At 39.8% G+C, this 72,089-nt stretch overlaps 1 protein-coding gene across 1 annotated transcript; it reads left to right on the top strand.

The window, feature by feature from the left end:
* Positions 1 to 52,209: 52,209 nt before the first annotated feature.
* Positions 52,210 to 56,629, top strand: LOC107760858 (uncharacterized). Its single transcript, XM_016578965.2, has 3 exons — positions 52,210 to 52,339; positions 53,818 to 54,773; positions 56,352 to 56,629. The coding sequence occupies exons 2-3, from the start codon at positions 53,820 to 53,822 to the stop codon at positions 56,355 to 56,357; spliced, it is 960 nt and encodes a 319-aa protein (XP_016434451.1). The 5' UTR covers positions 52,210 to 52,339; positions 53,818 to 53,819; the 3' UTR covers positions 56,358 to 56,629.
* The last annotated feature ends 15,460 nt before the right edge of the window (positions 56,630 to 72,089 follow it).

Below are 72,089 nucleotides of genomic sequence, written 5' to 3'. Positions count from 1 at the left end.
TTTACTCCAAAAGCATTTAATTATGTTCCATAAAACTGATAAAATATAATTAATTGCAGGATTATTGGAAAATGAGCCACTAAGATGAAATCCAACTCAAGAAGGACTGACCTGAACTCAATGACAAAATCAGGCACAAAATTTCAAGGTGCTGACCGCAGATTTCCATCTGGGACCGCAGATTGTGAAGGAAAGCTTATCAGAGACAAGTGCAAAGTGCGGTCCGCACATGAAATATGCGGCCGCAGAAGCTAAGCAAGAGAATAAGTTCAGAAAGTTCTCATTTCAAGCTCGAAGGAAGTGCGGACCGCACAATTATTGTGCGGCCGTAGAAGTCAGCTACACGGCCACACTCAGAAATATGCGGTCCGCAATAGAGCCTTGTGCGGCCGCACCCAGAAATGTGCGGATTGTAGAATATGAGAGATGCGGTCACGGTTTAGAATTGTGCGGCCGAAAAGATGCAAGTCCTGTAAAACTGAAGTAAAGTGCGGCCGCAAACCTCCGAAAGGGTATTTTTGTCCAAAAATTCCAGCTTTGTATAAATGAATAGTTTCACTTTTTTAGGTGAAATTTTGAATATTCAAAGTATTGTAGCCGTTTCTCCTTGCTTCTTTAGGCAGCTTTAGCTTATTTTGGTGATTTAAAATTGGCTTTTTATATTTTAATTGTTCAATATGAGTTTTATTATCTTTTCTTATTTGTTTTCTTCTATACCTATTATAAGTAGCTAGATGTTTCCTTGGGTTATGCCACAACCCTAGTGCATAAACCTTATGGGTTAATAATTATGCTTGTTTATGAATGGGTGTTTGTTATTTAGCTAGGTTCATGCTTCAATTGTGAAATTAATGGTTGCAAATATTGATTTATGCCTATTTGACTTAGTCTCTTCTTGAGAAAGAGAGGCCTAGTCTAGGTTAACTTATCTAACAAGTAATTGGGTCAATTGAGAGATTGATTAACTCAATTAAAGGGTTCAACCTAGAGATAGTAACAACTCGACTTGAGCTCTTATCAACCGTTTTGGTAGATACCCATTTGGTCTTGAGAAAGCCAAATTGGGTAAAACCACTCTCTAACCGAGAGGTATTGAGTGGGCAACATAGTGATGTGAGCTATAATAAACCTCATTCAATAAAATAGCATAAAAGTCTTTATCCCATTAGGCAAACATCTAGGTCATGGTCACAACCCTAGGCCTCTGTATATCTTTGAAAAATATTCAAAAACCATCATCTCTAGTTTCATACCTTTAGATTTGCAATACTTAGTTAATTTTAGAAGTAAAAACAATACACCATTTGTGGAAGTGTAATCTAGATACTTCACGTACTCACTCCAAATATATACTAGTAATTCCCATCTTAGCTCCCTATGAATTCGATCCCGACTCCTTGCTAGGTTTTTATTATTGCAAACGACCGTGTCATACCTCATTAGAGGCGTGAATTTAGACGTGATGAATTTTTGGCGCCGTTGCCGGGGAGCTAAAAATGAATTTAACTATATATTTGGTTTTGCGTATGAATTGTCTTCTTTTCCTTCCGTGTTACTACTCTTTTTTGTGAAGCAATTGTAGGTGAAACAATGGCTCTCAACAATGATACACTCGAAAACATGCCTATGGGGGATGTGGACGTTGAGGATGACATGTTAAAGAGGTTCCTCTTGATCCTCATAGAAGAGGCTGACAGCCTCAAGACAACGTCCCAATTCTACCCCCACCTTCATCAATAGCGGCTCCACACTGGGTGTTGCCGAATGAAGGGTATGCAAAGTACCATAGTTCTGCCCCACATAAGGGCAGGAAACTTTCAAATCACAAATGTAATGCTCACATTGCTAGAGCAACGAGGATTCTTCACCGAGGCTCCGAGTCAAAATGCATACAAACACTTGAAAGGGTTTGTGGACACTGGTTGGGGGAGTAAACAGACAAACGTCTCTGAGGATGCTTTAAGGTTGAGGCTATTTCCTTTCTTTCTACTGGGGAAAGCCTTGAATTAGTTGGAGAGATTGCCAAACCATTCCATCCATACATGGGATGAAGTGGCGGAGAAATTTATTTCCAAGTTCTTTTCTCCCGGCATATGGATACTCTTAGAGATGATATTCTAGCATTCAAACAAGATCCCAATGAGCCGTTGCATGAAATATGGGAGAGATACCGAACAATGGTCAAAGAGTGCCCCAATAATGACACGACAGAGGCTTTGATTCAACAAACTTTCTATTGGAGGATTAATACTACCAAGCAATGCATGGTCAACCAACTTGCCAGTGGTAATTTCATGACAACGTCGGCTTGTGAGATCTTAGATGAAATGGCGGATACTTCATCGGCATGGCAAAGTAGAGCAAATGTTCCTCAAGATGATCTGAACGTGATTCACCTACATAAAAAATTGCATGATCATGGGCAAGTCATTGCCGAGTTGACCACCACAATGAATCAATTAGCCAAGGATCAACTTTAACAAGTGCAAGGTCCTAAGAAAGTTAATGCAATGGAGTGAGTTAGTATGATGGTAAACAAGAGAAGGCAAAAGGGTCCATAAGTGCAAAACCGTGTGGAGATTTATGTGCAAGAAGATAGTGAGTTTTATCAAGATGAATCTTACACTGAGCAAGAGGAGGAAGTGTAATACGTGAACAACTTTCAAGGGAAAATAAACAACTCTCAAGTCTCGAATCAACAACAATGGCGACCTCAAGGTAATCAAGGTAATTGGAATGGTGGTACCAACCAAGGGAATTGAATGGTGGAAATAACCAAGGCAATTAGAGTGGCAACAACCAAGGATATTGGGGAGGTAACAACCAAGGGGGATGGAATAATAACCAAGACAATCGGGGGTCGGGCTTTCAAAGGCCCCCGATGTATCAACAATCGAGCAACCTGCCTCTTTATCCTTCCCATGGTCAAGTTCTTCCAACAATGAGATGGGACAAATTGAAAATATGTTCAAGCAAATGATGGAGAAGAATACCACCTCCGATGCCCAACTAGCCTCACACAACACATCAATTTGCAACTTGGAAGTTCAATTAGGGCAAATCTCTCAAGCTTTAAACACTCGTCCTAAGGGAGCACTACCAAGTGACATAGTGGTGAACTCAAAGGGTGGGAACAACATGGAACATGTCATGGCCATTACTACAAGGAGTGGAAAAGGTGCGGATTCACCCACCTCAAGCAAAAGGAAACTTGTGGATGATGAGCAAGTGGTACAAGAAGATGAGATTCCGAGCAATGTGGTGCAAGCAAATGATGAAGTGCGGATTCATATTGATGACAATGTGGAGGAAGCTCAAGAGGAAGTGAACCCGTCTAGGGAGCACATTGTTGACATAGGAACCGGTAGTGCAGAAGGCTAAGGCACCAATACCTAGGCCTCCTCCTCCATATCCTCAAAGGCTTGCCAAGAAAAATGGCAAGAATCAATTCAAAAAGTTCATTGACATAATGAAGAGTCTATCTATCAATGTGCATTGGTTGAAGCTTTAGAGCAAATGCCCGATTATGCAAATTTTATGAAGGATTTGGTGACAAAGAAGAGGTCAATGAATTGTGAAACAATAAAGATGACTCATCAAGTGAGTGCAATTGTCATTTAATGGCTCCTTAATCGGAAGATCATGGCGCTTTCACAATTCTTTGTACCATTGGAAGTGCCAAATTTGCTAAAACTCTTTGTGATCTTGGGGCAAGTATCAATTTGATGCCCTATTCGATTTTCAAAATTTTAGGAATTAGGAAACCAAGTCCCACATCTATGAGATTACAAATGGCCGATCGTACCATGAAAAAACCGTTGTGAGTAATTGATGACGTGTTATTTGTGTTGATAAATTCAATCTTTCGACGGATTTTGTTATTCTTGATTGTGAGGTTGACTATGAGGTGTCGATTATTCTTGGGAGACTTTTCTTTACTATGGGGAAGGCCCTAGTTGATGTTGAAGCCAAAGAACTTACCTTACTGGTTGGTGATGAAAAAGTGGTTTTCCATGTGTGTAAGTCTATGAGGCAACCCAATAGCAATGAGGTGTGCTCTTTCATGGATTTGGTGACCGATGTGATTGTGTATGAAACAAGCGTTGTGATGAATGTTGATGGTACATTGGAGGCCATCTTGATGATGAATAAATGGAGGGTTACGTGGAATGTGTGAACTCTTTGTAAGGAATGTGGTCGTACACTTATGAGCCCCGTAAATTGTCCTTGGATCTTGAAAATAGAACCACTCCTCCAACAAAGACTTCAATTGAGGAGCCTCCCATCTTGGAGTTGAAGCCATTGCCTCCACATCTTTGGTATGAATTTCTTGGACCTTCTTCTACTTTACCAGTTATTCCTTCCTCTTGTTTGACTAACGTGCATGTAGATTCTACATTAGCGGTGCTATAAAAGAGGAAGAAGGTTATTGGATGGACATTGGAGGATATTCGGGAATAAACCCCGCATTTTGCATGCACAGGATTAACTTAGAAGGTGTCAAACCATCTATTGAACATCAAAAGAGACTCAATGAAGCCATGCAAGAGGTTGTCAAAAAGGAGATCATCAAGTGGTTGGATGCTAGGGTTATTTACCCCATTTCCGATAGTTTGTGAACTTCTCTGGTACAATGTGTCCCAAAGAAAGGGGGCATGACGGTGGCTACCAATGATAAGATGTGAGTTGATTCGTACAAGAACGGTGACCGGGTGAAGAGTATATATGGACTATCGTAAGCTCAACAAAGTCACAAGGAAGGATCATTTCCCATTTCCTTTCCTAGATCAAATGCTTGATAGATTGGCCGGTTGTGCTTTCTATTGTTTCCATGATGGAAATTCCGGCTACAATCAAATTCTTACTGCTCCGGAGGATCAAGAGAAAACTATTTTTATATGTCCTTATAGTACTTTCACATTCTCGCAGATGCCATTTGGGTTGTGCAATGCACCGTCAACTTTTCAAATGTATATGATGGCGATCTTCATGGACATAGTAGAGGATTACCTAGAAGTCTTCATGGATGACTTCTCGGTGATCGGGAATTCTTTTGATGATTGTCTAGTAAACTTGGATAAGGTGTTGGCAAGATGTGAAGAAACAAAGTTGGTGCTCAATTGGGAGAAATGTCATTTCATGGTTGAGGAAGGCATTTTCGTTGGCCACAAGATCTCAAAGAATGGCATTGAAGCCGACAAGGCAAAGATTGAGGTGATTTCTAAACTTCCACCTCCAACCTCAGTGAAAGGTGTGCAGAGTTTCTTAGGCCACGCGGGATTTTATGAGCGTTTCAACAAAGACTTCTCTAAAATGGTAAGCCCATTGTACAAGCTTTTGGAGAAAGATGCTAAGTTCCATTTCAATGATGATTGCATGAGTGCCTTTGAATTGCTAAAGCTCAAGTTGACTACTACTCCCATCATCACCGCTCCTAATTAAAATGTTCCTTTTGAGCTCATGTGCAATGAAAGTGATATAGTGGTAGGGGCTGTTTTGGGACAACACCTCAACAAGATTTTTTATCCGGCTTATTATGCAAGTAAGACCATGAATACTGCCCAAGCAAACTACACCGTTGTCGCGCCCCGTTTTTTCGTGAAAATGGGTTTCGACATTACGAAAACTCTTTTGGATGGGAGATATAGTGCTAAAAGAAGAAGAGTCGCCACCTAATAATTTTTAAGGTGTGTTAGGGCACCTATTATTCAGATAACTCTGTTTGACTAGTCAACGCCAACAAAGATCGAGTAAGGGCTCAAATTACCTCAAAGAGAAGGTGTTAGGCACTCTTCGAGGTCTAAAACTGTGGGTTGAACTTAAGACTATGTGGATTATAATTAGGCAATATGATCATATAAACAAAAAGGTCAAAGAGTTTTATTATAGTACAATGAGAATTGATAAAAATCCTAAGGGTTACAATGATACAACTATAACGGACTATATTAGATGACTAAGTGTGTAAAGAAAGAGAGGGGGGGATCCTAAGTTTTTAAGCCTAAAGGATCACCCCGTGCAACATAAATAATACTTCGCAACTCCCTTAAGGTAGGGAATTACTCATATTATTCAGCGGGCACAAACTATCATCTCCTGCTACTCGATTACTATGTTAAAGTTGTTTATTTTAAAGCGCTCTAATTCAATTATAAGTCGTACCCTATGCGTGCACTACCCGTCCCACTCCTATGGTCCATGAGGCATTGGACCTCTATTTAGGGTGGTTCTAGACTTTACTTAGGCTGCTCAGAATGATAAAACTAGGCGACATACAAAATAAGTAGGACTTCATGTAAAGGAAGTTAAGGGCTCAAGTTAGCCTCCACACTTAGACAACAAATGCACTCAAACAGATTCTCACATTAGGCGTCAGATAGTTTCAGAATTGAGGCCAATTAAAATCATTAAGCCCTATAGACATGGTTTCTATGTGACCTTGGATTCAAACTTTTAGGTAGTTTCAGATTCAAGGCGCCACTTTAAACTTATAGACATGATTTCCAAATAACTATACAGTTTAAGAGTATTTGGTATTATTATTGAGATTATAGGATATAAGTTGTTAATCTTATAGACATAATCTCTAAGTAATTTATGCAGTAAAGGGCAGTGTAAACCATTGGAAATACACAGAATTACACATGTTTGATCCTATGGGCATGCTTTCTGTGACGACCCGGCCAGTCGTCTCATGAGTTACCACTCCGTTTCCCCCATTTCTGCTTCTTTAAACTTCATTATTCGTGTTTTATGTGGTCAAGTTGATTGATTTGCGTTTGGTATGGTTTTGGTAAGAAGTGAGACACTTAGTCTCTTTTAAGAAGGATTAAGTTGGAAAAGTCAACCGGATATTGACTTATGAGTTAGAGGGCTCGGATGTGAGTTCCGATGGTTCGGTTAGATTTGAGAGGTGATTCGTGACTTAGGAGTATGATCGGAAGTGTTTTTGGAGGTCCGGTGTAGAATTAGGCTTGAATTGGCGAAGTTAGTATTTTGGCGATTTCCGGTTGATAGGTGAGATTTTGATCTGGGGGTCGGAATGGAATTCCAACAGTTGCTGTAGCTTTGTTATATCATTTGGAATATGTGTGAAAAATTTTAGGTCATTTGGATGTGGTTTGGTTGGGTTTTTGATCAAAAACGTGTTTCGGAAGTTTTTAGAAAAACTTAGGCTTGAATTCGATGTGAATTGGTGGTTTTGGTGTTGTTTGTGGTATTTTGATGACTGGAACAGGTTTGAATGAGGTTTTAGGAGGTGTTGGTGCTTTTGGTTGACGTCCCGGGGGCCTCGGGTGAGTTTCGGGTGGTCAATCGGACCATTTTTGGAGTTGAGAAATTGCAGAAAATCAGTCCAGCAGTTGCAGGTATTTTGGCCTTCGTGTTCGCGAAGGGATATGATCTAGAAGCTACGCATTAGCGAGGGTCTAGGCCGAATTCGCGAAGGGTTCATCAGGCTGTCCATCGCGTTCGCGATATGCTTTCGCGTCGCGTAGGTATAGGAGGAGAGGCATCGCATTCACGACCTGCATGTCGCGTTCGCGTAGAATAAAAAGTAGTCAACGCAAATTTGTACATCGCGATCGCGAGGTGTTGACCGCGATCGCGAAGTAGGAATATCAAAACTGGGCAGTAAGTTTATAAAACATTTCATCCGCGATTTTGAGCCATTTTTCCACCATAGTTGATCATTTTGAGAGCTCTTTGAGGGAGATTGAAGAGGGATTCAAGGAGAATTGATTGGAGGTAAGATTTTTGAACCTAAAACGTGATTCTATTGTGAAATTAACCTAGAAATTCATGGAAATTTAGCTAAAAATGGAAGAACTAGGGCATGGGATTTTGAGATTTTAAATTGGAATTTGAAGGGCCATTTGAGGTCGGATTTGAGAACTCTTGATATGTATGGACTCGTGGAAGGATAAGGAACCCGTTGATGTGAAAATTTCTGAGTTTCGAGAAGTGGGCCCAGGGCTCGGGTTTTGCTAATTTCAGGATTTTTGATATTTTTCTATTGTTTTCGCTTGGGTTATGTTCCCTTAGCATATTGTAACATATTCGTTCTGGTTTTGGTCAGATTTGACGCACAAGGAGACCGATTTGAGAGGCAAAGGCATAGCGAGCTAGAGTTTTTGCCGGTTCGAGGTGAGTAATGAATGTAAATGATGTCCTGAGGGTTTGAAACCCCGGATTTGCACATCGTAGTACTATATTGAGGTGAGACACGCGCTTGATGATGAGCACGAGGTCGTTTACTATTGGGGATTGTGACTTGGTCCGTCCCGAGTGATGTTTTTACCGCGTGTTTGATTGAAGCTTATATGTTATCATCATTATTTGGACTGATTGCCATATTTGGGCTTTTGCCAACTATTTGAACCCTCTGGGGAGTTTTGTCACTATTTCCTCACTGTTTGACTTACTACTTGAACTCAATTGTACCGTTTTCTACTGTTTTACAACTCAACCACTTTTACTCAATTATGAAACTAAAATGATATATTAAATGATGTTTTGGACTGAGAACTACTGTTTTACTAATGCCCGAGGGGCTTATATGATTTCTGGATTGAGTACGGCCAAGGGCCAGATGTGAGGATACTATGGGATCGGGTTGCGCGCTACAGTTGTGTTATACTGATATTGATAAGAGGTCGAGGGCCTAGATTTGATGCCACGAGATGGCTTGATATTGCGCTTGGGCCGTAAAGGGCCCCTCCCGGAGTCTGCACACCCCCAATGAGCGCCGTCAACGAAATATATGGATCGGGTTGCATGCCACAGCGGGTACTATAGGGTATCGTTCTATGTGTTGATTTTTTCTATGTGTCTTCCACTTAACCGCTTATTTGTTGTAGCATTACCATATTTCGTTTCTATTGGTTTATTGATTTCATATTACTTGTTTAAACTGCTGCATTATAGATTACTCTGTGTTTTCCTTGATTTCTTATTTTCAGTCATTATTTATGCTTATTACTCACTGGGTCGGAGTACTCACATTACTCCCTGCACCTTACGTGCAGATCCAGGTGTTCCAGAGGCTGAGTGAGGATTTTCAGTCGATCAGTTCATATCCGGGAGCATCGAGGTAGCTGCACGGTGTCTGCATCCCGGATCCCTCCCTTCTATCCTTTCGTTTTATCCGCATTTCCTAGACTGATTATGTATTAGGCTGTTAAACTTGTACTAGAGGCTCGAGACTTGTGACACCAGATCTGTACGGGCTATGTAGTGGTATTATCATCTGAATTTCCGCATATTTAACTCGTTGTCTTAAACTCTTATTAGGGTAATTTAGCAATTTAACTATGTTAACTGATAATGATTTTCTTTATAAGAAAACGTATTGAGGTTGTGAGCTGGTCAGGCTTTCCTAGCAGTGTGTTGGGCGCCATCACGACTGGGGTTAGGGTCGTGAGAAGTTGGTATTAGAGCCTAGGTTACATAGGTCTCGCAAGTCGTGAGCCGGTTTAGTAGAGTCTTGCGGATCGATACGGAGACGTCTCTATTTATCCTCGAGAGGCTGCAGAACCTTTAGTAAAAAGTTCACATTCTTGAAATTCTTGTCGTGCGACTTTGTTGATCCGAGAACTAAACTTCTGTTATTCTATTCTCTCACAGATGGTGAGGATGCGAGCTACCAGACGAGGTGGATGACCACTAGTGCCACCCACTAAGGCCACCAGAGGCCGTGGACGCGGTCATGGATGTGGCAGAGGCAGAGCAGCGAGGGCAGCACCTGTTGATCCACCAGCTTCCCCAGCTCCGGATTAGGCTCCAGCAGCACTAGTTCAGGCACCAGTTGTGCCCATCGTGATTCCGGGTCTTCAGGAGGCCTTGGCATAGATCTTATCAGTTTGCACTGGCCTGGCTCAGGCAGTTTCAGCCACTACCGCATCAGCTACTTCACAGGTCGGGGGAGGCAATCAGACCCCCACTGCTCGCACACCTGAGCAGGTAGTGCAGGGACTACAGACGCCGGGGGCACCTCCAGCTCAGCCGGTTTCGCTAGTTCAGGAGTTTGTAGTACCAGCCATGCGGGATGATGAGTAGTGTCATCTTAAGAGGTTTGGTAGGCTCCAGCCTCCGTTGTTCAGTGGCGCTGAGGGCGAGGATACCTAGGGTTTTCTTGACAAGTGTCAGCGGATGCTCCGTACAGTAGGGATTCTTGAGTCTAGTGGCGTGGAATTACCACCTTTCAGTTCTCGGGGGCTGCCTTTACTTGGTGGGAGGATTTTGAGAGGCGTAGGCCTATCGGTATAGCACCCCTTTCTTGGCAGCAGTTCTCCGCTCTCTTCTTGGAGAAGTATGTACCGTAGTCCCATAGAGAGGAGCTGCGTATGTAGTTTGAGTGGTTGACGCAGGGGGATATGACTGTGACCCAGTATGAGATGAGGTTTTCTGAGTTGGCTCGTCATGCCATTTGGATGATTCCGTTAGATCATGAGAGGATCAGGAGATTTGTGGATAGCCTTAACTACCATCTCCGTATTCTGATGACTAGAGAGAGTATTGGGTGCTACGTTCGAGGAGGTGGTCGATATTGCTCATGAAATTGAGACGGTTCGCCGTCGGGAACGAGAGGTGAGGGAGGACAAGAGGCCTCGAGGATCGGGCAGTTACAGTAGTGCTCATTCGAGGGGCCAGTTCCAACATGGTAGAGGTCGTTCTTTCAGGCCTGCTCAGTCGGCCTGTTCAGAGTATCGTGAGGCATCTTCAGGTCATGGTCATCATGGGTCTCAGCAGTGCTAACCTTCATCCAGCGCCCTCCCAGCTCAGAGTTCATCTCGTGCCCCATCAGCTCAAGGTTCTTCTGTGCCGAGTGCATCTGCTAGTCACTCCGGTGCGAAGGGTTCCCTTCAGTCCCTATCTCCAGCACCGGGTAGTTGTTATGAGTATGGAGAGTTTGGACATATGAGGAGGCAGTGCCCCTAACTTCATGATGGTTAGTTTCAGCAGAGGGGTCAGCCCTCGACTTCTGCTCCAATTAGTTCACCGCCCGCCCAGCCAGCTAGGGGTGGAGGTCAGGCAGCCAGGGGTCACCCCAGAGGTGGAGGTCGATCAGGCGGTGGCCAGGCTTGTTTTTATGCTATTCCAGGGAGGACCGATGCTATTGCTTCTGATGTTGTCATTACAGGTTTTATTTCAGTCTGCCACAGAGATGCCTCTTTCTTATTTGATCCCGGTTCCACCTATTCTTATGTGTCCTCATATTTTGCTCATCATTTGGGTACGTCCCGAAGGTGTCTTTCTTTACCTGTCCACGTATCTACCCCGGTGGGCGATACTATTGTTATAGACCATGTGTACCGGTCATGTGTTGTGACTATTGGGGGTATGGAGACCCGAGTTGATCTATTGCTATTGAGCATGGTGGACTTTGATGTTATTTTGGGCATGGATTGGTTATCTCTGTGTCATGCTATTCTAGACTGTCATACCAAGACAGTCACTTTGGCTGTGCCAAATGTACCGCGGATCGAGTGGCGTGGCATGACTGATTATGTTCCTAGTAGAGTAATCTCTTTCTTGAAGGCCCAACGTATGGTTGGGAAGGGTTGTCTGTCATATCTAGCGTTTGTAAGGGATGTTGGAGCTGAGACTCCTAGCATTGATTCTGTTCCAGTTGTGAGGGATTTTCCCGATGTTTTTCCTGCAGACTTGCCGGGCATGCCACCAGATAGGGATATTGATTTTGGTATTGACCTGGTGCCGGGCCCTTAGCCCATTTCTATTCCGTCGTATCGTATGGAACCAGCAGAGTTGAAAGAATTGAAGGAGCAGCTTCAAGAACTCCTAGATAAGGGTTTCATTCGACCTAGTATATCACATTGTGAAGATGAAGGATGGCACAATGAGAATGTGCATCGATTATAGGCAACTGAAGAAGGTAACAATTAAGAACAAGTATCATTTGCCTTGCATTGATGATTTATTCGACCAGCTTCAGGGGGCGAGGGTGTTCTCCAAGATTGACCTCCGTTCGGGTTATCACCAGTTGAAGATCAGGGATTCAGATAATCTTAAGACTGCTTTCAGGACCAGATATGGTCATTATGAGTTCCTTGTCATGTCTTTCAGGCTAACCAATGCCCCATCAGCGTTCATGCATTTGATGAACCGTGTATTTCGACCTTATCTGGACTCGTTCGTTATTGTATTCATTGATGACATTATGGTGTACTCGCATAGTCAGGAGGAGCACACGGAGCATTTGCGAGTTGTATTACAGAGATTGAGGGAGGAGAAACTTTATGCAAAGTTCTCCAAGTGTGAGTTTTGGCTCGGTTTAGTGGCTTTCTTGGGACACGTGGTGTCCAGCGAGGGTAGTCAGGTTGATCCAAAGAAGATAGAGGCGGCTCAGAGTTGGCCTAGGCCATCCTCAGCCACAGAGATTCGTAGCTTCCTTGGGTTGGTAGGCTATTATCGCCGATTTGTTCAGGGATTCTCATCCATTGCATTGCCCTTGACCAAGTTGACTCAGAAGGGTGCCCCTTTTGTATGGTCGAACGAGTGTGAGGAGAGCTTTTGGAAGCTCAAGACAGCTTTGACCACAGCTCCAGTATTGGTATTGCCATCAGCTTCAGGTTCATATACCGTATATTGTGATGCTTCGAGAGTAGGGATTGGTTGTGTATTGATGCAGGAGGGTAGAGTTATTACTTATGCTTCTCGTCAGTTAAAGCCCCATGAGAAGAACTACCATGTTCATGAATTGGAGTTGGCTGTCATAGTTCATGCATTGAATATTTGGAGGCATTACTTGTATGGAGTATCTTGTGAGGTATTCACCGATCATCGCAGTCTTCAGCATTTTTTCAAGCAAAAGGATCTTAATTTGAGGCAGCGGAGATGGCTAGAGTTGCTTAAGGATTATGATATTACTATTCTGTATCATTCGGGGAAGGCCAATGTAGTGGCCAATGCTTTTAACCAAAAGGCAGTGAGTATGGGGAGTTTGGCATACATTACAGTTGGGGAGAGACCCCTTGCAGTTGATGTTCAGGCCTTGGCCAATCGGTTTATGAGACTAGATATTTTGGATGCTAGTCGGTTGTTGGCTTATGTGGTTTCTCGGTCTTCCTTATATGATCACATCAGAGAATGCCAATATGATGATCCACATTTGCTTGTCCTTAAGGGTAGGGTTCAGCATGATGATGCCAAAGATGTGACCATCGGTGATGATTGTGTGTTGAGCTTAGAGAGTTGATTCTGGAGGAGGCCCCTAGCTCACGGTATTCTATTCATCCGGGTGCCGCGAAGATGTATCAGGATTTGAAGAAGCACTATTAGTGGAGAAGAATGAATAAAGATATTATGGGATTTGTAGCTCGGTGTCTCAATTGTCAACATGTGAAATATGAGCATCAGAGATCGGGTGGCTTGCTTCAGCAAATGGTTATTCCCGAGTGGAAGTGGGAGAGGGTCACTATGGACTTTGTGGTTGGACTTCCTCGGACTTTGAAGAAGTTTGATGCTATTTGGGTGATTGTGGATTGGCTGACCAAGTCCGCGCACTTCATTCCTGTGTGTACTACCTATTCTTCAGAGCGGTTGGCAGGTCCGGGAGATTGTTCGGTTGCATGGTGTTCCAGTTTCCATCATCTCTGATAGAGGTACTCAGTTTACTTTGCAGTTTTGGAGAGTTGTATAGAGAGAGTTGGGTACTCAGGTGAAGTTGAGCACAACATTTCATCCTCAGACGGACGGACAGTCCGAGCGTACTATTCAAATATTGGAGGACATGTTGCATGCTTGTGTTATTGATTTCGGAGGTTCATGGGATAAGTTTCTACCCCTTGCAGAGTTTACCTATAACAACAGCTACCAGTCAAGTATTCGGATGTCTCCCGTATGAGGCTTTGTATGGGAGGCAGTGTAGATCTCCAGTTGGTTGGTTCGAGCTCGGCGAGGCTAGGCTATTGGGGACAGATTTGGTTCAGGATGCCTTAGAGAAGGTGAAGGTGATTCAGGAGAGGCTTCGTACAGCACAGTCGCGTCAAAAGAGTTATGCGGACCGAAAGGTTCGAGATGTGTCCTATATGGTGGGTGAGAAGGTTTTGTTGAAGGTTTCGCCTATGAAGGGTGTTATGAGATTTGGGAAGAAAGGAAAGTTGAGTCCGCGGTTTATTGGGCCTTTTGAGGTGCTTCACAGGATTGGGGAGGTGGCTTATAAGCTTGTGTTGCCACCCAGCTTGTCGAGTGTGCATCCGTATTTCATGTTTATATGCTCCGGAAGTATATTGGAGATCCGTTTCATGTTTTGGACTTCAGCATGGTTCAGTTGGATGATGATTTGACCTTTGATATGGAGCCAGTAGCTATTTTGGGTCGCCAGGTTCAGAAATTGAGGTCAAAAGATATAGCTTCAGTGAAAGTGTAGTGGATAGGTTAGCCCGTGGAGGAGGCTACTAAGACCGAGCGGGAGATGCAGATCAGATATCCTCACCTGTTTGAGGCTTCAGGTACGTTTCTTGCCTCGTTCAAGGATGAATGTTTGTTTAAGTTGGGAAGGATGTGATGACCCGGCCAGTTGTCTCATGAGTTACCGCTCCATTTCCCCATTTCTGCTTCTTTATGCGTTGTTATCCGTGTTTTATGTGGTCGAGTTGATTGGTTTGCATTTTATGGTCTTGGTAAGAAGTGAGACACTTAGTCTCTTTTAAGAAGGCTTAAGTTGGAAAAGTCAATAGGATGTTGACTTAAGAGTTAGAGGGCTCGGTGTGAGTTCCGATGGTTCGGTTAGCTTCAGGAGGTGATTTGTGACTTAGGAGTGTGATCGGAAGTGGTTTTGGAGGTCCGGTGTAGAATTAGGCTTGAATTGGCGAAGTTAGTATTTTGGCGATTTCCGGTTGATAGGTGAGATTTTGATCCGGGGGTCGGAATGGAATTCCGAGAGTTGTTATAGCTTCGTTATGTCATTTGGGATGTGTATGCAAAATTTCAGGTCATTTGGATGTGGTTTGGTTGGGTTTTTTATCAAAAGCGTGTTTCAGAAGTTTTTAGAAAAACTTAGGCTAGAATTCGATGTGAATTGGTGGTTTTGGTGTTGTTTGTGGTGTTTTGATGATTGGAACAAGTTTGAATGAGGTTTTAGGAGGTGTTAGTCCTTTTGGTTGAGGTCCCGGGGGCCTCGGGTGAGTTTCGGGTGGTCAATCGGACCATTTTGGAGTTGAGAAATTGCAGAAAATCCGTCCAGTAGTTGCAGGTATTTTGGCATTCGCGTTCGTGAAGGGAAGCTCGCGTTCACGAAGGGCTGGGATCTGGAAGCTACGCGTTCGCGAGGGTCTAGGCCGCGTTCGCGAAGGGTTCATCAGGCTGTCCATCGCGTTCGCGATATGGTTTCGCGTTCACGTAGGTATAGGAGGAGAGGCATCGCGTTCACGACCTGCATGTCGCGTTCGCGACCTGCATGTCGCATTCGCGTAGAATAAAAAGTGGTCAATGCGAATTTGTGCATCGCGATCACGAGGTGTTGACCGCGATCGCGAGGTGTTGACCGCGATCACGAGGTGTTGACCGCGATCGCGAGGTGTTGACCGCGATCGCGAAGAAGGAATATCAGAAGTGAGCAGTAAGTTTATAAAACATTTCATCCGCGATTTTGAGCCATTTTTCCACCATAGTTGATCATTTTGAGAGCTCTTTGAGGGAGATTGAAGAGGGATTCAAGGAGAATTGATTGGAGGTAAGATTTTTTAACCTAAAACGTGATTCTATTTTGAAATTAACCTAGAAATTCATGGAAATTTAGCTAAAAATGGAAGAACTAGGGCTTGGAATTTTGAGATTTTAAATTGGAATTTGAAGGGCCATTTGAGGTCGGATTTGAGAACTCTTGATATGTATGGACTCGTGGAAGGGTAGGGATACCCGTTGATGTGAAAATTTCTGAGTTTCAAGAAGTGGGACCAGGGCTCGAGTTTTGCTAATTTCAGGATTTTTGATATTTTTCGATTGTTTTCGCTTGGGTTATGTTCCCTTAGCATATTGTGACGTATTAGTTCTGGTTTTGGTCAGATTCGATGCGCAAGGAGACCAATTTGAGAGGCAAAGGCATAGCGAGCTAGAGTTTTTGCCGGTAGTGCTATATTGAAGTGAGACACGCGCTTGATGATGAGCGTGGGATCGTTTACTATTGGGTATTGTGACTTGGTTCGTCCCGAGTGATGTTTTTACCGCGTATTTGATTGAAGCTTATTTGTTATTATCATTATTTGGACAGATTGCCATATTTGGGCTTCGTGCCAATTATTTGAACCCTCCGGGGAGTTTTGTCACTATTTTCTCACTGTTTGACTTACTACTTGAACTCAGTTGTACCGTTTTCCACTATTTTATAACTCAGCCACTTTTACTCGGTTTTGAAACTAAAATGATATATTAAATGATGTTTTGGGTTGAGAACTACTATTTTACTATTGCCCGAAAGGCTTATATGATTTCTGGACTGAGTACGGCCAAGGGCCAGAAGTGAGGATACTATGGGATCGGGCTGCGCGCCACAGCAGTGTTATACTGATATTGATATGAGGCCAATGGCCTAGATCTGATGCCACGAGATGGCTTAATATTGCGCTTGGGACGTAAGGGGGCCCTCCCGGAGTCTGCACACCCCTAGTAAGCGTCGTCGACGAAATATATGGATCGGGCTGCACGCCGCAGCGGGTACTATAAGGTATCGTTCTATGTGTTAATTTTTTCTATGTGTCTGTCACTTAACCGCTTATTTGTTGTAGCATTACCATATTTCATTTCCATTGGTTTATTGATTTCATATTACTTGTTTAAACTGCCGCATTATAGATTACTCTGTGTTTTCCGTGATTTCTTATTTTCAGTCATTATTTATGCTTATTACTCACTGGGTCGGAGTACTCACATTACTCCCTGCACTTTGCGTGCAGATCCAAGTGTTCCAGAGGCTGAGTGAGGATTTTCAGTCGATTAGTTCATATCTGGGAGCATCGAGATAGCTGCATGGCATCCGCAGCCCGGATCCCTTCCTTCTATCATTTCGTTTTATCCGCATTTCCTAGACTGATTATGTATTAGGCTATTAAACTTGTACTAGAGGCTCGAGACTTGTAACACCAGATCTGTACGGGCTATGTAGTAGTATTATCATCTGAATTTCCGCATATTTAACTCGTTGTCTTAAACTCTTATTAGGGTAATTTAGCAATTTAACTGCGTTAGCTGATAATGATTTTTTATAAGAAAACGGATTGAGGTTGTTAGTTGGTCAGGCTTACCTAGCAGTGTGTTGGGCGCCATCACGACCGGGGTTGGGGTCGTGACACTTTCTAAGCGAGCAGCAGTGTTTATAGCTAGTTTCTAACAGTTGGCAAATTTATTGATTATTCCTAGAGACATGTTATCTAAGTGAGAGATAGATATAACAACTGCTAATTAATCGATTAATCCCTAGGAACATGATATCTAGGTGAAAATCAGTAGAACATAAGCTAGTATAATCGTATAGACATGGTATCTAACGGATATGTTGAAGTTATGCAAATTAAAAGAATGGTTATTGACATTTGTTTCCAATAAGCATGTTGTCTTGTAACACATAGCAGTAAACAAAGGAATAAATAAAGCACTTATGCTTCGATAGTAGACAAGTTGTGTGAGTATGTGATTCTCTTAATAGTATGATTTCTATCAATGTACATGGAAATTGAATAGCATAAATGGCAGGTTGGATAAAATAACAAGTAGATCATACGAACCCTATAGGCATCTTTTCTACCTTTTCATGCAAACATTAGAGTATGCCCATTTCCCCAATTTCACTAACACCCAAATTGTTTATTACAAAATTATTACAGACCAGCTGATAGATATAAATACAAATATTACACAAGAAATAATAGTAGGCCAAAAACAGGCTCAAAAGGAGCTACCCAATATTGCCTGGGCCTTCAACAAACTCTTTCTTTGCAAATAGCATGCCCATATCCAAACAAGGGACTATGTTCATTAGCACAACATTAAAACTTATAAAAAGAACTCAAGCCAAACCAAACAGTCACAAATTGACCATATGACCCAAACATTAAATTACACATAAATCACTTAAACAATCCAGTTTGTAGATTCAGTAGATAGAATGAGGAAAGAACTGAGTGTCAGAGATAGCTCAAATCTCAGTAGTAAATAGAGCGGCCAAAAGACCCAAGATCCTAGTGTGTCAGAGTTCACAAAAGTCTTAGATTGACCCCGAGCAACGCTCACACTAGGGAGGTCAAGATAGAGAGTTTTGGTGGTCTTGGCTTTCAGCCGGCCAAGTGTGGTAGATTCAGAATAGTGTAGGTAACAAATGAGAGTGAGAGAATAGTGATCAAATGATAGAATTTGAAGAGGTGCACTTATAGTTTTGGAAGAAGACATGATGGGGTGACATACAAGCAAAGAGAATCCACAAAACTCAAAGAGCAGGTTATTATCACAAGTTCAAACACTTAGCATATTGGGAAGAAAACATTTTATAAAAGACAGGGGCATCAAGATTTCTAAAATTACAAGATTGACATATAAAGGTGCGTGATACCAAACGAGTCTGAAGTATAGAATTAACTTAAGGGATTAAAGCCTAAGAGTCTAAATTATGCTACACATCTGATCATAGGCTAAAAACTCGTGTTTTAGTAACAACACTTTAATTATTGCATTTTACAAAGGTTTGAGCTTAAATGATAATAAATTGTACTAAATTCATGCTTTATGCCTTGCAGGAAGCTAATCCGACTTAAGAATTAAATTTGGGATGAATTTAATTAATTTGGGGCTTTGAAGTCTGAGTAGAAGCTAAATAAATCAAGTCGGGATCGTGTTCGGGGGTCGCAACGCAAGCCGGGATAGCAAACAAATAAAGAATGAGGCAGTGCAAAATTCTGCGCTGCATTGTTTTGCTCCATTAAAATGTATTTTGCCTATGTCTAATCCATGTACGCGGCGCACGGGGCATCGCACGAGGCATCACAGACGTGTAAAAATCGCAGAACTACTCTATTTCGGTCTAAAAGGGTATAATTGTCAAAATCCCTTCCTACACGATTAAAAAGAGTAAAGCATCCATTATTGAGGGGGCAGACCTGTTATTGAGAGAGAAAAAGAGGAGGAGATCCATCTCCAACCTTCTTGAGGTTTTACATAATAACAACAAATCCCATTCCCTTTAAGCACCATAAGCTAGGGAATGTTACTAATGAAAATCCATCCTATATATATAGATATATATATATATATATTTGTTTTTTCGAATAAACCAACAAATCTCTTCTCAACTTTAACAATATTAACATAACACTAAGTGCTCATGAGAGATAGAGGTTCAAACAACTAATATATTTACATAAATTGGTAAGGTTTATAAGTGGATGCCAAAGATATAGGATTAGCGGCTCAAAAGGTTTGACTAAGATATATACAACTAGGTGAGAACAATTATAAAACTGGTTCAACAAAGAAATGCCTAAATCATCTCCTAAACTGAATAATGCTACTATTTCGCTATGCAAAACACTTGAGGGCAAGTTCTAGATATCAACTGTTATGCACAGAATATTTCAGCAACCTCACTCACACATTGGCACACAACTCATTCAAGCTTGGATCTTTCTCGACTTCCTAGTCAAAGTAGTTGAGCATAGTTATAAATACACAATTTAAGGCACTTACTTTAGAATCAAGAACTGAGATTGAGCATCACAATTAAGGTACATACAACTTCTGAAGCATGTGCATTTGAGGAGATTAACTCTGTGAGTTAGAAACTTTTTATTCAATCTAACTAAAAAAATTACACTATACCCGGTTCAAATACACCCTTGGAAAAGAACCGTGGCGTAAAGAAAAACCAAGGGGAAATTTTTAATTTAAACCAAAACTAGCATACACTAAACTGAAATAAAAAGCAAACATGTTTTTTTATTTATTCATTTTTTTTACAAATTTCAACTTCATTTCCCTCAAGAAAATCCATCGTCGGGAAAAAAATCGAAATTAGTACCACTACTACCTACAAACGCTATAGTCTACCAAACCAAAAAAGTTTAACAGTCTAAACAAAATCGAACAACCGAAAATACAAAAGTAAGTACATTACAATAGGGGCAACATCCATCACAATATCAGAGAAATAGACATGTCAACTTACATTATGAGGCAAAACAGTATCAAACAAGGTAAGGAAACATAAGTTAAGATAGCTACTCTAAAAGTCCCAATTGATCACTAGGGGATATAGGATTAAGCAAACCAAAGGCATAATGAGTGGCAAAATAGCATGAGATCAAGTTATAGCTTAGAGTGACGGTCTTAACATAGATTAGAACACATTAAAGTTGCGAGTCAGTCATTACAGGAATTCATAACAGAGCAGGAAAGCAAGCTCATGTCAAATAGTAAATGTAGACACTCAGGTACCAACACATTAGGCTAAATGAACTTAAGAGGGTCTAAATTATTCGGGTGAAGCATATTCAAATAACATATCTTAAAACTGGAAATTTTAGGTAAAAATCAAATGCTAAAGAGGTTCAGATCATAAAACAATTCAATGCTAACAAATTTACGCACAGAGATAGCCCAGAAACACATTAGGTCACAAATTCAGAAGTATGAATATGAAAATCATGAACACAGAAGAATGAAATTGTAAAAGCCAAGTGACTTACCAGTTATCAGTTGAATAAATAGACAACAAGATAGAACAAACTCCCCCAATACTCTGAATATCAACAAAAGTGATAGAACCCAGAATCTTAGTGCGTCAGAGTTCCCAAATGCTTCAAATGAACCCCGGGCAGTGCTTACACCAACAAAAGTTGAAAAAAATCGAATTCTGGTGGCCTTGGCTTTTAGCCGGTCAAGAGCCAAAGTATAGAACAAGAGAATAAGAGAACAATAGAGTAATAGCTTCAATTTTTAGTGAATCTAGTGATTAAAAGTCTCTCTCAAAGGGAAATGGGAAGGGATTTATATAGTAGTAGAAATCAAGCAAACAAATCAAGGAAATACTATAAAATCAACATAAATAAGGAAATAATAACATGCAGAATCAATAAAAAGTCGGATTAAGGAAAAATTAGGTAAACTCTAGTTGACAGAAATCGAAAATTGGCCGGAGATCTTGGCTAATCGAACCCATATAGCCTTGATATAAACGTATCTAGACAAAATATTGTCTGAACCCCAACGACTAAAACTGATTCCCTTTGATTCGAAGATTTGTACTTGCAAAAATAGAGTAAGTACTATGTAATACCATAAAGAGTCAACCAGTGGAGAAGGAACATGAATATGATAAGTAAATAATAGGTGAATCCCATTGTTAACGGGATTAGAAGAGGGATTGGTGAAGGGCGGCGATTAGGGTTCTTCAGAGAGAGGCGAGACAGGGAAAGTTTAGAGGTGGCGGGTAGTTGGATTTGTCTCTAGGTTTTGGGGTATTGGGGATACAAGGAAAGGGAGCGGAATGTTGTGAGTCGTTGATAGATTTTGTTCAACGATTGGGATTTGAGAAGAGCTAGGTCGGGTTTTGGACTGCTTTGGGAATTAGGGTCATTTGGCTTGGGCTTAGGGGTTGGGCCAGGGATTTGGGTCTTGTTTGGTCCAAAAAATTAGCTCAAAAGTTGGGCCAGCTTTAAAATAGGAAATTAAGAGGAAAATAATTTAATAAAAATAGTTAAATAAATAATAAAAATTCTATTTATGAAAATTAATACCTTAAAACAATTGTATAAGATCACAAAAATGTAAGACAATATTTCAATCTTGAGTAAAATGACAAATGCAATACAATTGTAAAATGTAGGCTATTATTGCAAGATTGTGCAAATAGCTTAAAAATGCTAATGTAATTATATAAAATAAAATAAAAATATATGAAATATGTATTATGGATGCAAATGATAATTTTAGGTAACTAAGTCATCATAAAATAATTTGAAGAAGTAATTAATAAATATTCAAGCAATTTAAATGAAAGAAAAATCAATTTTAAAGCTCTAAAAATTATAGAAAATGCTTTTATATCTCTATAAACTAAATAATGATGCAAAATACTTTTTTGAAAGTATATATGGTATTTGAGAAAATATTAGGGCAAAATTGGGTATCAACAACTACCCATCTTTACCCGAAAATAATGAAAGAGTTGTCGGGTAAAGAAAATGATTACCAATTTTTGGCCGTATTGAGTGAGGAATGATGTAATTTGAAAAAATGGAGATCGAATCCTGGTTCCTGAGTTGCCTACATATCCCTGGTGTTACAGGAATCAGGCCGTGTGTAGTTCTATATCCAATGGTGAACGAAGCCGATGGAGTTATTATAGGAGTGGTCATGTATCTCGGAAAGGGTTCTTTTGAGTAGGATAGTATCAGATGAATTTATACGGAGTCATGAATGTGAATTTGAAGCGTTATGGATGTATCATGGAGCAAATATATGAACGGTCATAGAGTAAAAAGTGGGAAACTACTGGTAGTTTGTTATGTTTGAAATGTGAACGTTATGAACGGAACGGAGCGAAGATTGCTCCTGTTTGTATAACGGTTACCTCCTGGATTACCTGTAAAACTTAAAACACAGTGCATGCAAATATACATGGGTTATTGCAAAAATTTTGAACGTGATGCAGACTTTTTTGGACCATGAAGGTTGTCTTTGGACGGTGAGGATGATGTCCTTAGACCATGGCATCCTGGGCCATGAAGCGTATGATAAGGGATTCGCAGGCCATGAAATGGTGTCCTCGGCTATGAGGATGATGCCTTCGGACTATGACGCCTTTTGACAAGATGGCGATGTTTCAGCCTATGAAATGCAAAGATAGGATGCTTGGTCATATGCGAGGACGAGATAAGACAAGGCTTAGTCTTGTGTAAGATGAGGGCAGTGCTTAGCCCTAGGTGAACATAGGGATAGTGCTAGGTTTTAGGTAGTGTAGTGGAGATAGTATTTAATCTTATGTAAGGAAAAGGAAATGCTTAGCCTTATGCCTAAAGGGGAGACAATGCTTAGTCTCGTACAAGGAAAGGCAGTTCTTAGCCTTAGGCAATTAAGGAGTCAATGCTTAGCCTCATGCAAGAAGAGAAGACAATGCTTAGTCTCATGCAGGGAAAGGAAATGCTTAGCCTTATGCAATTAGGGAGGCAATGCTTAACCTCATCCAAAAAGAGGAGACAGTGCTTAGTCTCATGCAGGGAAGGCAGTGCTTAGCCTTATGCAATTAGGAAGACAATGTTTAGCCTCATGCAAGGGAAGACAATGTTTAGCCTTATGCAAGTAAGGGAAGCGGTGCTTAGATTCATGCAAGAAGAGGAGACAATTCTTAGTCTCATGCAAAGAAGGGAGACTATGCTTAGTCTCATGCAAAGAAGGCAGAATATGCTTAGCCTCGTGCAAAGAAGGGAGACAATGCTTATTCTCATGCAACTAGGGGAGATAATGTTTAGTATCATGCAAAAAAAGGAAATGCTTAGCCTTATGTAAGAAAACGGTAAGTGACAGTGAGAAAGTAAAGTATTTCTTAGTTGGAGGTGTTTGCGCTAGGTAATTTGTCATCATGAAGGTAGTGACTTGATGTATCTGCGGATATTGTTGTCTTATCGTGCCTGCATCCGAAGAAAAATTGTGAGTTTTGTGGGGGGAAGGAAGGTTGGTTCCTACTTTTGTCTTCTTGCTCTGTCTTTACTCCTATCTTTAGATCTTGTTTGAGTTACCCTAGGCAAAATCTGGCTGTCATAGAAACAAAGTTTTCGAAAAATATACATGCATTTGATAAATTATATGCAAAAAAAATAGTTATTTGAAATGTATTGCAGTATATTATATCAAATAGCTTAGATGAACCAGTGACTATGACATATTTTAGGGACACTGCAACCTTCTTGCCTTAGAATTTTGAGGGTCTCCCTCAAAATTTTGCCCCAGTTTTAATGCACTAATATTTGACTATTCCACATATGACGAAGTTGGTTGAACTTGCAATCTTGCCCCAATTTCTGATCATGGAGAAAATGAAGATTTTATTAAGATGTGACCAAACCCACGGAGCTGCATATGTATCCCCTCTTAAACGGGAATCAGGTCAAGTGTAGTTCTGTTACATCAAGTGAAGAAATCTAAATAATTCTAAACATAATATCTCTTGACTGCATCTGAGTTGATCGATTTTGGCATCTCTCCGTCCATTTCTGCAAGTATGAGTGCTCCTCCTGTTAGTAATACATGAACTATGTAGAGACCTTTCCAGTTGGGTGAAAACTTCCCCTTAGCTTTATCTTGATGTGTGAAGATCCGCTTTAGCACCAACTGCCTCGGTGTGAATTGCCTTGGTCTGACCCTTTTTTTGAAAGCTCTTGTCATTCTGTTCTGGTTGAGTTGACCATGACATACCACATTCATTATCTTTCAATTAATGAGAGCTAGTTGCTCATATTGGCTCTGTACCCATTCTGCATCGCTGAGCTCAGCTTCTTGTATAATTCTTATAGAAGGGATTTCTACCTCAGCAGGAATAACCGCTTCAGTACCATAAACCAATAGATAGGGAATTTCCCCAGTTGATGTGCGAACTATGGTACGAAACCCAAGTAAAGAAAATGGAAGCTTCTCGTGCCATTGTTTGTAATTGTCTACCATTTTTCTTAGTATCTTCTTGATGTTCTTGTTGGCGGCTTCTACAGCTCCGTTCATTTGTGACATGTATGCGGTGGAATTTTTTTGCTTAATCTTGAAAGTTTCACGCATGGCCTTTATTATATCACCGTTGATATTTGAGGCATTGTCGGTGATGATTGACTCTAGCACTCCCAACCGACAAATAATGAGATCCCGGACAAAATGCGATGACCTTCTTAGTTATAGCTTTATAAGATACGGCCTCGACCTTTTTTGTGAAATAGTCTATGGCCACCAGAATGAACCTATGCATATTTGAAGTAGGGGGTTCTATTGGACCGATGACACCCATGCCCCAAGCGGAGAAAGGCCAGGGTGCACTTGTTGCATTGAGTTCATTGGGTGGTACTCGTATCATATTAGCATGTATCTGGAACTAGTGACACCTCTGAACATACTTGATGCAGTCAGTTTCTATAGTCATCCAGAAATATCTTGCTCTTAGTATTTTCTTGGCTAAGACAAAGCCATTCATGTGCGGTCCGCAGGTTTCGGCATGTATTTCCTCGAGCAATCTAGATGCTTCCTTGGCATCAACACACAGTAATAATCCAGGTGTGGAATCCTTCTGTACATAATTCCTCTGCTTTGAAAGAAGTGGTTGGCTCACCTTCAGAGTGTGCGCTTCTGAGTATGAGTTGCGTGCTCCGGATACTCCCCCTTTGCCAAGTATTCTTTGATGTTGTGGAACCACGGATTTCCATCACTTTCTTCTTCAACATGAGCACAGTAAGTCGGTTGTTTATGAGTTCCTATTGGGATTAGATCGATGAAGTTCTTGTCTGGGTATTGTATCATGGAAGATAAAGTGGTCAATACATCTGCAAACTAGTTCTGAATCCTCGGTACAGGTTTCAACTCTATCTTCGTAAACCTCTTGATCATCTCCTGTACACAGTACAGATATGGCAATATTTTGGTGTTCTTTGTAGCCCATTACTCCTAGCACCTGATGCACCAAAAGATCGGAATCTCACCAACAGCTCCTGAACATTCATGTCAATGGCCAACCTGAGTCCCAAGATGCAAGCCTCATATTCTGCCATATTGTTGGTGCATGGAAACCTGAGTTTTGTGGATACCGGATAATGCTAGCAAGTTTTTGATACTAAGACAACTCCAATACCCACTTCTTTGAAGTTTGCAGCTCCGTCAAAAAACATTCTCCAACCATCGTATGCCTCAGTGATATCTTCTCTTACAAATGATACATCCTCATCGGGAATGTATCAATGGTTCGTATTCTCTGTCTATAGGATTTTTTGCCAAATGATCTACCAAAGCTTGTCCTTTTACCGCCTTTTAAGTTACATAGACAATGTCGAACTCACTCAGCAATATCTGCCACTTTGCTAACTTACCCGTAGGCATGGGTTTTTAGAAAATGTATTTCAGCGGGTCTATCCTTGATATGAGATATGTGGTGTATGCACAGAAATAATATCTCAACTTCTGAGCTATCCATGTCAAGGCACAACAAGTGTGTTCCAGTAATGAGTATCGGGCTTCGTAAGGTGTGAATTTCTTGCTCAGATATAATACTACCTGCTTATTTCTTACAGTCTCATCATGTTGTCCCAAAACACAACCAAATGCTCCATCCAAAATGGACAAATAAAGCAAAAGAGGTCTTTCTGGTTCTGGTGTGACCAGAACAGGTTGTTTAGATAAATATTCCTTGATTTTGTCAAAGGCTTTCTGGCATTCTTTAGTCCAGCTTGTTGCTTCAGCATCTTGAAGGTCGGCTCATATATCACGGTTGATTGTGCTATGAAACGACTGATGTAGTTGAGACGCCCTATAAAACTCATCACATCTTTCTTATTCTTTGGAGGTGGCAGGTCTTGGATAGCTTTGACTTTTGATGGGTCTAACTCGATCCCTCTGCGACTGACGATGAATCCTAATAATTTTCCAGCAGGGACTCCGAAGGCATATTTTGCAGGATTCAATTTCTGATTGTACCTTTGAAACCGATCAAAGAATCTCCTCAAGTCTGCTATGTGATATGTACTCCTTTTGGATTTGATGATGATATCATTCACGTACACCTCTATTTCCTTGTGTATCATGTCATGGAAAATGGTTTTCATGGCTCTCATGTAGGTGAATCCAACATTCTTCAAACCAAACAACATTTTTTTATGGTAGTAAATTCCCTATGGTGTGATAAAGGCTATCTTTTTGGCATCCTCTTCATCCATCTAGATCTGATGATATCCCACAAAATAATCTGCAAAGGATTGGGGTTCATGATTGGCACAGTTGTCGATCAATATGTGTATATTGGGCAACGAGAAGTCATCTTTGGGACTTGCCATGTTTAAATCTCGATAATCAACACACATTCTAACTTTCCCATCTTTCTTTGGACTGGCATGATGTTGGCCAACCAAGTCGGATACTCAACCACTCTGAGAACCTTGGCTTTGATTTGCTTAGTGACTTCCTTTTTTATCTTCAAACTCATATCTGGCTTGAACTTTCTAAGCTTTTGTTTTACCGATGGACACACGTGATCGGTAGGTAGCTTGTGAACTACTATGGATATGCTCAAACCAGTCATATCATCGTAAGACCATGCAAAGATATCTTCATATTCTTTTAGAAATCTGACATACTCTTCCTTCTCTGATGGTGATAGGTGAATGCTTATACGTGTTTCCTTGACTGTTTCAAAATCTCCTAAGTTAACTGTCTTAGTTTCGTCCAAATTAGACTTAGGTTTGTTTTCAAAATTTTCCACTTATCTGATGATTTCCTCATATATCATATCATCTTCCAGATCATCTGAATCACTATCCTTATGTTACGTTGTCTCATTACATGTCACAGTCGTAGGTTCATCGGGATTGGTAATAATAATACTATAGAGAGAAAATATAATGAATAATAATAAATACTAAAATTAGCAATGTTTTAATAAAATATGAAAATGTCAACAAGTACAGCTCGATGACTCGAGCAATTATTTAAAAAAACGTTCAAAACAAAATACTGAAAATGTCTTAGATGCTCGAAAATTGTTTTAAGAATAACTGTTGCTAATTACCAAGCTACCCAGGAACTCGACGGGCCCGGGATGGTATAGCAGTCCAATTATTGAGAACAACTTCTTTCTCCACGATTTGAATGGTAAGGTCTTCCTCCTCCTCCTCAACTATTGCATTGCAATCCATGTCTTCATCATCCGGAAACAGCTTTATCATGCTAGCTAAGGCTTCATCTTCCTCAGACCACCACATCATGTCAGCTTGATGAAATGTTTGGTGCAAATATAGTACTGGTTGTTCCAGCAGATAATAAGGTCCACGCCATGGCGACGACCAATTTTGGTACTCGTCAAGTATATTCATACCCAAGCCCGAAAGTTGTACCATAACGCTTCGGTTGTATTGGTTTGGTGATCCCTTGGAGATTCTTACCGAGTCATTTGCCAGGTTCATAACCTGTCCATAGCAGTATGCTTTCTATCTTGTTGCTCCACTATTTATCTTTTTCGATTGTGTTGACGTGCTCAATACGATGGTATGTTTCTCTACCTAACTTTTTCCTATTCTTGATGACTAAAATAGTCTGATTGGTATAGATGGGATTACTTCCATCTCCATAGATGATCACCTCCTGATGGTTCCATTAAAACTTCACACCCTGATGTAGAGTAGAGGTCACTGCCCCAGCGGCATGTATCCAGGGTCGTGCCAACAATAGATTATAGGTAGTAGATATATCCAGCACTTGAAACTCAATATCAGACCAGGTTGGTCCTATCTGTAGGCTGAGGTTGATTTCTCCGATTGTGGCTCTTTGAGATCCATCAAATGTCTTTATATTCATGCTTCCTGCTCGTATCTCGTGCAAGCCTTTACCTAACCTCTTCATAGTAGTCAATGGACATATCTTGAGACTTGAACCCCTATCTATCAGGACCTTGACGATGAACTTATCCTCAAATTGCACTGTGATATGTAGTGCTATGTTGTGACTTAGTCCTTCTGGTGGCAACTCGTCTTCACGAAAGGTGATTTTGTGGCTTTCCAGTACATGTTCAACCATGTTGGACATTTCCCCACTAGTGATGTTGGTGGATACATAAGCTTCACTCAGCACTTTCATCAAGGCATTCCTGTGTGTCTCAGAGTTTTGTAGTAGTGACAAGATAGATATCTGAGCGGGAGTTTTGTTCAAATGGTCAACCATAGAGTATTCTCTCGCTTGTAGTTTTCTCCAAAGATCATCAGGGCCAGTCTCAACAACAGGTGGCTTAGATGCATCTTGTTTGCTTGATCTTCCCAAGTGCTTTGGTATATAAACCCTGCCAGTTCTAATCATGCCTTGTGCTGCACCAGTTTCTTCCATTTTTGCTTTTTCTTTACTCTTTGCTTCTGCAACTTAATCCCATGGTATAGCATCAGACTAGTAAGATGGAGTGGGTGCTACTATCATAGTAAAGGGTGTGGCTACCTCGACTTCAAACGGTGTTGGTATGGTTACCTCGACTTCAAGCGGTTCTTGGGTTTGTACCATAATGGGCGTGAGGGTGACTGAAGATGTTTTAGGATCATCCCCCTCCCGAATGAGTCCAATTGACCCCTTCGGATCCCATTCTTCATCGGTCTCTATAACATTCACGCATTTACCTCTGTAATCCGGAAGAGGATTGTTATGAACATTGAGTGCAGCTTCTTTTGCTTGTATGACCTTGGTGTCGATTAATGTCTGAATCTTGTCCTTCAGTGTGCGACACTCATCAATGGTATAACCCTTCATGCCTGAGTGATAGGCACATGTCTTGTTTGGATTAATCCACTGAGAAGAGTTTTCTATAGCAACGGCAGGGATGGGAGTGACATAATTAGCAGCCTTCAGTCTCTCATACAGTTGATCTATGGTTTCAGTAATTGGATTGTATTGTCTGGGTGGTCTGCGGTCGAAATTTGGTCTTGGATTTTGGTAATATTGTTGAGCGGGTGGTGGTGAGTGATAATATATAGGTAGGATGTTATAGGCATGGTAGATGGTAGCAGGTTGTTGGTATATGGGGGTGAGGGCTGGTATGTGGGTGGAGGTGTTTAGTATGTGAGAGGAGACTTAGGACCTTGGGCCACCATTACAGCACCCACTTCTTTCTTCTTCGATATACCTCCTGATTGCAAGGCCTTGTTCGTGGCCTGTAATGCTTTGAAATTCATCGCCATTCCACTCTTAATCCCTTCTTTTATTCTTTTTCCAAGCTTGATGATGTCAGAGAATTTATGGTTTTTAATAACTATTAGCCATTCATAGTACTGCGGGTCTTGAGCTCTAATGAAGAACGTATTCATCTGTTCTTCTTCAAGTGATGGCCTTACCTTCGCAGCTTCAGATCTCCACCGAGTAGCATACTCGCAGAAGGTTTCCATTGGTTTCTTCTTGAGATTTTGAATGTAGAAAATGTCTGGTGTGTTTTCTATGTTGAACCTGAATCTATCCATGAAATATGATGCCATGATCACCCAATTAACCCACTTCTTCGGGTTCTGACTGATGTACCAAGACAAAGCATCTCCTGTAAGGCTTCTTATGAACAGCTTCATACGGATCCATTCATTTTTGCCCACTCCTACAAGTTTTTCACAATATGTCCTTAGATTCACCTTCCGATCACTAGTTCCACCAAACATTTCGAACTTGGGAGGTCTGTAACCCTTCGACAGTTCCACATCTGGATGAATACACAAGTCCTCATAGTTTAAACATCCAATGCCTTTACCACTTTCGACACTCTAAACTCTACTAGTGGGCTTCTTGAGTTCTTCCTCCATGTTCTCAATGAGCAGGTCTTTCTTGGTTGATTCCGGTATATATAGAGTTTGTTGTGGGGTAAAGTTTCCACATATATGGGATTGCTTTGGTGAACTTAGGGAATCTGGTCATAAGGGTGGTCATTGGTTGAGTTTTGGGGATCAGGAGTAGGTTATGGTACATTCTGGGTAGTGTGATAAGTGGTGGTTTGTCGGTATTGAGTTGGACAATGATGGTGTTATTGAGGAGTAGGTACCGGTGGAGAGTTATGGTTTTGAGGAGGTGTGGGGTAGTGATGTGGTGTAGGAGGATTCGGTGGTGGGTTTTGGTTCTGTGTGTTTTGGGGTGATGCTGGGTTTTGGGTATTTGGATTTTGTTGGTTAATATCAGGGACGTTTAGGGTGAAAGAGAGGTTTGTCAAGTTTCAGACCTGCTCAAGTTCTCCTTGTAGCTCCAGGATTTTCTGTTTCAAGCGTAAGACCAATTCATTATGTGCCAGAGTACTTCGACCATCTGAGGTTTCAGTGTTTTCTACCATTGTAGCGTTGTCTTTTCTGATACCGCTTAAATCATCCATTTTTCCTTTCCCTTTGCTTATGCTTTTAGGATCACTTGGTGGAGGAAGAGGTGGAGGAACTCTGGATCTAGTGTGATATGTGGACGATGCCAGTATGCATGAATCAACCTTGGGGAATGGGAATAATTAAAAGAAATAAAAACAAAAAGGAAACCAAGTTAGTAAGGGATACTGAAGAAATGCTTGCAATATTAAGTATGTTTTGCAAAATCACGTAATAATTCGCGTCCAAATTTGGGGGAACTCGTTGTGCCCAAGGTAGGCCTAAGCGACACATAGACTTGGAGAAAATTGATGCCAATAATTGTGTCATTTCATTAATGCAAAAATGAATCAAATCCTTACTAAAATGACAATAATAAGAAAGTTACTAATGACATTTGTCTTATTACATTCGAAATCTAAAACTAAGCTAAAAAGTAGTAAAGGACATCATTTCCTAATCTACTTGGTCCCAGAAGGTCCTTCCCCGTGCTTCACTCCATCAATCAGGTTCCCCAGGTCGCGCATATCCAACAATAGGTAAGTCGTTGCTAGATGCCCTCCCTCACTTCCATCCGTATTTTGACAATTTGAAGGCCTCTTTCTCATCTTCCCCTCAAGCTCCATCAACCCTTGTTCTAAATATTCTAATCTCTTTGTTGACTTAGTGGCAATTTTCCTCCATTCATTGATTGCTTCTATATCCACTTTGTGTTGTTCCAAATGCCTAGCTTCAGGCTCAAAGACCCTTTTGCATAACCTCTTATACTTAACTTGTGCTTCAGCAGCAGCATCTATGATCCTGTTTTTCAGATTAATTCCTGGCTTGATGTCTCTTGCTATATCGTCCACCAGCCATGATGGGTAGAAGTACACATGACCGGCATGATACCTGTCTGGCTCTATAGTTTCTTTTTCCATAATGACATTCTAGTTCCACATGTGTTGTGCCTCAAACTTGAATGGAACGACGTTCCCTTTGAAATTTGCTTTGTACTAGACCATGTTGGAAACCCGAGGTATAACCTGTTTTCTTCTCGCTAGTCTCATTACCCTTATAGAAGCATAAGGATAGATTCCCCTCAACCCGATCAGTAGCAGAGGAGTAGTCTCTCTTGACCGGATGATGAACTCATTGCTAGGAAACCATTCAAACATCTAGTGTACCTGCTCATCTGTCAGATTGCTGAAGAAACGCACACAACTTACAGCATTTCCAGGCTGTGCAAACCTATTTGGGATAAATGTCATTTTCTTTGGGTAATGGTAAGCTATGTAGTCATTCAACGGTCATCGCAGGAGCTCTTGGTGATATTCTCCCCTCTGAAAGTGTTCCAATAACTAGACTTGCAATAACAGATTACAACCTTCGAAGTACCTGAATCCCTACTTGCATCGATCTAGAGCGCGGTACATTTTAGCTAAGATCATGGGGATGATGGCAAAACTCTCTCCCTCCACTCCTTCCATCAAAGACCCCCCACCATTCTTAAACATGTATGGATCCTTCCCGCTTTCATTGGAAATACCAACAACCCCAAGAAGTGATGGAGAGTTCCTCATGATGAAGATGATATGACTTACTGTGCACATAACGCTCATAAAAGAATTCAATTGGGATGTATGACTTCTTCAAACAAAGCAACTCATCATTTTTCTTGAAACCTAGCATTTTTAGAAAACTGCAAGGGGTGCGATTCTCTGGCACTAATAACCCTAGACTATCCATTGGCAGCTTAGCGAAGCCTCCTATTTATTCTAGGAGAGGAGTCATTTCTATGTCACCAAAGTGGAAGACGACCCTTTTCTCATCCCAGTACTTGGTAGCAGCCTCAATCAATGCCCTATTTGGTCGGATATCGAGCAAAAATAACAAGTCACCAAGTACCTTTCTCACATGATTCTTGTCGCTAGGCGCGAGATTTTTCCACTAGTCAAGTAGCAGAGGTGGGATGTTTTGGACCATGCCGAACCTGGGGACTTCATGCTTCATTTTCTACAAACAAATAAGGTTATCCCTTCCCCCTCCAGATTCGACCGTTTACACAATAATGATCAACATATTGGCATATTTTCTCCAAATAATGCATATAACATGGTAGTGTTCATTGGGATTGTGGAAATATTGTCGGACTTTGGACAAGGCTTATCTTATCGGGCTATTACGTTAACAACGTCATAACCCGTACTAGGTTTAACATGATGCATGTACATTTGATGTTGGAGAATGGTCTAGACTGGTACTCTCAAGTGGACAACTTGAGATGGAAGGCCGCGGGACCGTCGACTGCACCGCTAATCGACTAGTCTACCGTAAATAAGTCTTTTCGATTTAAAAAAGGGTAATTATAGAAGAGTACAGACACTTATCAAGCGTCGCTATGTTGATAATTGGAACGAGTGGAGTATGATACATAGCATGCTTTATGTAGAGATAATAACACATTGCCAAGTAATTGCATGATTAATATGTAAAAGCAGTAAATGCAGTATTAAGGTAAAACATGAAAAACATAAAAAAGAAAGACAAAGGAAGAATTTAGTTTGTGGAATATATGCGAGAATGTAATAAAGAAAGTAAGGGAGTAGGGATGGGAGAGGCATGATATAGCAGTCTTTAAACAAAATGGAGAGCAGTCATAACAAATAATGGTGAACGGGGAAGGGATGTGCATGTTATAACAAATTTAAATAAATAGAGGTGGAGAAGGGAAGGGATGTGAATTTTATAACAAAGAAAATAATCCACATAAGCCAAGTTTATTATGGTAAGAACCTAAGTGTATCTCCAGCAGAGTCGACATGCAGTCGCCCCCTGTTTTCTCTCAAAAGTAGGTTTCGACATTATGACAACTCTTTTGGATGGGAGATAGAGTGCTAAAAGAATAAGAGCCACCACCTAATGAGTTTTAAGGTGCGTTAGGACACTTATTATGCAGATAACTCTATTTGACAAGTCAACGCCAACAAAGATCGGGTAAGGGCTCAAATTACCTCAAATAGAAGGTGTTAGGCATTCTTCGAGGTCCACAACTGTGGGTCCCAGCCGAACTTAAGACTATGTGGATTATAATTAGGCAAGATGATTAGATAAACAAAAATGTCAAAGAGTTTTATTATAAAATAATGGGAATTGATAAAAATCTTAAGGGTTACAAGGATACAACTATAACGGTCTATATTAGATGACTAAGTGTATAAAGAAAGGGGGGTCCTAAGTTTTTTAGCCTAAAGGATTACCCCATGCAACATAAATAGTACTTCGCAACTCCCTTAAGGTAGGGAATTACTCATATTATTCAGCGGGCACAGACTATCATCTCTTGCTACCCGATTACTATGTTGAAGTTGTTTACCTAAAAGCGCTCTAATTCAATTTTAAGTCGTACCCTTATGCGTGCACTACCCGTCCCATACATATGGTTCAGGAGGCATTGGACCTCTATTTAGGGTGGTTCTAGGCTTTACTTAGGCTGCTCAAAATAATAAAACTAGGCGATATACAAAACTAGTAGGACTTCATGTAAAGGCAGTTAAGGGATCAAGTTAGCCTCCACACTTAGACAACAAATGCATTCTCACATTAGGCGTTAGACAGTTTCAGAATTGAGGCAAATTAAACTCACTAAGCTCTATAGACATGGTTTCTATGTGACCTTGGATTCAAACATGCAGGCAGATTTAGATGCAAGGCACCACTTTAAACTTATAGACATGATTTCCAAACAACTATACAGTTTAGGAGTATTTTCTATTGCATGCTGATTATTAAGATTACATGTTATAAGTTATTAAATCTATAGACATGATCTCTAAGTGATTTACACAATACGGGGCAGTGTAAACCATTGGAAATACTCAGAATTACTCTTGTTTGATCCTATGGGCATACTTTTTAAGCGAGTAGCAGTGTTTATAGCTAGGTTCCAACAGTTGGAAATTTTATCTATTATTCCTATAAACATGCTATCTAAGTGAGCGATAGATATAACATCAGCTAATTAATCGATTAAGCCCTAGGAACATGATATCTAGGTGAAAATCAGTAGAACATAAGCTAGTATAATCTTATAGGCATGGTATCTAATGGATATGTTGCAGTTACGCAAATTGAAAGAATGGTTATTGACATTTGTTTCCTATAAGCATGTTGTCTAGTAACATATAGCAGTAGACATAGGAATAAATAAAGCACTTATGCTTTAATAATAGACAAGTTGTGTGAGTGTGTGATTCTCCTAATAGCATGATTTCTACCAGTGTATATGGAAATTGTATAGCATATATGGCAGGTTGGATAAAATAACAAGTAGATCATACGAACCCTATAGGCATGTTTTCCACCCTTTCATGCCAACATTAGAGTATGCCCATGTAACGACCCGATTGTTCGTTCTGAGAGTTATAGCCCAATATCACCATCTATGCTTATTTGTGTGTTTCAACTAAGTTGAGTTGTATCGAGTTGGTAGGTTTGGGTTCGGAGTAGTTTTGGAATGAAATGAATATTTAGTCTCTTAGTTAGAAAGCTAAGTTAGAAAAGTCAATCAGAAGTTGACTTATGAGTAAACGAATTCGAATTTGGATTTTTATGATTTGGTTAGCTTTGTTGAGTGATTTTAGACTTAAGAATGTATCCGGAATATAATTTGAAGGTCCGTGGTAGAATTAGGCTTGAATTGGCGAAAGTTAGAAATTTGGCGATTTTGGTCGATAGTGGAAAATTAAGTATCGGGGTCAGAATGGAATTCCGAAAGTTGGAGTAGGTTCGTAGTGTTATTTATGACGAGTGTGTAAAATTTGAGTTCATTCGGACATGGTTTGATAGGTTTCGACGTCGTTGGCAAATTTTGGAAGTTTGGAAGTTCTTAGGCTTGAATTCGAGGTTGATTTGGTGTTTTGGTGTTGTTTTGGGTGTTTAGGAGGTCTGACTAAGTTTGGGTATTGATATATGACTTTTTGGAATTATTGGTTGAGGTCCTGAGGGCCTCAGGTGAGTTTCGGATAGGTTTGGGCTGCATTGTGCTCGTTTTTCATATGTTTCAATGTTGTTTCTTCAAGCATAAATGATATCATATTGAACAAATGAGCTTCGATTTCTTTTTTGATTGAAGAATTAGATCCGTATCGTAATTACGGACCCGTAGCAAAAAGAACCATCGAATTTGGACATCGTATGAGGATTTTATGGTCATTTTACTAAAAATTAGGTTGCTAGATTTTCAGATTAATTACGAAATTATCACTGATGGCATATTTAAAAATCTGCACTATTTGCAAATATTGAAACCAACATATCTCATTCATTATAAGGTCAAATTGAGTGATTCAAAAGCGTAACTTGACTAGAATTTCACAAGGAATCCATTGGAGACATAAAAAGTGAGTTTCAGGATCATTTGGCACCAGAAACGAGGCAGAATAGCTGGCAAAAAATATATAAAACAAGGGTTTGTTCATTCGGTCATATTTTGAGTTGGAGAGCTCGGATTTGGGCGATTTTGGAGGCGATTTTCGCCATATGGATTGGGGTAATTGTTCTCTACTCGGTTTTGGTTATATTTCATGAATCCATCTTTGTTTTTGCTATTTGATTGAAGATTTCAAAGTGAAATTGAGGGAGTTAGGGCTTGAGTTTTGGAGAGATTTTGGTAGGGATTTGAGGGACCAAACGGAGTCCAGTTTTGATAAATTTTATATGGTTAGAATCGGGAAAGGACGAGGGTTATTATTCTACCATTTTTGACTAATTTCGAGACATGGGTCCGGGGGCCGGGTTTTGGCCGATTTCGGATTTCTGGCATATTTATGTAGTTTTTATTATGGAATTAGATTCTTTAGACTATGTTGATAGTAGAATTATGATTATAGATAGATTCGGAGATTTTGGGGACCGATTCCAAAGACGAGGGCATTCTGGAGTAGGATTTTACGCAGTTGAGGTAAGTAATAGTTTTAACTCTGGCTTTGAGGGTATAAACCTAGAGAATTTGATATCATGTGATTGTTTGGAGGTAATAGTCATGCTAGGTGACGGGCGTATGGGTGTATACCTCGAGGAATTGAGACTTGGTCCGTCCCATGAGGCCTCATCGCCATCGTCTGTGTTTACGTAGTTTCTTGATGTTGAAATTATCTGCCTTCATGTTAGAGATCATGTTTAGGCTTTATTCATGCTCGCTTTATTTGTACTCAATCATAGAAATTATTTAACATGTTTACCTCAGTCTCTATTATTTGCTAATATGATGTAATACTTGTTGTGGGTTGTGTTCCCTTATTTGTTGTGATGGTAAGGCTAGTGAGGTACATGATTGAGTAAGGCCGAGGGCCTGGTTGTGAGGATACTAATACCATATCGTGTGAGTTATCCGCGTAGCACGTGAGTTGACCGTGCAGGTTTAGGCATTGATACCATAGTGCGTGAGTTGTCTGCATAGCACGTGAGTCAACCGTGCGGATCCAGGTATTGATATGATGGCACGTGAGTTGTCCGTGCTTAGCGCTTGGGCTTTGGGAACCCCTCTGGAGTCTGTACACACCCCTAGTAAGCACAGAGCGTTGAGTTTTTTGAGTTTGTTGAGTGCTGAGTGCGAGTGATGAGTGATGGAGTGACACTACTGTGAGGTTGTATTTATTTGTGTTGTTGCTACATTTATCTGTTAAATTTCTTTGTGACATTTAATGAGTTATGGAATTTACCTGTTTATTTTTGTTTATTTTTTTAAATTGTGAAAATAAATAATTAGATTATTTTACTTAGATCGTCACTATTGCTTAGTTCCTTATTTATTTCTGTTACTACTGAGTCGGTTGTACTCATACTACACCCTTCACTTTATGTGCAGATCCAGGTGAGTTAGAGCACGGCGATGGTTGAGTTCATGCCGACTATCTGTGGAGATTGCAAGGTAGCTTCTAGTGTCTGCAGGACCTTGTTACTCCTTTTCTCATTTCTTATTTTGGATAGTTAGACAGTTTATATATCTTAGTTTATAGTTTTAGACGCTCATGGCTTAGCACCCCGATGTTTGGGGCTCGTTTCCGTATTTTTCTATATTATATTTAGAGTTGATTTAGTCTATGAAAAATTTAAATGTTAAAATGTTTTATTAATTTCTTATAATCGGTTAGTAGTAATATTTTGGGAAGTAGGCTTGCCTTGTAATACGATAGGCGCCATCATGACCATGGTTAGATTTTGGGTCGTGATAGCCCATTTCCGCAATTTTACTAACACCCCAATTGTTTATTACAAAATTATTACAGACCTGCTGATAGATATAAATACAAATATTACATAAGAAATAATAGTAGGCCAACGGCAGGCCCAAAAGGAGCTACCTAATATTGCATGGGCCTTCAACACACTCTTTCTTTGCAAATCGCATGCCCAAATCCAAACAAAAGACTATGCCCATCAGCACAGCATTAAAACTCATACAAAGAACTCAAACCAAACAAAACAGTCACAAATTGACCATATGACCCAAACATTTACTTATACAGAAATCACTTAAACAACCCAATTTGCAGATTCAGTAGATAGAATGAGAAAAGAAATGAGTTTCGGAGATAGCTCAAATCTTAGTAGTAAAGAGAGTGGACAAAAGACCCCAGGTCCAAGTGTGTCAGAGTTCACAAAAGTCTCAGATGGATCCCGAGCAGTGTTCACACTAGGGAGGTCAAAAGAGAGAGTTTTGGTGGCCTTGGCCTTCAGCTGGCCAAGGGTGGTAGATTCGGAATAGTGTAGGTAACAAATGAGAGTAAGAGAACACTGATCAAATGATAGAATTTGAAGAGGTACACTTATAGTTTTAGAAGCTGACATGACAGGGGTGACATACAAGCAAAGAGAATCCACAAAACTCAAAGAGCAGGTTATTATCACAAGTTCAAACACTTAGCATATTGGGCAGAAAACATTTTGTAAAAGACGGGGGCATCAAGATTTATGAGATTACAAGATTGATATATAAAGGTGTGTGATCTAAAGTAGAGCATTAACTTAAAGTATTAAAGCCTAAGGGTCTAAATTATGCTAGACATCTATTACAATATCAGAGAGAAAGACAGACATACTTACATTATGAAACAAAACAATATCAAACATGGTAAGGAAACACAAGTTAAGATAGCTACTCTAAAAGTCCCAACTGATCACTAGGGGATATAGGATTAAGCAAACCAAAAGCATAATGAGTGACAAAATAGCATGGGAGCAAGTCATAGCTTAGAGTGAAGGTCTTAACATATATTAGAACATATTACAGATGCGAGTCAGTCATTACAGGAATTCAGAACAGAGTAGGAAAGCAAGCTCATGTCAAATAGTAAATGTAGACATTCAGGTACCAACACATTAGACTAAATGAACTTAAGAGGGTCTAAATTATTCGGGTGAAGCATATTCAAATAACTTATCTTAAAACTGGAAATTTAAGGTAAAAATCAAATGCTAAACAGGTTCAGATCATAAATAAAAATTCAATGCTAACAAAGTTACACGCAGAGATAGCCCAAAAACACATTAGGTCACGAATTCAGAAGTATGAATATGCAAATCATGAACACAGAAAAACGAAATTGTAAAAGCTAAGTGACTTACCAGTTATCAATTGAATAAACAAATAACAAGAAAGAACAAACTCCCCAATACTCTGAATATCAACAAAAGCGATAGAACCCAGAGTCTTAGTGCGGCAGTGTTCCCAAGGGCTTCAAATGAACCCCAAGCAGTGCTTGCACCAAGAAAAGGTGAAAACATCGAATTCTGGTGGCCTTGGCTTTCAGTCGGCCAATAGTCAATGTATAGAACAAGAGAATGAGAGAATAATAGAGTAATAACTTCAATTTTTTAGTGAATATAGTGATTAAAAGTCTTTCTCAAAGGGAAATGGGAAAGGATTTATATAGTAGTAGAAATCAAGCAAACAAATCAAGGAAATACTGTAAAAGCAACATAAATAAGGAAATAATAACACGTAGAATCAATAAAAAGTCGGATTAGGGAAAAATTAGGTAAACCCTAGTGGACAAAAATAAAAAAATTGTCCGGGGATCTTGGCTAATTGGACCCATATAGCCTTGGTATAAACATATCTAGACGAAATATTGTCTGAGATTAAAACTGATTCTCTTTGATTCAAAGATTTGTACTTGTTAAAGTAGAGCAAGTACTACGTAATACCATAAAGAGGCAACTAGTGGAGAAGGAACATGAATATGGTAAGTAAATAATAAGTGAATCCCATTGCTAACAGGATTAGAAGAGGGATTGGTGAAAGGCGGGGATTAGGGTTCTTTAGAGAGAGGCGAGACAGAGAGAGTTTAGAGGTATAGGGGAGTGGGATTTGGGAGGTATAGGAGATATAAGGAAAGGGAGGGGAGTGTTGTGAGTCATTGATCGCTTTTGATTAACGGCTAGGATTTGAGAAGAGCTGGGTCGGGTTTTGGACTCGGTTGGGAATTAGGGGTCATTTGGCTTGGACTTAGGGGCTAGGCCAGATATTTGGTTAGGCCAGGTATTTGGGTCTTTCTTGGTCCAAAAGATTAGCTCAAAAACTGGGCCAGCTTTAAAATAGGATATTAAGAGGAAAGTAATTTAATAAAAATAGTTAAATAAATTATAAAAATTCTATTTATACAAATTAATACCTTAAAACAATAGTATAATATTACAAAAATGTAAGACATTATTTTTATCTTGAATAAAATGACAAATGCAATACAATTATAAAATATAGGTTATTATTGCAAGATTGTGAAAATAGCCTAAAAATACTAATGTAATTATATAAAATGAAGTAAAAATATATGAAACATGTATTATGTATGCAAATGATTATTTTAGATAACTAAGTCATCATAAAATAATTTGAAGGAGTGATTAATAAATATTCAAGCAATTTAAATGCAAGAAAAATTAATTTTAAAGCTCTAAAAATTATAAAAAACTATAAAAAAAATCTTGTATTACTCTGTACTAAATAATGATGCAAAATGTTTTTTTTTTAAGTATATATGCTATTTGAGAAAATATGAGAGCAAAATTGAGTATCAACAACCGTTACAGGGAAAGAGCTCCTTGCCATTGTGTTTGCTATTGAGAAGTTCCACCCATCCTTGATGGGTGCAAAAGTAATTATCCATACGGATCATGTGGCACTTTGTTATCTCATGAGCAAGAAAGATTCCAAAGCCCGGTTAATGAGATGGGTACTTTTGTTGAACAAGTTTGATATAGACATCCAAGATCGAAAAGGGAGTGAAAACCAAGTGGCGAACCACTTGTCTCGTTTGGAGGATGAGGGGAGGCCGCATGATGTCCTTGAAATCAATGACTCCTTCCCCAATGAGCAACTCCTGGCTATTTGTATGAAAGAGGTGCCTTGGTTAACGGATCTAGCAAATTATCTTATGAGTGATATCATTCCGGGTGAGTTCTCTTCAAACCGAAGAAAGAAGCTCAAATGGGATTTTCAAGACTATTATTGGGATGAACCATACCTTTTCCGGATTTGTACGGATGGAGTGATTAGAATATGTGTACCGAAGGAGGAACAAGTTGAAATTCTTGGGGCTTGTCATTCTTCGCCGTATGGTGGTCACCATGGTGGAGCGAGGACGACGGCCAAAGTGCTATGTTACAGTTTCTATTGGCCCACTCTTTACAAAGATGCACGTGATCTCGTTAAGCGTTGTGATGAATGTCAAAGGGACGGTAGAATCTCAAAGAAAATGAAATGTCTCTCACCACCATTTTGGAGATTGATATTTTCGATGTGTGGGTATTGACTTCATAGGTCCTTTTGTGAGTTCTTGAGGAAACACCTACATCTTGTTTGCAATTGATTTTGTGTCCAAATGGGTTGAGGCTGTTGCTTTGCCCAACAATGAAGCGAGAAGTGTGGTGACATTTTTGAAGAAGAATATTTTTACATGATTTGGTACTCCAAGGGCTATGATAAGTGATGGGGGATCGCATTTTTGCAACAAAGCTTGTGATACCTTACTCACCAAGTATGGTGTCACTCATAAAGTCATGACTCCCTATTATCCACAAGCAAGCAGTAAAGTGGAAGTCTCCAACCGGGAGATAAAGAGTATTTTTTCCAAAACAGTGAATGCTACCCAAACGGATTGGTCCAAGAAACTTGATGATGCTTTATGGGCTTATAGGACGGCTTACAAAACACTGATCGAAATGTCTCCATACCGGTTGGTGTTCGGAAAAGCTTGTCATCTTCCGGTGGACTTGAGCACAAAGCCATGTGGGCTTTAAAGAAGTTGAATCTTGAGTGGGATGTCGCCGCCAACTTAAGGGTGACACAATTGAATGAGTTAGATGAGTTCTTGTACCATGCATACACAAGTTCGTCCTTATACAAGGAGAAGATGAAGTACCTCCATGACAAGTACATTCGGAACAAGGAGTTTAAAAAATATGATCTTGTGCTGTTGTTCAATTCTAGGTTGCCGATGTTTTTCGAAAAGTTAAAGTCTAAATAGAGTGGCCCGTTTGAGGCTGTGAGTGTGCCACCCTTTGGTGCATTGGATTTGAAGAATAAAAATGATGAGGTGTTCCGAGACAATTGTCACCGGGTGAAGCACAATTAAGGAAAAGTTAGTGATGGCCATGTCGTGGTGGTAATTCATTTCAAGTGATGGTAATATGCATCATGTCGCGACGTTAAATCAGGCACTTCTTAGGAGGCAACCCGTGTTTATTTTTCTTTTTTTTTTCTTTTTCTTCTTTTTTAGATAGGTCTTATTTTGTGCTAACTGGTTTTGAAGTGTGCTACAGGAATGAGTGTGCTTTACAGGGATTGTGCTTTACAGGAATGAGTGTGCTTTGAAGTGTGTTGCCGGAATGAGTGTAGAAAAAGTGTGGATCACACAATTGAGAACGCCATAACATAAAGGATTTGCGGCCGCACAACTTGAGATCAAAAATTGCACACACTCTGAAGTTTGTTTGTCAAAGAAATGGCCATTGTGTGGACGCACAAGGAAATCTGCAGTCCGCACCTGAATATGCGATCGCACAAGAAATTCTACGGACCGCAAATCAACATAGGGTAAATGCACATCAGGTAACAGAGTGCGAACGCAGAAGGAATTCTGAAACCGCACTCGTCTCTTGAACTTTTGGCCATACCGTTAAGTATAAATAGTAGGTCTCATTCTACTGTTGAAACGTTACAAACTCTGAGAACTTAAAACACAAGCTAAAATCTTGCACACTTGATTAACTCATCTGCCTCAACACCACGTCACTGGTATGTTCAAATCATCTTTAGAATTTTTCAATTTTCTTAATTTAGTTTATAATTTGTTTAGTTATTTTTAGACCAATTGTCAAATTCATAACTATGTGGGCTGTAATTAGTGTTGGCTTAGTTGCTATATGGGGGATGGGCATTTGGCTGATAATGTTTAATTGCTACTACCATGTTCGAATTATGCATAAAAATCGAAACCCTAGAATTTTGCCCGATGAAATTTTAAATTGTGCGGCCGCACAAGGAATTGTGTGGTCCGCAGATATGTAGTCTAGGGAATTTGGTATAGCATGATTGTGCGGACCGCACTTGAAATTATGCGGTCCATAAAAATTCAACCGCAGTCGCAGAAAAATGTGTGCGGCCGCAGATCAAGGCATTCTCTGTCTTTAGAGAGTTGTAATTTTTTAGGTTCCATTGTGCGGTCGCACCCAAAATTGTACAGACCGCGCTTCAGCTTGCACTCAAAATTATGCAAACCGCAGAATCATCACTACGGCCGCACTTTCAAATTGTGCGGTCTGCACAACCCCGTCTGCGGCCGCACTTAAAAATATGCGGACCACACTTTCCTACCCTGCATAATGTTTTGTTCTGCAACTGTCTGCTATTGTGCACTTAAACCATAACTCACTCTTGTTGTTGGTTGTTGCAGAAAATGGTCAGGTCTTGTAGACGTGGTGATACATCAAAGGGGAGGGGTGAACCCTCCTGAGGCTGAGGTAAGAGAACCTTACCACTCTCCTTACAAAGAGTTATATCCAAGAAGGCGATAGACGGGAGAGGTAGAGCCGAGCCCGCTAAATCAAGTTCATATGTCCTGTCTAGGGAAGCATCGGAGGGCGAATTTGTGATGGTAAATTACAGCCACAGCAGCTTCAGGGGAGATATCAGCTCCGAGATGATCCTTCCACCTCAAAGAGCACTTCCGAGGGTTCGGAAGGTGATAGTCAGGACTCAAAACCCTCATCTTCACATGCCCCCGATGCATTAGCTACTACATTTTATGATGATGATATCCCGGATAATGGCCGAGGGGGTGATACCAGAGTTGCTGGCCTTGAGAGGTCGAAGAAGAAAAAAGTTTGGGAAGATAGGTACATGAGCCTGACTGCATTCAATAGATTTCGAGAATGGTGGCCGCAGAGATCGCTCACTCTTGAGTGTAAGTTTTTATTGAAAGATTTGGATAGATACAACTCGGCGGTGTCAAGATAATTTCGTGAGAGAAAAGGGGGGACATGGTTCACTCAAAGTGTGGTGGATACCAAAGAGCACTTGGTCTGGGAATTTTACGCAAATGTGGCGCATAAAAAAATAGGACCAAGGTGACAAAAGTGAGGAACTTAAAAGTGAGATTCGATCAGAGCACCCTGAACGCAAATTTAGGGTTTGAGGATATGGAGCCAGTGCAATACATAGAGAAGTTCGCACTTGGTGATGCAGCTCGCCCATGACTAGCTGAGATTTTGGCAGCTCCGACACCACCGCCATCATGGATCACAGCAGGGGTTCATATTCAATATAACACCCTCAATTTTAAAGCAAAAGGATGGGATACATTTGTGTGCAGCAGACTAGATCCATGCCAGAATGAAACCAATCTCTCGATCCCGAGGGTAGTGTTAGTTGCTTCCATCATGGCTGGGTACCCAATCAATATGGGTGTCGTGATGTCGGCCAATATGTCTCTGGTTGGAAGGCAAGGTGACAGCTCCTACCCGTATCCCAATACTATCATAGAGTACCTTACGGATGCGGGGGTGGAGTCGAAGAGTTTTGATACGAAGGTTCGGGCGAAAAAGCCCTTCACTTGGTATTCTCTAAAGGACCTGAGGATCCTGAAGAATAAGGGTCAGTCGACTACTACCGTAGGCCAGTATGATGAGCCTTCAATTGTAGTTGCAGATTCAGCAAACATACCCTCTACTGCAGTGGGCCTTCCACCAGTACAACCGCCATGCCTCCACCTCCATTTTTAGGGTCGTCAGCATCAGTTCCCTCCACTTCTACTTTGAGGCCGGTGCATATGCCTGTTCATCCACTTTTTGTACTGCGAGTCTCCCAGATACTAGCGAGCCTCAACAACTGGATACAAACAGCTATTGCAAAGCTGTCTGACATATCCAGTGCTGTTGCAGCACAGAGATCAATCCTGACACCCCAGATTCCTCCGGCAATGGAGGACACTTTGAAGAAGATTTTGGAGAAGCAGAAGACCATCATAAAACTTTGGTGGCACATAGGGGAGTAATTGAGGAGCTTTGGAAGCAGGTAAAGAAGATGAGGAAATCTCAGGCATCCAAGAAGTCAGTTGACAGGTTGAGAGGAGAGGTGACTAGAATAGCAGCAGCTGGTGACCTTCCATTTGATATGCTGATGGAGATAGCTCCAATAGCACCAGTAGATCTAGCATCACCATCAGCTTCAGTAGCATCAGCTGGCCAGTCTGAGGAGCTAGACCTGGCTGCTGACACTGCTGAGGTGGTGTGACAGACGTTCGCCAACCCAGCTACTTCCTGAGCAGAGAATGATGAGATCCAGTTGGAGGAGCCTGAGGGCGGTGACGCTAATATGGACACAAAGATGTTCAAGGCCACATAAGGAGTCCCATTTACTCTTACCCTTCCTTATTCTTATTTTGTTAAGCATTGGAGACCATGCTTATTCTTATTCGGGGGGAGGGGTGGAGTTTATTTGATATTTGACATTGGTTTGTAATAACTGATAACATTTTCTTTTTCTTTTTATTATGTACATATTCTTCTCTCTCTACTTATGTATATATTCTCTCTCTTCCTCTCTCATTTTGTATATTCATTTGTGCTTTCAGTAGCTTTCTTTGTAGCTTCTTTATTTTGTTTTCTTAGTAGTTAATGTTTAATTTAATAGCTTCTTTTTAGTTTAGTAGTTTCTTTTCATGCTTAAGTGAACAATAAGTCTTTGGTTTTATTAATGTCACGGTTCTTTTCAAAGGTAGTTTTTGTGTGAACTAGTTGACTCTTCTCAACGATGGATGGCGTGACAATCTTCGTAAGGGATTGAGTCCGTTTTGATGTTTAGGTAAGAATAGTAGTAATAATGAATAAAAAGACCTAATTGAGTCAGACTCGAAGTGTCAAACATGATTCACTTGGTACAAACACACTTAACTATGTGCTTATGATTAAAAACAAGTTCTTGAAAAGAAATAGCTCTAGTTAGTGACCTTCTGACTCTTGTGTTGACTTAAGAAATCATCGAGTAGTTTAGTTGAACCATTAGTGATTTTCGATCTTGAATATGGTTGTTGTAGGCCGTCGACTCTAACCTCTTTAATAATCCAGTTTTGTGGGAGGTGATATGTTTTTGTTGCAAGTCCAAGTACCTATGTGAATGGTCTAGAACTTGCCCCGAATGTGTTTCTATGCGAAATTTTATGTTTTGCTTGGCTTGAGAAGTGATTGTAGGCTCTCCTTGACCGCTTGAAATTTTCCATGACCCACCAGTTTTTTTTCCCTAGTCAACCCATTTGAGCCTAAAACTTTTCTCATTGATAACCATGTTACAAGTCTTTACCCGTTTTGTAGTGACCCTGTCTTGGCACCCTAGCTTTCCTTAACACTCTTGAGAAATAATTGGCTAAAACATAAGTTTGGGGGAGAGATGAGGAGTTTGAAAAAGGTATCAAGGCAGAAAAATAGAAAAGAAATGAAGAAAAGAAAAGGCAAAGAAAAAGAAAGAACAAAAAAAATACAAAAAGAAAGTGAATAAGTTGAAGAGTTTAAGAGATTCAAAGAAAAGCAACAATGCAAAGCATGGAGAAAACAAAGAAGGAGAAAATGAATATCATAACCAAGAAAGAGTGATGTTAAGTCTCTCTAGTTCCCCTAAGGAAAAAGAAAATGCCTCAAAGAGTCGGCAAAACATGAGCCAAAAAAGAGAAGATGGAGTATTTAAGGAAAGATGAACCTGTTCTATTCCAACATGTCCAACCTTAGTCCAAAAGCCTTCATTACGTTACGAGAAAGCCCTACGTGATTTCAAGCTGAGTGAACTTATATTAGTGGTGATTTACATGAGGGGCAAGCATATAGTACTTAACGCTGTACTTGTGACATTCTTTTGAGAGAGATGAGCGAACTTTTCACAAATCATTGAATTGAGTGCTACATTCTTAAGTGAGATATGCTAACGGAGAGTAGAGGAGGAAGAGTTTGGGATCCACAATGACCTACATGAAAGAGAGAGCTTCCTTGATGAATAAAGTTAACTCTTGATGCTCAAGTATCACATTAGAACTATTTGTGCTTAAAACTTCAAATCATTGCCTTGTTGATAATTCATAAGTGTTGTGGGTAATTGTTGGTCTCAATTTATGTGTGATTGATACATCTTAGATTAGCTGGAATAGTTCTTAACTTCTGTAGGTAGGAATTACCTTATTTGCTTGAGTACAAGCAAAAGCTTACGCTTGGGGGAGTTGATAAGTGGGGACTTTGACTACTTATTAGCGCCTTTTAGCTTTCGTTTTAGTCCAAAAGCATTTAATTGTGTTCCCGAAAACTAATAAAATATGCTTAATTGTAGGAGTATTGGAAAATAAGCCACTAAGATGAAATCCAACTCAAGAAGGAGTGATCTGAACTCAAGGACAAAATCAGGCACAGAAGCTCAAGGTGCGGACCGCAGATTCCCATCTGCGGCCACAGATTGTGAAGGAAAGTTTATCAGAGACAAGTGCAAAGTGCGGTTTGCACATGAAATGTGCTACCACAGAAGCGCTAAGCAAGAGCAAAAGTTCAGAGAGTTCTCATTTCAAGCTCGAAGAAAGTGCGGACAACATAATTATTGTGCGGTCGCAGAAGTCAGCTACGCGGCCGCACTCAGCAATATGGGGTCTACAGAAGAGCCTCGTGACGACTGCACCCAGAAATGTGCGGACCGTAGAATATGAGATATGTGGCAGCACTCAGAAATGTGCGGCCGCAAAGATGCAAGTCCTGTGAAGCTGAAGCAAAGTGCGGACCGCACATGGAATTTTGCGGCCGCAGAATCTCCGAAAGGGAATTTTTGTCCAATAATTCCAGCATTATATAAATAGAATAGTTTCACTTTTTTAGGTCAAGTTTTGAATATTCAAAGTGTTGTATCCATTTCTCCTTGCTTCTTTAAGAAACTTTAGCTTATTTTGGCGATTTAACATTGGGTTTTTATATTTTAATCGTTTAATATGAGTTTTATTATCTTTTCTTCTTTGTTTTCTTCTATACTCATTATGAGTAGCTAGATTTTTACTAGGGTTGTGACCCAACCCTAGTGTGTAAACCTTATGGGTGATTAATTTTATGTTTGTTTATGAATGTGTATTTGTTATTTAGCTAGGTTCATGCTTCAATTGTGAAATTAATAGTTGCAAATATTGATTTATGCCTATTTGACTTAGTCTCTTCTTAAGAAAGAGAAACCTAGACTAGGTTAACTTGGCTAACAAGGAATGGGTCAATTGAGAGATTGATTAACCCAATTAAAGGGTTCAACCTAGAGATAGTAATAACCCGACTTGAGCTCTTATCAACCGTTTTGGTAGATACCTATTTAGTCTTGAGAAAGCCAAATTGGGCAAACTACTCTCTGACTGAGAGGTATTGAGTGGGCAACATAGTGTTGTGAGCTATAATACACCCTATTCAATAAAACAGCACAAAAGTCTTTATCCCATTAGGCAAATACCTAGGTCATGGTCACAGCCCTAGGCATCTTTATATCTTTGAAAAACATTCAAAAACAATCATATCTAGTTTCATACCTTTAGATTTGCAATCCTTAGTTAATTTTAGAAGTAAACACAATACCCCATTTGTGGAAGTGCAATCTGATACTTCACGTACTCACTCCAAATATATACTACTAATTCTCATCTTAGCTCCATGTGGATTCGATCCCGACTCCTTATTGGGTTTATATTATTGCAAATGACCGTGTCATACCTCGTTAGAGGCGTGCATTTGGATGTGATCAACGCTTTCATCTGTTATCGAAGAGCATAATACTCATAAAGGTGAAATAAATGCCTGCCACCTGGTAGCATTTAATGAAGAATATTCTACAATATTAAGTGTGGGGGCTGTTATAAAGAATATGGCATTTACTGTCTGCCGTTACACATTCTTCAATGGCCCTCGTAATTGTCATTAAAGATGTGCTTGATCCTAGGACCTTGTTCCCTAGGTGCAGCTATAAATAGTGAGCTCTATTATCATTGTAAAGCACAACACAAATTTTCTGACAACATACACTATATTCTATCAAAAGCTTAATAACATTTTACTTTCTTGCTGATTTGAGTTATTCTTACTGCCTTCGGTAGTTCTGCGCCCAGAATTAAGATATATGCCATTTCATTTCAATTTCAAAGCTAAGTCTTAAATTTTTGTCTAATTCATCTATTATTTTAGAATCAAATTAATTCACTTGTCTATAAACTATGTATAAATTAAACTGTACCATTTTATGAGTAAACAGTTTGGCGCCCACCGTGGAACTCGTTCCCATTACCAAATATTGGTCAAATGATTGATGCAACAGAGGCACAAGTTAATGAGTTTCCTCGATGCTTACTCCGGATACAACCAAATCAAAATGAACCCAAAGGATCATGAAAAAACTTCGTTTATAATGAACCTTGGCACATATTGTTACAATGTCATGCCTTTCGGGCTAAAAAACGCCGGAGCCACTTATCAGTGGCTCGTGAACAAAATGTTCGAAAATCAAATAGTAAAACCTATGGAAGGTTACATAGATGATATACTTGTTAAGTCTTTGAACACAGGTGATCATCTTAAGCACTTGCAAAAAACATTTAACATCTTAAGGAAACACAACATTAAGCTTAACCCCGAGAAATATGCGTTCAGGGTCAACTCCGGTAAGTTCCTGGGATTCTTGGTGTCACAAAGGGGGATCGAGGTTATCCCCGATAAAATCAAAGCCATCGAAGACATCCCGGACCAGATTTCAAGCGTAAAAGAGGTTCATAGGCTAATGAGGAGGTTAACCGCTTTGAGCTTCAGAGAAATGCCATCATTTTTTCTCGCTTCTCAAAAATAAGAGCAACTTCGAATGGACCCCATAATGTCAGCAGGCTTTGAGGAATTTGAAACGGTATTTGTCAATCCCTCCGTTACCACCTAAAAAACCAGAGGAAGGCAAAAAATTATTAATCTACTTAGTAGTCTCGGAGGTAGCGGTAAATGGAGTTTTAGTTCGTGAAGATGAAGGTATGCAATCTCCTATTTATTACGTTAGTAAAATCTTAACGGGAGCAGAAACTCGGTACCCACATCTAGAAAAGTTGGCCTTAGCCCTCGTAGTCGGTGCTCGAAAGCTAAGGCCTTATTTCCAATGTCACCTGATAGCTGTGGTGATAACTTTTTCCCTGCAGAATATCCTTCATTAACTCGTACGTTCGGGTAGGCTGGCCAAGTCGGCCATCAAAATAAGTGAATTTGACATAGAATATAAACATAAGACTGTGATTAAGTCACAAGTCTTGGCCGACTTTGTGGCCGATTTTCTTCCAGGACTGTTACCTTTGGCTACCAAAGAAGCAGTGATGGTGTTGGAATCGACATCAGGAGTTTGGACCTTATTCATGGACAGAGCTTCCAATGTGAAAGGGTCCGAGCTCGGCATAGTGTTAACCATGACTTCGGAAGAAATCCTAAGACAGGCCATAGGAACGGTTCCTCTGACTAACAATGAAGCGGAGTATGAAGCTTTGATTGCAGGGCTCGAATTGGCCCGGGGATTGGACTCCGAGTTCATAGAAATCAAATGCAACTCCTATTTGGTGGTAAATCAGGTCTACGGGATCTTCGAGGCCAAAGAGGAACTCATACAACAATACATAATGAAGGTTCAAGCTCTTCTCGCTCGGTTTTAGGAGTGGCCAATTATGCATATCCCGAGGGAAAAGAATGCCAAAGAAGATGCACTAGCAAACCTTGGCTTATCTACGGAAATGAACGGATCGAACTCTAGTACTGTCGTACAGCTTCTGCACTCGATATTGGACGCAGATAGCTATTACGAAGTAAACACGACTAATTTGGTCTGGGACTGGAAGAATGAGATCATTGACTATCTCAAGGCATATCGGGCTCTACGCACTAAGGCAGCGCGATATATTTTCAAAGGAGGTCAATTATACAGAAAATCTTTCCAAGGCCCACTGGTCCGATGTTTAGGAGCCTCCGAAGCCAATTATGTTATGCGAGAAGTCCACCAAGGGATCTGCAGAAATCATTCCGGCGCAGATTCCTTAGTGTTAAAATTAATTAGGGCGGGATACTATTGGCCCCCGATGGAACAAGACGTCAAAGCTTACGTTCAAAAATGTGATAAATGTCAATGCTACGCACTGTTGGTACATCAACCGGCGGAGCCATTGCACTCAGTTTTGTCACCATGGTCGTTTGTAAAGTGGAGAATGGATATCGTCGGACCACTGCCACCGGTCCGGTGAGGTATAATTTCTTTTGATTTTAACTAACTATTTTTCTAAGTAGGTTGAAGCAGGTCCTTATCAGAAGATCGGTGAACGCGAAGTGGTAGATTTCTTGTGACAGAATATAATTTGCAGGTTAGGAATACCAAAAGAGACAGCTTGTGACAACGGGCCGCAATTTATAGGCGCAATTTAATAACAATTGATGGAACCTTAATCGCACTCAAGTATAACTAAGCAGTAAATAGTAATGTGGGGAAAAAATATACTGTAAGAATTTGACCCGAAAAAGAAATTTTTTTTTGCCAACATGGTCCACACATGAGTGACGTGTGCTACCGTCCACACGGGGAAGACGTGTTTGACAATTCCAAGAACAGCTTGTATATATCTTGTCTTTACACTTCATTTTCTCCCCTTATCATATCAGATCAGTTCACCCCATTACAGACTGCGATCTTTACGCTTCTCTTCCCTAAACCAACTAGATTTTAAGCAAATCCAAGTGAACAAAAACAGGTAAATATTGCATTTTCTTTTCTGTCTTTCACAGTTTAAACTCAGTAGCTTTTGCTTTCTACTTTTGTTTCTTCTTCGACTCTGCTCTTTTCTTGATCTTGGTCAGATTCAGATCGATAAACTTTCGAATTGAATCAGATTCTATGATTTGCTTATCAGTCTTGATATCCCAAAATGACATCTTTTAATCCTTTTATACATAACAATGGATCTGATCAGATCATCGATCCTCCTTTGATCATCTGTTAACTCGAATGCTTAACTAATCTGATAGTGTGTCTGATTAGTTTTTTTGACTTCTGATTCGTATGTTTACTAACAAACTTAGTTGACTTGTTCATACTAAAGGAAGTTGACTTAACAAAATATGCATAGTTTGTTGCAGCGGTACTCAGTTTCGAGTAAAGAACAAAGCTTTATGTTTTCTTCTATAGCATTACTTGTTAGAGAATAAACCTGTCCTATAGGGTTTCAAAGTTAGAATGGTTTTTGTCTATTCCATCTATTGCCTTAAAAAGTTTTGGGTTGTACGGCGTGATTCTTTAACATAGTATTAGAGTCAACTATTAGTACGCTCATTTTCAACTAGCTTTCACCGTATTTATTTCATCGTGTCGGGCTTATTTCTCTCAGCTCATTGCGTCAAGCCACTCAAACTATCAAGTCACCAATTCTACTCGATTCACTCTTGGTATGTTGAGCCAACTCTCCTAACAGTAAGCCAAATAAAGAAAGTAAATACACGTTTAGGAGAGTGTTAGAGAATAAATCTATCTCATGTTGACCGCTTCTGGAGCCAATCTCACTCTTCAGACTTTGAGGCATCGGTCTTCCCAAAAAAAAAAAACTAAGAAGGAAATCGTCAAGTCTATGTGTAAACCCTGGAACCACAGTGTTGAGGTTTTAGGAATAAACTTGTCCCACTTTAGGTGTATAAGGGTTTAACGGCTTTTATAATGGCAGTGAACTACTTTAACTTTTAGTGGTCCTGAAGTTAATCTACCAAATATCTGGAGTTTTGGATTAAATACACATCTTCGTTCACACTACTAGCACCATTAGTTGCACGAGCAGTACATTTTGTTTTCCACAGCATATCCATGACAGATTTATTGAAGTATGTTAAAAGATGCATTATTTATATGTCCATTGAGCATAACTATATTAGCAGCATTGCAGTTTGGAGTAAAGTTCAGTCCAATACATGGAATCCATTTTCGAATTGACTCCAGTTACTTTTATTGCAATCCTCTAGAAGCAATAGAAACAATCTTTCTGTTTGTAAACGTGTCTGTGGATGTTGTTAAGCTGTTTCCTTCATTTTACTAACACTTCTTGTGGCTGTCAATGTTGGTGGTGCTTAGTTATCTAACACGCTAAACACGCATTTGTTGCTTGCTAGTATATTTGTGTCTTGAATACCAGTTGTCAGTCTGCTGTGTAGCTCATTGAATATTCTTTCTTGCTTTTCTTTTAAGGTATGTCGTCTTCGGAAAATCCAGAGATTGTTGAAAGGGCTTTCTGGGATAAGAAAGAGGAAAAAGAAGACAAGAAAGACGAGCAAAAGGGTGGGTTTATTGAAAAAGTTAAGGACTTCATCCAAGATATTGGTGAGAAAATCGAGGAAACAATTGGTTTTGGAAAACCAACTGCAGATGTGACTGAAATTCATATTCCTCATATCAATCTTAAAGAGGCGGAAATAGTCGTTGATGTGCTTGTGAAGAATCCAAACCCCGTTCCGATTCCTCTCATTGACATAAACTATTTAATTGATAGTGATGGAAGGAAACTGGTCTCTGGATTAATCCCCGATGCTGGAACAATCCATGCGCATGGTTCTGAGACCGTCAAAATACCACTTCATCTGGTTTATGATGACATAAAAAACACATACCACGATATACAGCCTGGAAGCATCATTCCATATAGGATCAAGGTTGACCTCATAGTTGATGTACCTGTTTTTGGTAGGTTAACTCTGCCTCTTGAGAAAACTGGCGAGATTCCTATACCTTACAAGCCAGATATTGATCTTGAGAAAATCCATTTTGAGAGGTTCTCTTTTGAGGAAACTGTAGCAGTTCTTAAGTTGAAGCTGGAAAACAAGAACGATTTTGATCTTGCGCTCAATAGCCTTGATTATGATCTTTGGCTATCCGACGTCAATGTTGGCGGTGCAGAGCTTGAGAAATCAGCTAAACTTGAGAAGAACGGAATCAGCTTTATTGATATCCCCATAACCTTCAGGCCCAAGGACTTTGGCTCTGCTCTTTGGGACATGATCAGAGGGAGAGGTACTGGCTATACCATGAAAGGTAATATTAATGTGGACACGCCCTTTGGAGCAATGAAGTTACCAATTAGCAAGGAAGGGGGTACAACACGTCTCAAGAAGAACAAAGAAGATGGGGGAGACGATGATGAGGATGAGGTATGTTAGCTGTTCCTTCTTCAAAAAATTTCAGTGTTGGTCATCCGTTGCACTTGTTTGAACCGTTTCTCTATGCCAGCCTAAGCATTCTGAGGTTTCGCTCTCGTTTCGCTTTCGTTTCACACTCTGTATCGTAAGATATATATATGTTATTGACGCTGACCATGCAGCGTTTAAAGGAACACGAAAAGACAAATGTCTATGTCTCTACTCGTGAAGTAGGCGGGAACTAAAAACTTAATTATTTTAAGGGACACTGCAAGATCATAGATGATTGATCTTTGGTATCTGGTAATGTTGAACGCTAAGTTGCTCGGACACGGGTGCGGATGTCCAAAACGGGTGCGGATATAGAGGTCGGATCCTTCGAGACGTAAATTCTAAGATTCGGGGACATGGATCCTAGTACGGATAGTGGTGCGGGGATCCGGCTAAAAAAAATTTCAAAAAATAAAAATATCTCTAGATTATGAGCATGGAGGATGGTAACTAAATTATTATAAGCATGGTTCGTTCAACCTAAGTTGCTCCGACATGGCAGTTTTGGTGTCGCACCCGTGTCGACACGACACTAGTATGGGTGTGGATATGGGATCCGTATCGGATTTGGTCAAACAATTTTGGGTACTTTGACCACGACAGACAGAAAAATTCGAGACAAGATACAATTTGATTCCGAAATTAGAACCAAAACTAGGGTAAATTTGAAGAAAATAACATACCTTATCTAGGAAATCAATCCTTTACTTATGTACAACTTGAGAATTAAAAAAAATTCACACTTTTACAAGTTATATATAAGTTCTCCACAAATTTTTTCATAATTTAGAGAAGTAAGAGAAAATATATCTTACTGTGAATTCTGAGAACCACGCCTCTCATATGATTAAGTTTGTTTAGTATAAAGAGTAATTTGTGCTATGCAGCCATTGATTCAATTCTTCATAGAAAGATCATTGTCTACTCTGCAAAGTGATATATCTCTCTGCGTAAACATGTGTCTATCTCGGTTATCTCTTATTTAAGCGAAGTTGCCACAAGTAGCATTTTATCGATCTTGTTTATATTATCACTGGATCAATTGTTTTAATATGGTTTTAAATTTTATGAGCTTTGAGCTTCAACGCTTTTCTGGTGTAAAGATGTGTTAAAAAATGACATTTCTGGTTCATCTGTGTTTGCTAATTTTTGATAATTACGGTCCCTCAGTCTCCTAGTTCCTACTTGCGACGTTTTTACTTATGATGTTTTTTATTTACTGAATTTTGTTTTTGGAGCGACAGTAAAGTTGTCTCCGTGTGACCTTGAGTTCGATCTGTGGAAGCAGCCACTAATGCTTGCATTAGGGTAGGCCTCACACCCCTTGGGGTGCGGCCATTCCCCGGACCTTGCGTGTGCGGGAAGCTTTGTGTACCGGGCTGCCTTTTTTTTTTTTTTTGGTTTCCTCAAGTTGTGGCTGGGTGGGTGTCATCTCCTGATTCTATTTCAGGTTCAACTGTTACGTCATATTAGTTTGTTTTCACCCCTTGGCTGTAACAAACATGTAGCAGTGTTAACCCGTTGCCCTTCCATTCACAGGATTGAAGTTGAAGATCACATTTTGCAAAAGCCACACTTGTTTGCGGCTAGCTTTATAGAGGAAAAGTCATCTGCTGATGGGAACTTTTAGACCCCATAATAAATATGAACTTTAGCTTGGATGTGAAATATGTCTACTTTGTAGTGTATTTTGGAATTATGTCTCTGAATGTGTAACTCGTTGTGATCGATGCTGTGATTAGGTACTAAATGTTTTATGAGTCGTTTGCTGTCATTATTGTGGTTGATATAATATGCCACTTGATATTTAGACATCGCGAGTCACAACTAGCTATTGACATTCTAATATTGTTGTTATTGTGGTTCATCTTATCGGGTTGTGATTCTGTATCTGTTATGATTAAAAACAAGGGCTATAAGATCTTTCAACACCTAAGTTGGTTAGAGCCAACAGAGTTACTCAGCGGTAGCTGGTGTCCGACGGAATAGTAGAGGTATACGCTAGTTGGCTCGAATACCAATGTTAATAAAAAAAGGTAGGTTAGAGCTAGTTAGGAGATATAATTCAGCTCTTATATTTGGTGTTATCTATGGTTTATTAGCAGCTCGTAAATTTGACTAAAATGTTAACCGTGTTGGACTATGATAAGTTTATGGCAATTTCAAGATTTTCTTCTCTTAAAAGTCAGTCTTGGCCACAGTGTCGTTATCCATTTTCTTCTTGGCAACTTTCCTGTTGTGATTATGGATTTTTGAGGAGATTGTGTTGGATGCCTTTCTTTTGCAGAGTACTGCAAAAGTGAAGTAAAAGTAAAAGGGAATGTCAAATATTCGTAATTTGCAATATAAGTTAGTGGGCGGTAAGAGAAAGAAGTAGAACATGTTAAAATTTTGACCTAAACACATGTAAAATACAAAGTATTTGCTTTACCACTGAGTTCTTTTTCCTTTTCCGGTTCCCATCTGTTCCAATATTTCTGTTGGGGATCCGGTTATTCTTTGATTTCACAGCGTAAGGTCCATTAAAAGGGAGGAATGCTTTCTGTCAAGATCAAACTTAAGATCTTTGGTTAAGGGTGAAGGGATTCGATCCCACCCATTACAATCTTAGTGGTGCTTTACTAGTGAGTTACTATAGTACTTAATTCTCTATGAATTACATGTAAGATTGTTGAGTTCCCAAGTGAACCTAGTTCTTTTTTGTAAAAATTGCACCGGGCGCCTTATTTGGTTGCTCCCATTTAACCTATACCCATTTTTTTTTAAAACTTTGAACTTGTACCCACTTTTTATACAATTTCAGCTTCTTTTCTCCTCCTCAAAGTTATATCCGCCCTCAATCCCATAGTTCCATTAGAAGAAATTCAAAGCTTTTCAGCTTTTTTCTTGTCCTCTCCTGCAGCTCAGGCTTGACGACCTAATGAATTCATATGTTACAACAGATTAGAGAATTTAATCATTCAAAACATGTATTAGGCGGACAAGGATATACTAACTACCAAGTGTAGAGTTTGTTCCTCGTAGGAGGACCAGTTGGGTTGTTCTTGCCTTCTTTGTTGTATCATATAGTCCACTCCTCTTTTAAGAATGTCACCCACGATAATTTGGAGTTGGAAAATTATCAGCTCTCTGTCGTTGCCCATATATTAGCTCGAAATATCTACTCCTGTTTGATTGTTTTTTTGATATCCATTGAATTGCATTTGAAAGAAAGCTGTATTATTGTAGTGTTGATTAGAAGTGAAAAGGACGAAATTTTCTAATCATTTCTGGTAAGTGATCAGATGGTTTAGGCACAATGTAGTAGTAGGCTGAAGTTCAACTCTAAGAAGGCTAAAGTTCGCCAGTTACAATTAAAAACTTCAGTTACAAACAAAAACTTCAGCTCTAGAGCTGAAGTTCGCCAGTTACAAACCAAAAACTTCAGCTGTAGAGTGTTTGCCAGTTACAAAACCAAAAACTTCAGCTCTAGAGCTGAACTTCATGCCCGGTTACTAGAATGCTGAAGTTTTGCGTGATTGCGAGGAGTGTTCATGGTTCGGTTTGGATCGGCTTTTCCCTAAAAAGAAACCAAACCAAGTACGTCGGTTTTTCAAATATTAGAACCAAACCAAACCAATTAAGTCGGTTTTTTCTCGATTCGGTTTATGTCGGGTTTTGTCGGTTTCTCTGTTTTTTCTTAAATATAAGGCATACACTACCAAACACATATTCCGGCTACTACATTTTCAACGTAACACTATTAAATCAATTGCCCTTTGAGAAATCTATTATTTACTAAAATATATTGATGATAATCGAATCAAATAGTGATGAATAATTTAAGGACTCAATTAAATATATATTTTTTTTAACATGAAATGGATTCTTACACTTAACAAAAGAAAACTACCAATCAAACTAGAATATAAAGGTAAGAACTATACTAAAAGTGCAAACGATTAACATTCACCATAAAATTTTTGAAACTTTGTATAAAAATATACATATAAATAGGTGTAATAATAAATTTGAAATAGCTACTCCTATAGTCGGTTTGGATCAGTTTTTTTCGGTTATTTTTTAATTAAAACCAAAGCCAAACCAAATTTGATCGGTTTTTAAAATTCAAAACCAAAACCAAACCAAACCAAAAAGTATCGGGTTTTTTGGTCGGTTTGATTTTCGGTTTGGTTCGGTTTTTCGGGTTTTTATGAACACCCCTAGTGATTGCTTTTGCTACTTCAGCCCCGTATACTGAAATTATGCGAAAAAGCAGGTACGCTTGTAATTTTCTTTGCAAAGCGAGTACAAGTTAAAACATGATATAAAAAACGGGTATTTTGGATTTTTGCTTAATTACACATAAGAACATAGTTCTCTTCTATTCTACACTAATTATTGTTTCATTCACTTAGATGCACATTCGTACCGAAATTGACAACTAATGGAGTAGTCTTTTATTTTAGTTGACTAGTCTTTGTATTTTGTTACAAGTACTTTTCAATTTATGGTTATGACCACAAAAAAGGAAGATTACCTTGGATACCCCCTATTTGACTTAAGTAGTTTCTCTTCTCGTGTGATTTTCTTTAATAGGGGTTCGTAATATGTAGCGAAAGATATAACAATTTCAAGCAGATCTTTTCGTGTTTAAAATTTATTTATATGTCAAATATCAGATTTAAGACGTAAGTGGTGAAGAAAGCCTCGTTTCAGAATTTTCTTCGATAGTGCGAAGACTCCATGCGTATCTATACCGAGACCAATCCTTGCTATCAACTCTTTGATCAATGAAACCTGTGAACAAATTGAACGAAATATTGTGTTGAAATTTTTCTCAAAAATCTCAACTTCAAAGAGAAGAACAAGAAACACTTTTCTAGTAATTGTATTTTCTCTGTTGATTTTGTATTACACTTTCACTTTTTTAAAGTGGGTTTTCTTCTCAAGAATTAATGCGGCAAATTTTCCCAATCACTCTTTATATAATATTACCTATAAACTCTATTCCTATATCGTTGAAGTAATGATTTACTTAGGGTAATAATTTATTCCTAAAATAAACCTACGGAACTTTTTTGCATTGGAAAATCGTATATCTCATTCCTAATGGAATAACGTGTGCCATCCTTAGCTTTATGGACGTTCCAATTCAATTCCAAATTGAATTGCATTATGAGAATTAGTTAACATTTTATATTAAATAATATCATTCCCATTCTTAATGGATTTAACTTAGCCTCACGTCCTTTTTGGACTTTTGTGTCAATCCAATTCTATATTGGATTTATCAAATAAGTTTTCATTAATATATTATATGTATACTTTGTACAAATAAATATTAATTATATATATCACATATATATATTTCAACCAAGAGATATAATTTAATTTTCTTATTTAAAATAGAAAACTTCAACTTGTCCACAATATATATTATATTCTCTGTGCTAGCAAAGAATATAATAATATTTTATTTGGACTAATAACTAAATTTATTTGACTAATTAAATTCTTTAATTTAATTATCAAATAATAAAGTAATTAATCCTTTAGCAAAGATCAGAACACTCGTTAGTGTGCGACCCCATAGGTTCAATACTAAGCCGGTAGTAAATTGATCACATCAATATACTAATCAAGGGTGGCGTCTAGCAACACTCCTTAACGACCGGAAAGAATGAAGTATACAACTTACTCTCAAGAACCCGTAGAAGAATAATGTAGTAATTCTTTTTGTCCTTATAGCTCTGGGTCACCATAGGATATGGTTTAACTGTCAAATCCTAATTGGCGACCAACTATGTGTTCATGTCAAATATAATCGACCATTGAATGACCTAAGAAACACTTTTCTTCTTTCATTCAATTGCTCTGGCCAAGGTCTTAGTTTGATCGTTTATAATTCATGACAACATAGAGCTTAAACTCATTACCAAGAGTTGACAGATTCCATCTTGATCAATCATTAACTCTACAAGTATTTATTTACAACCTTGCCATAGATGTCTAGTATCAAAGCACAATAAATACCACCAAAGGATGTGGTGCAGTGGATGTGACTGCTCTTCCCTTAACCAGAGGTCTCGAGTTCGCGCCCTGGGTATGAAAAACTTCTTGGTATGGAGCGCTTCCCCCCGAATGGGGCCTTACGCGGCGCGAATCCGGATATAGTCGGGCTCCAATGCGGGTACCGGACACCAGGTGAGAAATAAAAAAAAGCACAATAAATAACTTATCAATTACTATAACGACCTCAGGTCAAAGAAAACGGTTACATCACATTCTTCAAGAGAATATCCTATTGACAGTTTATGGTAATTCTAACCATTAGGAATTATCGAATGAGTCCGTTCAATGATCATATCTCTATGTGCATCATCTATCTATGTGTTTTAGTTAATGAGATCAACTAATCTTTATCCAATAAAGACGATCATATAAATATTGATCTAACCGGGTTACTAATGTCCAAATTAATAATCCTATGATCAAGAACAAATTTAGATTAAATTATAAGAAACTTCACTCTCATTAACATGATCTCCATCACAATGTCAAGTCTCAAAATTTAATCAAGGACTTTATCAAGTTAATCAAACAATTAATAATAACTTTGATAAAAGAATATCAGATGCCATATATTTTTATATCAAATAACGCTCACAAAAATGTGTTCAAATCATCAAATATATGAGATTAGATTTAGGGAATATCTACTATATCCCAAACATGTAGTTCTTTAACGACTAATATATTTTGAATTGGAAAACTTTTGAATTTTTGGGGCAAAAGAAAATAAATCAAATCGTAGACGGCACCATGCGATTTTCCAAAAACTTATTTCCCCCTCTTATAATGGACCTTACTCTGCGCGAATACGTATTAATTGGCGCCATAATTGGATAGCGGACACCAAATGATAAATCCAAAAAAAACACTAACAAAGACTAATCTCATCAGCAAATGTGACAGCCAACATGAAAAAACCAATAGACCTTGCTCTAATTCCTTTCATGCCTAGGAATAGAAAGCAATTAGAGTGAAAAAGAATTGGACATTAGTTGCAAATCTCAATTTGCCTTGTAAAAAATATTTATACCCGGATTTCCTTTTTGAACATTAGTATATATTGACATTGTCAATGATCTTTTTGTAGTTGTGAAGTGAGATAGAGAAAGACACCAACAAGGGTTGTGGTAGAGTGGTAAGTACTCCTTCATCCTTAACCAGAGGTTTCGAATTCGAGCCCTGGGTATGAAGTCGCCTTTGTTAGGGAGTGCTTTACCCTCCAATGTGAGATTTCCCGGCACGAATTTGGATTAGTCGGGCCCCAATATGGGTATCGGATACCGGGTGAAAAATAAAAAAAAAGATAGAGAAAGACACCAATTATTATAAACAACATTCATTATTCCTTCTTGCTCTCGTAACAGATGTAAATTATTACTTAAACCATAAATTTGCTCGTAATTGATTAACTGCTTCCATAGGTAGGTAAAAAGAAAAACTAAATTGTGAAAAAAAATAAAGTTAATTTTTTGAATAATATAGAATTCTCTAGAATGTCCTAGTTTAGTATCCTTGATATTTATCTAGTGGACATATCTAGATGTTCTAGAATGTTGTGGGAAGATAAGACATATCTAGATATTCTAGAGTGTTGTTAGAAGATAAGGTTGCTAGAATTTTCTTTGTACATTATCTAGAATCATATCTAGAATCACCCATAGGCTAGTATAAATAGGGGGTATCTTGTTCATTTGTAAGCAAGCCAAAAATCAAGAAACCCTTCTTTCCAAAACAAGTTCTCCTATCTAAAATCTATCTTCTCTTTTCAAGCTTCTTCTTCTTTAGTTGAATCCTCAAATCTTAGTTAACGATCTTGGACATCTAAGCATGGATAAATTAAAAGTCATGGTAACGTTGAATATAGTAAAAGGTTTGCCTAACTTAAGAAATTTTGATGGAGGAGAGGTTTGTGAAGGATGTTAATATGGAAAGGCACATCGTCTTCCATTTGACAGATCCTTGTCAAGGTGCAATGCCCACTAGAACTTATTCACAGTGACTTGATAGGGCCAACGAGAACTCCTTCATTTTCAGGCTACTCTTATATGCTAATTTTCATTGATGATTTTACTAGATTCACTTGGGTTTATTTTGTGAAGCACAAGTCAGAAGTTTTCAGTAAGTTTGTGGAGTTCAAAGAAACTGTTGAAGGTGAACTCGATTCCAGAATAAGGCGGCTGCGAACTGATAATGGTGGTGAGTTTACATCAGATGAGTTTCTTTCCTTTTGTCGTCAGCATGGCATTAAAAGAGAGCTGATATGCGCTGATACGCCACAACAAAATGGAGTGGCAAAAAAGAAGATCCGACACTTAACCGATACATATAAGAGTTGGCTTCATGCCAAGAATTTACCTAGAGCCTTGTGGGTTGAAGGTATGAAATGTGCAGCGTACGTGATTAACAGGATGTCGCTTTCTCCAAATAATATGAAGTCTCCCTATGAATTAATGTTTGGAGAAAAGCCTAGCGTGAAACACCTCAGGGTTTTTGGCTCTATTTGTTATGTTCACATTCCGGATTCTCAAAGGAGCAAGTTAGATTCCAAGGCAAGGAAATGCATCTTTGTCGGATATGATGAAAGAAAAAAGGGATGGAAGTGCATGGATCCAAAAAAAAAACTCATCTCTTTGTTGTCTCAAGGGATTCCATATTCGACGAAGTGTCTTTGTATTATGGAGCTGCATTGGATGGAGCGAGTTCAAAAACCTTAAATAATGGTGATTCAAGCTTGCCCATTGCAGGTGCTTCTCTAGATAATACAACTGCCAAGGAGTTAAGAGAAAGGGGGAGTCCTGGACTTCAACAACATGAAACTCAATAAGAAGATGATTTAAGTGGTTCGGGAAGGCCAAAAAGAACTATTATCAAGCCAGCTCACTTTAGAGATGAAAACTTTGTCAGTACGTACTCTTGTTTCTTTGCAGGACCAATTGATGATGAAGAAACTTCCTCATTCGAAGAAGCTAAAGGAGTCAAAGAATGGGAGCTTGCTATGGATGATGAAATGGAGGCTCTGATGAAAAATCAAACTTGGAGCCTTGTACCAAAGCCGAAGGATGTACAACCCATTTCTTGTAAATGGGTTTACAAAATCAAAAGAAGAGTCGATGACAGCATAGATAGATATAAAGCAAGGCTAGTTGCTCGGGGATTTTCTCAAAAGTATGGTGAAGATTATGAAGAAACCTTCAGTCCGGTGGCTAAGATGATCTCTGTCCGAGTTGTGCTAGCCTTGGCAGCCTTGCATAATTGGAAGTTATGTCAACTTGACATAAAGAATGCTTTCTTATATGGAGAGCTTGACAAAGATATTTATATGGAGCAACCACCCGGGTATGTCTCTAACTTACACCCTAATCATGTCTACAAACTTAAGAAGGCCCGTTATGGCCTCAAGCAAGCTCCACGATCATGGTATGGAAAAATTGCTCAGTATCTACATTTCTGTGGCTATGATGCATCACAATCAGATCCTAGCTTATTTGTTAAAAACAAGCAGACTTGCATATGGTTGTTCTTTTGTACGTGGATGATATGATAATAACAGGAAACAATGAAGATGAAGTTGCTAGGCTTCAAGATAATCTTTCCATAAGATTTGACATCAAGAAGTTGGGAGAACTACACCATTTTCTTGGCTTAGAGGTGACAAACATGAACAAAGGGATCTTTGTCACTCAAGAAGGATATGCCAAGAAACTTGTTGACAGGTTTGGATTGAAGCAAAGCAAAATATGTTCTACTCCTCTTGAGATAAGCACAAGGTTAAGGCAGGACGAAGGCTCACTTCTTGCAGATCCCAAGCCTTTTCGAGCTCTTGTTGGAAGTCTTATGTATTTGACTATTACAAGGCCGGACATTGCGTTCTCGATGGGATATGTCAGCAGATTTATGCAAAGGTCAAGAAAGCCTCACTTAGAAGCTGCAAAGAGGATTCTAAACTATATCAACTCAACATCAGACATGTGCTTGTTCTTCCAGAAGAAGAATAATTTGGTGTTAGCTGGTTATACAAATGCTGATTTTGGTGGTGATTTGGATGACCGAAGATCAACATCGGGCTATATTTTCCTCTGTGGTGGAACAAGTATTTCTTAGTGTAGTAAAAAGCAAGACTCAATTTCCTTGTCAACCATGGAGGCAGAGTATAAAGCAGCTGCTCTCACTACTCAAGAATGTGTATGGCTACAAAGACTTGCTGAAGACTTGCATCTACCTATATCAAAGCCAACTGTGATCTATGAAGATAATCAAAGTGCCATCAAGCGTGCAAACAATCCACTATTCCATGCAAGAACTAAACACATTGAGGTGGAACATCACTTTGTTCGGGAAAAGGTTCTTGATGGAACTATCAATAATTTGGAAGTGAGAAGTTAGGAGAATATCGCTGATATCTTCACCAAGTCACTTGCTAAAGCTTTGTTCGAGTTCTTCCGTGACAAGCTTGGAGTAGTTTCCAAAAAATCACTTTAAGGGGAGTGTGAAAAAAAATAAAGTTAATTTTTTGGAATAATATAGAATTATATAGAATGTCCTAGTTTATTATCCTTGATATTTATCTAGTGGACATATCTAGATGTTCTAGAATGTTGTGGGAAGATAAGACATATCTAGATATTCTAGAGTGTTGTTAGAAGATAAGGTTGCTAGAATTTTCTTTGCACATTATCTAGAATCATCCATAGGCTAGTATAAATAGGGGGTATCTTGTTCATTTGTAAGCAAGTCAAAAATCAAGAAAGCCTTCTTTCCAAAACAAGTTCTCCTATCTAAAATATATCTTCTCTTTTCAAGCTTCCTCTTCTTTAGTTGAATCCTCTAATCTTAGTTAACGATCTTGGGCTAGCAGAAGGTCTCCAAATAATATTCTTCTTCTGCTATTCTTTACATAAATCTCATAAAGGATTTCCTGATCCATATCACTAATGCTTTTTCTATTAACATGATTTATTTATTGAAAAATGCAAAATGAAAAATGATTTCCAAGTGATAACATTGATAAGTAGGATTTTAACATGTTTTATACCCATACTTGTCTGCGCTTTGAGTGTAATTTGCTACAAAATAGTCCCAAAATGCTTACAGATTGCGCTTGATTGCAGGTTTGAGCTATAAAGTGACAAATCATCAAAGATCGGCTCAAATCGAAGTGAAACCTGCTCAAGTGTCAAAGATCATTAAGGTAAGGACATTCAGAACTTCATGCGGACCGCACCATCATGTCATGCGGCCGCACCATAGGAGTTCAGAGACTGTGAAACTACAAGTCAAGCTCATGCGGCCGCTTCCCACTTCATGCGGCCCGCGTCTCACTCATGCGGCCGCAAATTCTTGCTATGCGGTCGCGTCCAAAAAAGTTCAGAGAGTGTCATATTCCAGAAGCAAACCACGCGGTCGCGTCCCACTTCATGCGGCCCACGTCCCTCGCCATGTGGCCACACTCTATGGTCACGCGGTCCGCGTCCAAGAAGTTCAGAGAAGCTGCCAAACTATTCATGCGGCCGCACAACAACTTTGTACGGTCCGCGTCAGTCTTCATGCGGCCGCATTCCATCTTTGTGCGGTCCGCATCACCATCTTCAGAGAGCAAGAATCAGAGGTCAAGCAACCCAGTGCGGTCGCGTGCCAACTTTGTGCGGTCCGCATTAACCCCGTAGGGACATTTTTGTCCAGTTTTTCTAGCCCACTCTAAATAGAACATTTTACCATTTTTAGGTGGAGTTTTGGTACATCTGATAGCTGCTGCACTCGTGAGACTTATGTTTTGGCCTATCTTGGGCATTTTTAGCTTAGTTTTATCATAGATTATTGTAGTTTAACATTAGCAATTAATTAATATGGTTGTTTCATCTTCTATTTCTTCAGTTTCTTCTTTAATTATGTCTAGCTAAATCCATTAGCTAGGGTTGTGGCTCAACCCTAGTGTGGGTAATTAATGGGTGTTGCTTCTTAATGATAGATTGATATCGGGTGTTTGTTATTTGGGTTAATTTTATGGTTTAATTAAGGATTGGTGGTTGCAAACATTGATTCTAGCTTAGTGGGTCTTGACTCTTCTTGAGAAAGAGAGTCTATGATCCCAAAGTTGACTCAACAAGGAATTGGGGTGGACCCATGAGAAATAGTAGTCCCAATTAATGGGTTAAACCTCGAGAGAGTAATCACCCTACTTGAACCCTAGTTGTTTGGTCTAATTGGCCTACCCAATTGGTCTCGAGAGAGTCAATTGGGCAAAATCGCTCTCACTACCGAGAGGTGTGAGAGTGGGTATAGTTGTGCAACGGTTATAACATTGATCCCAACTCTGTCAATCTATTATTAGTAGTCTCTACCCGTTAGTTAACCACCTAGGTGATGCCACGACCCTAGTGCCTTCCTCTATATTAATCACAACTTAGAACATATCCCTTTAGCATAAATTAGCTTAAATTTGTAGTTGATAATAGTAGTTATTAAACAAAAACCCCAAAAACTTTTAGAAGTACAATTAGGAGCAAGCACGCATTCCTAGTCTGAACAAATACGCAACTCCATTCCAAGCTCCCTGTGAAAATTGACCCCGATACCACTATTCGGGTAAAAGTCTTAGCGCCCGCTCTTCCTACCGTTGTGTGAGGTTGAGTTTGCTGCGATCACTTTTTGGCGCCGTGGCCGGGGAGCTTACGGTGTTGACTATTTGTGTAGCTAGTTTTGTGTTTTTCTTCTCTTTGCTTCTTGATTACTAATTTTGTTTGTGTTGATCAATCAGGTACAATGGCTCTTAATGCAAATGACCCTCTCGGCAATGTGATAGCGGGGGAGGAGGTAGAGAATCTAGAACAAGATGAGGTCTTACCTCAACTTCCACGGAAGGGCCGACATGTCAATATAAATGCAAATGAGAACAACAATATTCCAGACCCTCCTCCGGCACCACCGAGAGTGGCTCCCTGAGTTTTACTAAATCAAGGATACGGCAGTGCTATTGTTCCTCCCCGCATCCAGGCGGGGAACTTTCAAAGCACAAATGTTATGCTGACCTTGCTCGAGCAGAGAGGTTATTTCACGGGTGCCTCTGATCAAAATGCCTACAAGCACTTGAAGGTGTTCATGGATACATGTTGGGGTAGCAAGTAGACAAACGTGTCTGAGGATGCATTGAGATTGAGGCTTTTCCCGTTTTCTCTTTGGGGTAAAGCATTGGACTGGTTAGAAAGGCTCCCCAATCATTATATTACAATATGGGATGAATTGGCGGACAAATTTACTACCAAGTTCTTCTCTCCAAGTCATATGGCAGCTCTTCAGGATGAAATTCTAGCTTTAAAGCAAGAGCCGACGAAACCTTTGCATGAGATATGGGAAAGATATAGAACAATGGTGAAAGAGTGCCCTAATAACGATATGACTGAGGCTATGATTCAACAAACATTTTATCGGGGCATCAACACCACAAATCAATGCATCGTGAACCAATTGACCGGAGGGAACTTTATGAAACTTTCTTACCAAGAGGCATGTGATGTACTGGATGAAATGGCCGACACCTCTTCGGCATGGCAAAGCCGAGCAAACGTGCCCCAAGGTGACCCCACGGTCATCCATTTACACAAGGAATTGCACGATCATGGCCAAGCTATTGCCGAGCTTACAACAACTATGAATCAATTGGCAAAGGCGTAATTGCAACAAGTCCAAAACCCGCGCCAAGTCAACGCAATGGAAGGTGTTTCTATGTTGAAAAGAAGGCAAAGAGGGCAACAACCTCAAGGTAATTGTGAACAATATGACAATAACAATGATGGTGGTGGTTATTCAAATGAGTGTTATGATGATCAAAGCGAAGAAGTCCAATATATCAACAACTATCAAGGGAATAGAGGTAACTCTTCAAATCAACAATGGCGTTTTCAAGGTAATTGGGGCAGTCAACAACAAGGAGGAGGTAATTGGAATAACAACAACCAAAACAACAATTGGGGTAATCAAGGCAACCAAGGAAATTGGCATGGTAGTAACAATAATTGGGGCAACAACAACAATCAAGGAGGGTGGAACAATAACGGGAACTAAGGCAACCGGGGGCAAGGTTTTCAAAGGGCCCCCATGTACCAACAACCGAACAATCCACCCCCTTTCCTTCTCAAGGTTCGAGTTCGTCCAGAAGCGAGATGGGGAGAATTGAAAGCATGTTCGAGCAAATGATGAAAAAGAACCAAGATTCCGAGGCCCAATTAGCTTCGCATAACACATCTATCCAGAACTTGGAAGTGCAATTAGGCCAAATCTCTCAGTCTTTAAATACTCGCCCAAAGGGTGCTCTACCAAGTGATACGGTAGTAAAACCCAAGGGTGGGCACAATAATCATGTGATGGCGGTGACAGCACGAAGTAGAAGAGGCGATGATGTGCATGCCTCAAGAGGAAACCAAGTTATGGTGGATGAAGATGAGTTACGAGATAATGAAATGCCTTTGGTGGTTGAAGATGTAGTTGAACCAAGTGTGAGAGATGATGTGCGGATTGACGTTCATGATGCTGAGGAGGAAACACAAGAGGCCGTGAACCCGTCTAGGGAACACGTGATTGATATGCCCGAGCCAGCGGTGCCCAAAGCCCAAGCACCCTTACCTCGACCTCCTCCGCCCTATCCTCAACGGTTGTCCAAGCAAAAGGGTGACAACCAATTTAAGAAATTCATTGAGATGATGAAGAGTTTGACTATCAACGTGCCTTTGGTGGAGGCACTCGAGCAAATACCGGGGTACAGAAAGTTCATGAAAGAGTTGGTTACAAAAAAGAGATCAATGGAGTATGAGACAATCAAGATGACCCATCAAGTGAGCACAATTATGCATTATATGGCTCCGAAACTTGAGGACCCCGGTGCATTCACTATCCCATGTACCATTGGAAGTGCCGACTTTGCAAAAGCCCTTTGTGACTTGGGGGCAAGTATCAATTTAATGCCATATTCGGTCTTCAAGACCTTGGGAATCGGACAACCTCGTCCAAATTCTATGAGGCTTCAAATGGCGGACCGGTCAATGAAGTGGCCTTTGGGGATTATTGATGATGTCCTTGTTCGTGTTGATAAGTTCATATTGCCGGCCGATTTCGTTATTTTGGATTGTGAGGTGGATTTTGAGGTGCCAATCATCCTTGGAAGACCTTTCCTAGCTAGTGGGAAGGCTTTGGTAGATGTTGAGGCGGGAGAGTTGACCTTCCGAGTTGGTGATGAAAAAGTGTTGTTCCATGTGTGCAAATCTATGAGGCAACCGAATAGCACCGAGGTGTGCTCGTTTATTGACATTGTCACGGCGGTGATAGTGGATGACACAAGCGCAATGGTGAATGTTGAGGACTCACTTGAAGCCGTGCTCTTGAAGATGGATGTTGATGATGATGCTAGGAGAGTTGAATGTGTAAACGCTTTGCATGGTATGGGCTCGTATTCTTATGAGCCTAGGAAGTTATCCTTGGATCTTGAGAATCGCAAAACTCCCCCAACCAAGCCATCTATTGAGGAGCCGCCAGTGTTGGAGTTGAAACCACTTCCTCCTCACCTCAGGTATGAATACTTGGGCCCTAATTTCACTTTGCCTGTTATTCTTTCGTCTTGCTTGACTAACGTGCAGGTTGACGCCACTTTGGCGGTTCTACAAAAGCGCAAGAGGGCAATCAGATGGACATTGGCGGATATTCGGGGTATAAGCCCCGCCTTTTGCATGCATCGATAAAAAGACAAATTCCAACTCATCTTAAACAGAAAAACAACAAAACATGGAAAACAAACAGAGAAACAGAAGAAATACCTCCGAACTCAGACCTATATCTCACTCGCTCTGCTCGTAACTCTGACTTGAGCCTTTTGGGGTAAAAACGGACTTTAATCGAGTGTTCTCGACTGAGAACACTCGACTAAAGTCGATTGAGACCCCAATTTCTTTTTTTTTTCTTTTTTTTTTGTTTTCTTTTCGGACAGACTCCAGGTTTGGCCTTTTTAGGGTTCTGTTTGTTTGATTTGGGATTCGAATAGTTCTGGCAAGGTTCGAGCCAAACCAAGGGCATTTTAGGCACGAGGGAGGTCAGGTGGATAGTTGGTGTGAGTTTGGGGTTGATTAGATGAACTAGGGTTTTGAGTCCTGAGCTTCGATTGAAGATTCAAAGAAGCCGGTGATGATTCGAGGACAACGGAGTGGGGATTAAGGTTGAGGGTGGTTAGAAGGCTCAGGGGTGTTAATTTGGGAAGGATTAGAGTCGGCGCCGCCACCGGAAGGCTGTGGTGAATGGTGGCGGCTGCTAGGGTTCGTCCCTTTAAATCTAGATTCGAACCGTTCTAGGGATGTTCGAGGAAAACTAACTATGGATTATGAAAGAGGGGATCAAGGGGGTTCTGGGGGTGAGTTTGGTGGCGAACGGAGCTGGCGCCGCCGGCGACAACCAGTGGAAATTAGGGCGGCGAACCTCTAGGGTTTGGGGAATTTGAGAGAGACGAGGGTGACTGAGGGGGGGTGGGGTCTGTTTGGTACAAATATATACTGGGGTGAGATTGGATCCAGGCCATTCGATCAAACAAGATCAACGGCTTGGATCATCTGACTAATTAGAACGATGTCGTTTGATTGATGTAAAGACCGGATCGGTCTCAGATGAAGTGGGTCGGGGTCGGGTAATGGGCAAAGCTTTGGGACCGTTTGATCGGGTGAGATCAACGGTCCAGATTGAAACGTGTCCAAGCGACGTCGTTTGGTTCTGGTGGCTGTCGACCAGGTATGGTAGACGGGTCTGGGCTGGTTTGGCGTGGGTTTGGACGGATTTTGTTTGGGCTTGAGGATCTTCTGGCCCAAATTTGATTTCCTCTCTTTTTATTAACTATTTTTCTTTTCTTTTCTTCTTTTTCTCTCAAAAATTAAACTTAAAGATCCTAAATTAAATTATAGAAGACCTAAGTTAACTTAAAAATATTAATTAACTTTAAATAACACCCATCACAAACAATTAAACACTTAAATTAAAAGAAAATTACACAATTTGACCAAAATATAAATAATATGTTATTTTTGTGAATTTTCATTTTTTGTAAAACACCCAATTATTAATTAATTCCAAAAATATAAAAATCCAATCCTAAATGCAAATGCTATATTTTTGTATTTTTAATGCATTAATAAAATTAAACATGCACATAGATCTATGCAAACAAATAGAAAAATCACACAATATTTCCTAAAAATA

The sequence above is a fragment of the Nicotiana tabacum genome, chromosome 5 (assembly GCF_000715075.1).
Source record: "Nicotiana tabacum cultivar K326 chromosome 5, ASM71507v2, whole genome shotgun sequence".
NCBI classification, from domain to species: domain Eukaryota; kingdom Viridiplantae; phylum Streptophyta; class Magnoliopsida; order Solanales; family Solanaceae; genus Nicotiana; species Nicotiana tabacum.
Note: the sequence above shows the minus strand (reverse complement) of the source record. Positions and strands in the feature narration are given on the sequence as shown.

What these genes read in the sequence shown, in the direction of transcription:
- LOC107760858 (XM_016578965.2), top strand. Translation starts at nt 53,820, where the DNA reads ATGTCGTCTTCGGAAAATCCAGAGATTGTTGAAAGGGCTTTCTGGGAT.